The 72,089-nt window shown below is 43.7% G+C and overlaps 3 protein-coding genes and 1 long non-coding RNA gene across 4 annotated transcripts; 2 read left to right on the top strand and 2 right to left on the bottom strand.

Moving 5' to 3' along the window:
* The first annotated feature begins 24,900 nt into the window (after positions 1–24,900).
* LOC138674150 (uncharacterized) lies at positions 24,901–26,746 on the top strand. Its single transcript, XM_069762066.1, has 2 exons — positions 24,901–25,254; positions 25,734–26,746. The coding sequence occupies exons 1-2, from the start codon at positions 24,907–24,909 to the stop codon at positions 26,532–26,534; spliced, it is 1,149 nt and encodes a 382-aa protein (XP_069618167.1). The 5' UTR covers positions 24,901–24,906; the 3' UTR covers positions 26,535–26,746.
* Positions 26,747–26,750: 4 nt separating this feature from the next.
* LOC138674151 (uncharacterized) lies at positions 26,751–27,552 on the bottom strand. The gene is made up of 4 exons (XR_011320510.1): positions 27,466–27,552; positions 27,243–27,383; positions 27,086–27,166; positions 26,751–26,883 (listed from the first exon to the last, which is right to left on the bottom strand). It is a non-coding gene; the product is annotated as an uncharacterized lncRNA (long non-coding RNA).
* A 3,986-nt stretch (positions 27,553–31,538) lies between these two features.
* Positions 31,539–33,964, bottom strand: LOC138674149 (uncharacterized). The gene is made up of 2 exons (XM_069762065.1): positions 32,905–33,964; positions 31,539–32,430 (listed from the first exon to the last, which is right to left on the bottom strand). The coding sequence occupies exons 1-2, from the start codon at positions 33,322–33,324 to the stop codon at positions 31,903–31,905; spliced, it is 948 nt and encodes a 315-aa protein (XP_069618166.1). The 5' UTR covers positions 33,325–33,964; the 3' UTR covers positions 31,539–31,902.
* A 1,199-nt stretch (positions 33,965–35,163) lies between these two features.
* On the top strand, positions 35,164–36,693 carry LOC138674529 (piggyBac transposable element-derived protein 4-like). The gene has a single exon (XM_069762354.1). It carries the CDS (start codon positions 35,164–35,166, stop codon positions 36,691–36,693), a length of 1,530 nt encoding a protein of 509 aa, XP_069618455.1.
* The last annotated feature ends 35,396 nt before the right edge of the window (positions 36,694–72,089 follow it).

Genomic DNA, 72,089 nt, shown 5'->3' with positions numbered 1-72,089 from the left:
ATTCAGATCGGTCGTCGCTTGCGCGAGCGTAAATCTGTGCACCATCTGGCGGTATTGTCTGAGAGTAAACCTGAGCCTATGCAGTGCGACAGGACTATGACTAAAGTAGAACGGCAAGAACACAGACGTCTGAACAGACTGTGTTTCTATTGTGGTGATTCTACTCATGCTATTTCTAATTGTCCTAAACGCACTAGGCGGTTCGATAGCTCTGCCGTTATTGGTACTGTACAGTCCAAATTCCTTTTGTCCATTACCTTAATGTGCTCTTTGTCATCGTATTCTGTCATGGCGTTTGTGGATTCAGGCGCTGCCCTGAATCTGATGGATTTGGATTATGCTAAACGTTGTGGATTTTTCTTGGAGCCTTTGCGGTGTCCTATTCCGTTGAGAGGAATTGATGCTACACCTTTGGCCAAGAATAAGCCTCAGTACTGGGCCCAGCTGACCATGTGCATTGCTCCTGCACATCAGGAAGTTATTCGCTTTCTGGTACTGCATAATTTGCATGATGTGGTCGTGTTGGGGTTGCCATGGCTACAAACCCATAATCCAGTATTGGATTGGAACTCTATGTCGGTAACCAGCTGGGGTTGTCAGGGAGTACATGGTGATGTTCCATTTTTGTCTATTTCGTCATCCATTCCTTCTGACATCCCAGAGTTCTTGTCGGACTTTCAGGATGTATTTGAAGAGTCCAAGTCTGATGCCCTACCTCCGCATAGGAATTGTGATTGTGCTATCGATTTGATTCCTGGTAGTAAATTCCCTAAGGGTCGTTTATTTAATTTGTCCGTACCTGAACACACCGCTATGCGCAGTTATGTGAAGAAGTCCCTGGAGAAGGGACATATTCGCCCATCGTCGTCACCATTGGGAGCAGGGTTCTTTTTTGTAGCCAAGAAGGATGGTTCGCTAAGACCGTGTATTGATTACCGCCTTCTTAATAAGATCACTGTTAAGTTTCAGTATCCCTTGCCATTGATTTCTGACTTGTTTGCTCGGATTAAGGGGGCTAGTTGGTTTACTAAGATTGATCTTCGTGGTGCGTATAATCTGGTGAGAATCAGGCAGGGAGATGAATGGAAAACGGCATTTAATACGCCCGAGGGTCATTTTGAGTATCTGGTGATGCCGTTCGGTCTTGCCAATGCTCCATCTGTTTTTCAGTCTTTTATGCATGACATTTTCCGTGAGTATCTGGATAAATTCTTGATTGTTTACTTGGATGACATTTTGATCTTCTCAGATGATTGGGAGTCTCATGTGAAGCAAGTCAGAATGGTTTTCCAGGTACTGCGTGCTAATTCCTTGTTCCTGAAGGGATCAAAGTGTCTCTTCGGTGTGCAGAAAGTTTCATTTTTGGGGTTCATCTTTTCCCCTTCTACTATCGAGATGGATCCGGTTAAGGTTCAGGCCATCCAGGATTGGACTCAGCCGACATCTCTAAAAAGTCTGCAGAAATTCCTGGGCTTTGCTAATTTTTATCGTCGCTTCATCTGTAATTTTTCTAGCATTGCCAGACCATTGACCGATTTGACCAAGAAGGGTGCTGATTTGGTTAATTGGTCTTCTGCTGCCGTGGAAGCTTTTCAGGAGTTGAAGCGTCGTTTTTGCTGTGCCCCTGTGTTGTGTCAACCTGATGTTTCTCTTCCGTTCCAGGTCGAGGTTGATGCTTCTGAGATTGGTGCAGGGGCGGTTTTGTCACAGAGAGGTTCTGGTTGCTCAGTGTTCAAACCATGTGCTTTCTTTTCCAGGAAATTTTCTGCTGCTGAGCGTAATTATGATGTGGGCAACCGAGAGTTGCTGGCCATGAAGTGGGCATTCGAGGAGTGGCGTCATTGGCTTGAGGGTGCTAAGCATCGCGTGGTGGTTTTGACTGATCATAAGAACCTTACTTATCTTGAGTCTGCCAAGCGCTTGAATCCTAGACAGGCCCGTTGGTCGTTATTTTTTGCTCGTTTTGATTTTGTGATTTCATACCTTCCGGGCTCTAAAAATGTGAAGGCGGATGCTCTGTCTAGGAGTTTTGTGCCCGACTCTCCGGGGTTATCTGAGCCGGCGAGTATCCTCAAGGAAGGAGTCATTGTGTCTGCCATCTCCCCTGATTTGCGGAGAGTGTTGCAGAAATTTCAGGCTAATAAACCTGATCGTTGTCCGGCCGAGAAACTGTTCGTCCCTGATAGGTGGACTAGTAAAGTTATCTCTGAACTTCATTGTTCGGTGCTGGCCGGTCATCCAGGAATCTTTGGTACCAGGGAGTTGGTTGCTAGATCCTTCTGGTGGCCATCTCTGTCGCGGGATGTGCGTGCTTTTGTGCAGTCCTGTGGAATTTGTGCTAGGGCTAAGCCCTGCTGTTCACGTGCCAGTGGGTTGCTTTTGCCCTTGCCGGTCCCGAAGAGGCCTTGGACACATATTTCGATGGATTTCATTTCTGACCTTCCCGTTTCTCAAAAAATGTCGGTCATTTGGGTGGTCTGTGATCGCTTTTCTAAAATGGTCCATCTGGTGCCCTTGGTTAAATTGCCTTCCTCCTCTGATTTGGTGCCTTTGTTCTTCCAGCATGTGGTTCGTTTACATGGCATTCCTGAGAATATTGTTTCTGACAGAGGTTCCCAGTTTGTCTCGAGGTTCTGGCGAGCCTTTTGTGGTAGGATGGGCATTGACCTATCTTTTTCCTCGGCCTTCCATCCTCAGACTAATGGCCAGACCGAACGAACCAATCAGACCTTGGAAACATATCTGAGATGTTTTGTTTCCGCTGACCAGGATGATTGGGTGTCATTTTTGCCGTTGGCTGAGTTCGCCCTTAATAATCGGGCCAGCTCGGCTACCTTGGTCTCTCCATTTTTCTGCAATTCTGGGTTCCATCCTCGTTTCTCTTCAGGACAGGTTGAGTCTTCGGACTGTCCTGGTGTGGATTATGTGGTGGACAGGTTGCAGCAGATCTGGACTCAGGTAGTGGACAATTTGACCTTGTCCCAGGAGAAGGCTCAGCTTTTCGCTAATCGCAGACGCCGTGTGGGACCCCGACTTCGTGTTGGGGATCTGGTTTGGTTATCTTCTCGTCATATTCCTATGAAGGTTTCCTCTCCTAAATTTAAACCTCGTTTTATTGGTCCGTATAGGATTTCTGAGATTCTCAATCCGGTGTCTTTTCGTCTGACCCTCCCAGACTCCTTTTCCATACATAATGTATTCCATAGGTCGTTGTTGAGGAGATACGTGGCACCTATGGTTCCATCTGTGGAGCCTCCTGCCCCTGTTTTGGTGGAGGGGGAATTGGAGTATATTGTGGAGAAGATTTTGGATTCTCGTGTCTCTAGACGGAAACTCCAGTATCTGGTCAAATGGAAGGGTTATGCTCAGGAAGATAATTCCTGGGTTTTTGCCTCTGATGTCCATGCCCCAGATCTTGTTCGTGCCTTTCATGTGGCTCATCCTGGTCGGCCTGGGGGTTCTGGTGAGGGTTCGGTGACCCCTCCTCAAGGGGGGGGTACTGTTGTGAATTCTGTGGCTGAGTTCACTTCTGTGGTCACAAGTGGTATTGCAGTCTCTGGGCTTCCTCCCTCAGGTGTTTTGGTGAGCTCGTTGGCTGCCTTGCTATTTAGCTCCACCTGAGTCTGTCTTCCTTGCTCCTTGTCAATGTTCCAGTGTTGGATCTGAGCTACTGCATCTTTCCTTGGGCCTGCTGCTCTGCTAGATAAGTGCTTCTAGTTTGTTTTCTGTTTTTTTCTGTCCAGCTTGCTATTGTCTTTTGCTGGAAGCTCTGAGAAGCAGAGGGGTGCACCGCCGTGCTGTTAGTTCGGCACGGTGGGTCTTTTTGCCCCTTTGCGTGGTTTTCATTTTAGGGTTTTTTGTAGACTGCATAGTTCTCTTTGCTATCCTCGCTCTGTCTAGAATATCGGGCCTCACTTTGCTGAATCTATTTCATTCCTACGTTTGTCTTTTCATCTTGCTAACAGTCATTATATGTGGGGGGCTGCCTATTCCTTTGGGGTATTTCTCTGAGGTAAGTCAGGCTTGTATTTCTATCTTCAGGCTAGTCAGCTCCTCAGGCAGTGCCGAGTTGCATAGGTAGTTGATAGGCGCAATCCACTGCTGCTTATAGTTGTGTGAGGATAGATCAGGTACTGCAGTCTACAGAGATTCCACGTCTCAGAGCTCGTCCTATTGTTTTTGGTTATTGCCAGATCTCTGTATGTGCGCTGATTACTGCACGCTGTGTTGCCTGATTGCCAGCCATAACAGGGCTGCAGGGCTGTGCTGGGGGCGGGCGGGGCTAGGCAGGGATGTGCACGCTGTGCTGGGATGGGCGGGGCTGTGCTGGGATGTGCGTGGGGGGGTCTGTGTGGCTGTGCCGAGACATGTGGGTGCCGGGCGGTGCGGCTGCATCGGGATGTGTGGGCGCCGGGCAGTGCGGCTGCACCGGGATGTGCGGGCATCAGATGGTGCGGCTGCGCCGAGATGTGCGGGTGGCGGGTGGTGGTGGGGTCTGCGGGTGTGTGCAGTGGGTCCGCTGGCCATGCTGGGGTCTGCTTTGGGTGGGGGATCATTGGTGTGTGTGTGTCTCTGTGTGCAGGCATCGTCCGATGGGACTACAAGTCCCATCGGGCTATGCCTGCTACAGTGACATTGACTGACACATTAGCCAATGATGGGCCAGTAGTAGTCCCATCATCCGGCTAATGTGTTGAATGTAAAAAAACACAAACACATATACATACATGCAGCATTCAACACGTGACATGCGACATGCAGCATGCAACATTCAACATGTGACATGCAACATGCGACATGCAATATGTGACATGCACATATGACATGCGACATGCAACATTCAACATGTGACATGCAACATGCGACATGCAGCATGCGACATGCAACATGACACATGCAATATGTGACATGCAACATTCAACATGTGACAAGCAACATGCAGCATGCGACATGCAACATTCAACACGTGACATGCAACATGTGGCACACAACATTTGACATGCAACATGCGACATGCAACATTCAATATCAACATCTGACATGCAATATGTGACATGCAACATTCAACATGTGACATGTAACATGCAGCATGCGACATGCAACATTCAACATGTGACATGCAACATGCGACATGTGACATGCAACATTTGACATGGGACATGCAACATGCAACATTCAGCATGCAATATGTGACATGCAACATTCAACATGTGACATGCAGCATGCAGCATGCAACATTCAACATGTGACATGCAATATGCGACATGCAACATTCAACATGTGACATGCAACATGTGACATGCAGCATGCTACATGCAACATGTGACATGCAGCACGTGACATGCAACATGCAGCATGTGACATGCAGCATGCAACATGTGACATGCGACGTGCGACGTGCAACATACAGTACATACATACATACAGCACATATATCATAGAGTACATACTCACCATCACTTGTCACTTTGATCCCCGAAGCCAGTGTCACCTGTAAAAAATATTAAAATAACAAACAATCAATATACTCCCTGATCCGCAGAAATCCACGAGTCTCCCACGACGATCTCCCGTGGGGAGCAGCAGCATCAGCTGATGTGACCGCTCTCCAGGGGCTCCAGGAATACAATGATGGAAGGTATCCTTCCACAATGTATTCCCCACAATGTATTCCTACGCCCCTGTGAGAAAATAGTCCCTAGTCTCACTTCTGGCACTGCTGTGTGAGAAAGAATTTTTTTGCAGGCTGATATTCATAGCCTAGAGAGGGGCCATGGGTATTAACCCCTTCCCAGGCTACAAATATTGGCCCCGGCCATCAGCTTTCCCCCTCTGGTGCAGAAAATTGCACGGGAGCCCACGCCATTTTTTTTTTCATTTTTTTTTAACTGAAACATATTGTTCATTAACCCTTTTCTGCCAGCTGACGGAATAGTATGTCAGCTGGCAGTATCCCCGCTTTGAGGTGGGCTTCGGCGGTGAGCCCACTTCAAAGCCGCAACATGTCAGCTGTTTTCAATTAAAAAAAAGGATTAACCTGATCGCTAAACGGCGTAGTGAGAAAAAAATCAAAAGCAAATAAATTAAAATGCAATAATTGGCAATCAAGAGAACGTATCTGCACAAAAGTGTTATCATTAAAAAAGTCAGCTCGGCACGCAAAAAAATAGCCCTCACCCAATCCGATATCTCAGAAAATATAGACACTACGGGTATCAGAAAATGGCGCAATTATTTTATTTATTTTTTTAGCAAAGTTTGGAATTTTTTTTCACCACTAAGATAAAAAATAACCTAACATAGTAACATAGTTAGTAAGGCCGAAAAAAGACATTTGTCCATCCAGTTCAGCCTATATTCTATCATAATAAATCCCCAGATCTACGTCCTTCTACAGAACCTAATAATTGTATGATACAATATTGTTCTGCTCCAGGAAGACATCCAGGCCTCTCTTGAACCCCTTGACTGAGTTCGCCATCACCACCTCCTCAGGCAAGCAATTCCAGATTCTCACTGCCCTAACAGTAAAGAATCCTCTTCTATGTTGGTGGAAAAACCTTCTCTCCTCCAGACGCAAAGAATGCCCCCTTGTGCCCGTCACCTTCCTTGGTATAAACAGATCCTCAGCGAGATATTTGTATTGTCCCCTTATATATTTATACATGGTTATTAGATCGCCCCTCAGTCGTCTTTTTTCTAGACTAAATAATCCTAATTTCGCTAATCTATCTGGGTATTGTAGTTCTCCCATCCCCTTTATTAATTTTATTGCCCTCCTTTGTACTGTCTCTAGTTCCATTATATCCTTCCTGAGCACCGGTGCCCAAAACTGGACACAGTACTCCATGTGCGGTCTAACTAGGGATTTGTACAGAGGCAGTATAATGCTCTCATCATGTGTATCCAGACCTCTTTTAATGCACCCCATGATCCTGTTTGCCTTGGCAGCTGCTGCCTGGCACTGGCTGCTCCAGGTAAGTTTATCATTAACTAGGATCCCCAAGTCCTTCTCCCTGTCAGATTTACCCAGTGGTTTCCCGTTCAGTGTGTAATGGTGATATTGATTCCTTCTTCCCATGTGTATAACCTTACATTTATCATTGTTAAACCTCATCTGCCACCTTTCAGCCCAAGTTTCCAACTTATCCAGATCCATCTGTAGCAGAATACTATCTTCTCTTGTATTAACTGCTTTACATAGTTTTGTATCATCTGCAAATATCGATATTTTACTGTGTAAACCTTCTACCAGATCATTAATGAATATGTTGAAGAGAACAGGTCCCAATACCGACCCCTGCGGTACCCCACCTAGACATGTTTGGTGTCTATGAACTCGTAATCACCTGGAGAATCAAAACGGCAGGTCAGTTTTAGGCTGTGTGCACACGTTGCTGATTTGGCTGCTGAATTTTCTGTACAAAATTTGCATCTCCTGGCAAAAAATGCAGCTGCATTTTTGATGCATTTTTGCGTGTTTTTTGCACGGTTTTTATGTAGTTTTTGTGCGATTTTGATGCTTTTTTGGTGCGGTTTTGATTCAGTTTTTGGTGCAGTTTTGATGCGTTTTTGATTCAGCTTTTGGTGCAGTTTTGATGCAGTTTTTTGGCGGGTTTGATGCGTTTTTGGTGCGGTTTTTGCGCGGTTTTGATGTAGTTTTTGGTGCAGTTTTGATGTAGTTTTTGGTGCAGTTTTTGTGCGTTTTTGATTCATTTCTTGGTGTAGTTTTGATACGTTTTTGATGCACTTTTGGTGCAGTTTTTGCACGGTTTTTATGCGTTTTTGTGCGTTTTTTAATGTTTTTTTATGCGTTTTTGAAAGCTAAATAAAGATGTATTATTGAACAAAAGAAAAGATTTGTGATGTCATTATTGTCCAACATCCTCTTTTACATTTCTCCAACCCACACTCCATTACACACACAGATAGCCAGATAGATAGATGGATGAGATGGATAGATAGATCTACATATAGATAGATCTATAGATGCATACATCTATCTATTCATAAATCTATCTATAGATATATCTGGATAGATATATGGATAAATATATCTATTGATAGATGTATGGATAGTGTAGGGTGCGCATCCACTGTCCGGATTACATCCGGATTAGCTGCAGATTGGATGCTGTGTACTTGTAGTCCTTTCGGATGATGCCTGCACACCCCCCCAAAGACCACCCGAACAGACCAGCACACACCCTGACATCCCCGCACACACCCGAACAGTCCTGCACACACACTGATAGCCCCGCACACACCCGAACAATCCCGCACACACCCGAACAGTCCCGCACATACATACACGCCCACACACTTCCCTCCTCCCGAACTGCAGCGTTTCTCGGACCCACATCCGCAGCAAAACTGCAGATCTTTTTTACATCTGCAGTTTTGCTGCGGATGTGCCTGACTCAATGCAAGTCTATGGGTGCAGAAACGCTGCAGTTCGGCACAAAAGAAGTGACATGCTGCGGAAAAAAAAGCTGCATTTCGGTGCGGCCTTTTCTGCAGCATGTGCACAACAAGTCTGCGGCACCCATAGACTTACATTGGTTGTGCACTACACTGCGGATTTGATGCAATTCCGTGCAGCAAAAAAGCTGCGGATCTGCAATCAAATCCGCAATGTGTGCACACAGCCTTAGCATTTAGTGAACCTAGCAAAAAGCCAAGCAAAAAACAAGTTTGGGATTGCACTTTTTTGCAATTTCATCACACTTTGAATTTTTTCACATTTTCTCTTACACGACACGGTAAAACCAATGATGTCTTTCAAAAGTCGAACTGGTCCCGCAAAAGACAAGCCCCCACATGGTCATATTGATGGAAAAATTATGGCTCTGGAAAGAAGAGGAGCGATAAACGAAAAAAGCTCCAGGAGTGAAGGGATTTAGAAACATGGATATGGACATATCTGTGGAAATAGACATAGATATACAGATATATCTGTATGTATCTATCTATCCATCCCATATCTATCTACTGTATCTATCTATCTATCTGTCTATCTATCATCCATCCATCTATCTATCTATCTATCCCATATCTATCTATCTAATATCTATCTACCTATCTGTGTGTAATGGAGGGTGGGTTGGACAAATGTAAAAGAGGAGGTCGGACAGAAATGACATCACAAATCTTTTTGAAGATAGAGGAGGGAGAGGAGGGAGAGGTTTGGGTATATTTTGAAGTGGGTGTGGTAGGTTCGAGCTTAGAGGCCAGTGCAAAGCATCATGGAACTTGTAGTATTAGAGCACAATAAGTCAGGAGAAAGGAAGTTGGCGATTAACCCTCACATGTAAAGCGCCATGGAATAAATGGCGCTATAATAATAAATAATAATAATAATAATAATAGCCTCATGAGAGCTGGATCCAGCACTAAAGATGTGCTGCTACAGCATGATAAAAGGTAATATTGCTAAAATAAAAACAGTGGATTTTTTCAGTGGCGCATAATAGCAAGATTTATGAAAAAAAAGTTATATTAGTGGACAACTTCTTTAATACACTAATAGGCCATATGCAGCTCCTGCTTTCTCTTAGGGCTTTTTCACATGACCATATTTTTTGCTGTTCGTGAAAAAAACGCCCCCCCCAGACTAATGTTTTTCAATGGGTCAGTGCAGATGAGCGTTTATTTTCCCTGACCGAATCTGGGTGTGGACTTGCAGGATGCACTACTTTCCTCCGTAAATTGGATGAGACTTGCCCATTAAAATCTATGGGTGAGCCCCAAAAAATCAGATGCCATATATTATGTTTCACAAACACTATTCGTAGTCACCTGGCAGCTCCAATTTGCTACCAAAAACAGGCTTGTCGCTAGCTACTCAATTTTCCAGAATCCAGGGGTTGTTCTGTATTTCACCCTTTAATCCCTGTACAAGGATATGGACTTACACAGGGGTCCCTGAACTGAGCAACGAAGTTAGCTGTTCTTAGGGTGGTGCAAGCTGGCAAGAAGAATAGTCAGGTAGCAGGTCAGAACCAGGAACCAGGAGGTAACATCGGGGACAAAATTGTAAAGCAAGTGAGAAGTCAAATATCAGGCTGAAGTCAGAGAATGGTAAAGCCAGGACAAAACAAGAAAAACATTGCATATGGACAGTACATGGATGACAACTGAGAAAATTGTTTCACTTTTCTGGATGAATCTCTTGCCGATTTTTTTTTTTTACATGCTTGTGTGAAACTATCTTATAAGGGACCCACTATCAGACATCTGTGGTGGGTTAGAGACAATATCTGCAGTCCAAAATGAAACATGCAGCATCCTAACTCCCCCAGCAATCATTAGTCAGGTGCCCCCATATAAATTAGACTGTTGGCTTAACTCTTCGATATCAGAAGATATGACAGTGTTAGGCTAATGTGAATGGGGGTCCTAATTACTATCTAAAGGGTATGGGCACATTTAGCCTTACTAGTAGGGGTTATAACCACTTAATGTGCCTAGGGCAGCATTCATCAAAGTTTTCATGCCAGAAAACTCCACATTGCACGAAAATTCAGCACGTTTTGACATTTTTATACTAGTTTGAATCAGCCCTGATAAAATGTGTCAGCATTTTGTTCCTCACTGGAGTGGCATTTCTGGTATGGCGCATCGTGGCACACGCCACTCAGTATAGAATTACCTGTTATGCTTGTCTTAATGAATTCAGCACCTTCTACTCCAGACTGGCGTAAAACGAGCTTGTGCTACTCCGGTCTTAATGAATTGGCTCCAAAGTCTTCATAACACATCTTGTAGATTTTTTTTTTTTACTTTTTCTGTTTGATTATTAATAAAGAATTATTTCTGGAAGAAAACTGTGACTGTGCCCTTTATCAGAATGGGGCTTGCAGATATCCATGCACATGCATTCAGATGAACTATTTTTCAAGTCGCTGACATTTTTCCAATAAATTTGCTCCATTTGAATATACACTAATAAAAAAAGAAGAGTATTTGTCTAAGGACTTTGTACCCAAACCAAATAGCACAAAAAATTCTATGGTGCCCATAATGTTCTATAAGCCCATGCTCATTTTACATGGAGCCTTTGTGGTGATTTTTTTTCACTCTGAAAACCATAAAGGAATTCTTTTTTTTTTTACATTTTCAAAAATGTATTTTCACAAACAAACTGAATACTTTTGAAGAAAAGAGGAATCACTGTGTCACTGTTGATAGATGAAAGACAATATAATGTCTCTGAATTGGAATGATAACATCAACCTACTTTGTGAATCTTTTTTAGTGACACTAATGTTAAATAAGACTCAATAAAACATACCGGCAAAAGGTGACAGCTAGAGGCATCGAAATCATGTCTGCATTAACAGGGGGCAGACTCAGGGGAAGAGGCTATATTTGACATCTTTATGAAACCTGAGGAAGACTCAGTCTTCAGTATTCTGTTAACTAAAATGGAAGCTGGTATAATCTATCAAGCTGAGGCTTTATTCTCATGATGTATTAATGCTTCTTGTGAGAACCGTATATTTTATGCCTATAATGGGATCAGCATCAGGAAATGATTTCTGAAGCGTATCATTTTTTAAGCAATGCTATTTCTGGTGGAATCTGACCCCACTTTTGTATTTTTTAAAATATTTCAGGTGGGTTTGTTCCATAGACCCCATGAAAAATCACCCAATAAACATTAAAAAGAATAAACATATTATTTGCAATGTAGAAAGGACTTGTGGTGCGTAAGTTCAGTCTTCGTATTGTCTTTGAACTGCTTCAAATTTGTAAGAAGTGTGAAGTGGTTAAATACAAGGCCTTGGCCATCCTTGGGGTAGTGTTTCATTACAAGCCCCTCAAAAAACATCAGGAAAGCAGCTGCCAAAAATGACTGTGAGGACGACAAAGAAGAGGCATTAGGAAAAACAGCAGTGGTCTTTCCTTGCAGTATCTTCGTGTAGCAAAACATGGTGGGTACTCTGCCGTCTAAAGAGAGTCATCTGCACATACGGTAGCAAGGAGCTTTGATTATGCTGTGTGAATAATGGCGGTCAAGAGAATATGGCTTTGTTATTTTGTGTTATAAATGTGACACAGGCAGAAAGACAATGATTATTATGCAAGCGTGGCATTCTATTTAACACAAGAGCAGTCAGGCTTCCCATTTTGCTTTGACATATATTTTTCAGGAAGAGCGCAGAATATTTCTTCAAGACATGGCTAGATTGCATTTATTGGCTATTTGATATTTTCTTTCACTCTTCATAGGCCCAGCATATGATTGCAAACTAGATCTTGGAGATGTTGTTATATGTGCCAGGATGCAGTCCAGAATGTGGATCATGAGCATGAAGGGTTGGTCCATTTCTACAAAAACCCTTTTCTTTCCTTTAAAACTGATTTTCAGAAATGTGTGCTGCAGCGTATATTTTCTTTAAGAACAGATTAAATGGGCTAGCCTTTGCTCCACATTAACCAGATCAAGACCTGGCCATTTTCCCCTGTTCCTGCACAGGCATATTTTTGGGCTTTATCATACATGTGCTTTTTAAGGAAACCTGTAATGTAAAATAACACTATTAACCTGCATATACGGGGTTAATATACAGGTTAATAGTGTTCTGACACACTGCGGCACTTGCACCGAGAGCCCCGCTGCCAGGAGGAAATTAGCTTTGTTCCCCACAGGCAGTGTTTGGCATCCATTCAAAGAAGTGACACCGGCACAGTTTCAGTCACCACTATGTACATAATGAGGAGCAGCTGTAACCGCACCCTCAGCACTGACTGACAGTCAGCTCTAATGATGAGGCGTGGTTACAGCTGCCGCTCTCTATACATTGGGTGGTGACTGAAACCGTGCCAGGCATCATCTCTATAACTGGAATATCTACTGGTTAATAGCATTATTTTATATAACAGGTTCCCATTAATATTAAGGTAATTTTTGCTTCATTTTTTTCCGCAATACATGATGGCACTTAATTTTTATTTAATTTTATAGTCCTTTTTTGCTGAGCTCAGGGTAAAAGTAAACAAAAATAGGAAATACATGTGCCATCAAAAAGACCCTCTAAAAACATATTTAACTGCATTTCTGTAAAAACTGTTATTATATATTGGACATATTTGTTTTATTGAGGTGTGGCTATAAACAGATTCAGACTAGCGATGTTAGTTTATTTTATTTTTTCCATTTTGTATGGTTTGCTTATTTTTTTCTTGCTTTTTTAAATTTATTTTTTTATTTTATTTCATACACTGTACCCCCCATACGGTCTAAATGACTTCAGGGGAGGGGGAATTTTAACATTTTACCATTATGTCTTACCCGCTATCTCTCAGATAACTCTCTTCTCGACCCTCTTCAATCTGGTTTCCGCTCTTTACACTCTACTGAAACTGCCCTCACTAAAGTCTCTAATGACCTACTAACAGCTAAATCTAATGGTCACTACTCCATGCTAATTCTCTTGGATCTCTCTGCAGCATTTGATACTGTGGATCATCAGCTCCTCCTCACTATGCTCCGCTCCATCGGCCTCAAGGACACCGTTCTCTCCTGGTTCTCCTCCTATCTCTCTGACCGATCCTTCACTGTATGTTTCGCTGGTTCCTCCTCCTCTCACCTTCCCCTTACTGTTGGGGTTCCTCAAGGATCAGTCCTAGGCCCCCTCCTCTTCTCTTTGTATACTGCCCCTATTGGACAAACAATCAGTATATTTGGCTTCCAGTACCATCTCTATGCTGACGACACCCAACTATACACTTCTTCTCCTGATCTCACGCCTGCCTTATTAGAAAACACCAGTGATTGTCTTACCGCTGTCTCTAGCATCATGTCCTCCCTCTATCTGAAACTAAACCTGTCAAAAACTGAACTCCTCGTGTTTTCTCCCTCTACTAACCTACCTTTGCCTGACATTGCCATCTCCGTTTGCGGTTCCACCATTACTCCAAAGCAACATGCCCGCTGCCTTGGGGTCATCCTTGATTCTGACCTTTCATTCACCCCCCACATCCGATCACTGGCTCGCTCTTCTTACCTGCATCTCAAAAACATTTCTAGAATTCGCCCTTTTCTTACTTTCGACTCTGCAAAAACTCTTACTGTTTCACTTATTCATTCTCGTCTGGACTATTGTAACTCTCTACTAATCGGCCTCCCTCTTACCAAACTCTCCCCGCTCCAATCTGTCCTGAATGCTGCTGCCAGGATCATATTCCTCACCAACCGTTACACCGATGCCTCTACCTTGTGCCAGTCATTACACTGGTTACCCATCCACTCAAGAATCCAGTACAAAACTACTACCCTCATCCACAAAGCACTCCATGGCTCAGCACCACCCTACATCTCCTCTCTGGTCTCAGTCTACCACCCTACCCGTGCCCTCCGCTACGCTGATGACCTCAGGTTAGCATCCTCAATAATCAGAACCTCCCACTCCCGTCTCCAAGACTTTACACGTGCTGCGCCGATTCTTTGGAATGCACTACCTAGGATAATACGATTAATCCCCAATCCCCACAGTTTTAAGCGTGCCCTAAAAACTCATTTGTTCAGACTGGCCTACCGCCTCAATGCATTAACCTAACGATCCCTGTGTGGCCTATATTAAAAAAAAAAAAAATTAATTAACTGGTTCATGCAGCTTTACACGAACACCCAAGCCTTACACTATGGCTGGTCCGAATAACTATAGCAATTGTTACCATCCACCTCTCGTGTCTCCCCTTTTCCTCATAGTTTGTAAGCTTACGAGCAGGGCCCTCACTCCTCTTGGTATCTGTTTTGAACTGTATTTCTGTTATGCTGTAATGTCTATTGTATGTACAAGTCCCCTCTATAATTTGTAAAGCGCTGCGGAATATGTTGGCGCTATATAAATAAAAATTATTATTATTATTATTATTATAACATACAGTATTTTTCTTGCTGATTTCACCTGTGTGTGGGGCTAGTATATTATTCCCAGTTACAGAGGAACTTCACCCTCCTGCTCGAATAACCGGGATGACTTTGTCTCCAAGGACCCATCAGCTCCTGCTCCCTTCCTACACCCAGCGATCACGTAATCACTGGCCCAGAGAAGGTAAGCACTGCTATTGCTTTCTAATCTGTATACACCACATTGGTTTAGGATTGTGTATACAACGATTGAGAAGGCAAGCATGGTAATATACTATGTTTTTCTTCTCTGTGGCGAGTCTCACTTCATCTGACAGCCGGCTCCATGCCGCTATTTAGCTAAAGCTTAGGCTACTTTCACACTTGCGTTTTTAGCAATCCATCGCAATCCGTTGTTTTGGGCAAAAAAACGGATCCTGCAAATGTGCCGGCAGGATGCGTTTTTTACCCATAGAATTGTTAGCTACGGATGGCCACACGTCGCATCCATCGTGCGACGGATCCATTGTGTTTTGGCGGCCCGTCGTCACAAAAAAAGTTCAATGTAACTTTTTTCGTCCGTCGCGTCCGCCATTTTCTACCACGCATGCGTGGCCGAAACTCCGCCCCCTCCTCCCCAAAGATCAGAATGGGCAGCGGATGCGTTGAAAAACTGCATCCGCTGCCCACGTCGTGCACAAATTTCACAACGTGCGTTGGTACGTCAGCCCGACGCATCGCGACGGACCCGTACCGACCCAAATGTGAAAGTAGCCTAAGCCACACAGTACAAACTGCCCTCCCTTCTCAGAACATAAAACTGAGAGATTTCCACTTTCTCTTTAATTCCCACACTACTGTAAGCTAAATGGCAATAAAGATCGCTTAGTGCTACTAGTGTTATATATAGGGTATATGCAGAGCAAGAAAGGGGCTGCAGAGCAGAAATTGTGTACCATGAAGCTGCAGAGCCAGAAGAAATTGTCATACAGTGAGGGCATCATTCTTTGGTATAAAGACTTTTAGTGTATGGTGCGGCCTAAAAACATTTGTTGGGCCAGGGGTGAAGAATTAACTGTCATGGTATATAAAATGATACTAGTAATTCCAATTCACTAACTATAAAATAATTTAATTAGCGCTGTATTTATTATTAATATATAGGGATATTATGTAGGGACACATTGTAAAACTGATATATGTACACTATTATGGGAGTAATTAAAGTTGTATTACTGGATGATAAATTTTCTACAGGTGCAAAACAATAGCATCCAATATGGCCATAAGGTACATAAGAGAGATTGGCAAATGAAAGCGAACCTGTCATTTGATTCCTGCTGCCCACACCAGAGGCTGATTCATGCTGCCCACACTACACACTGATTCATGCTGCCCACACTACACACTGATTCATACTGCCCACACTACAGGCTGATTCATGCTTTTCACATTACAGGTTGGATTCATGCTGCCCACATCACAGGCTGATTCATGCTACCTACACTACACACTGATTCATGTTGCCCACACTACACACTGATTCATGCTGCCCACACTACAGGCTGGTTCATGCTGCCCACACTACAGGCTGATTCACGCTGCCCACACTGCAGGCTGATTCATGCTGCCCAGACCACAGGCTGATTCACGCTACTGCACCACAGGTTGATTCATGCTACCTACACTACAGGCTGATACCTGTTGCCCACACTACACACAGATTCATGCTGCCCACACTACACACAGATCCATGCTGCCCACAGTACACACTTATTGATGCTGCTCACACTACACACTGATTCATCCTGATTCATGCTGCCCACACCACAGGCTCATTCATGCTGCCCACACAACAGGCTGATTCATCCTGCCCACACTACAGGCTGATCAGGGGTGGACACAGACAGCTCGGGACCCCTGTGCAGGAAATGTGCCTGGGCCCCCCTCCTTTTAAGGTGACAAAGCTCCATATATATGCAATGATGGCTGATGGAGCATGGGAAATCTTTTCTAAAAGAAGAGTTGATGGACTGGTAGTCTGGTCACCGGCTCCTCCATCAGTAGTCATTTTATATCTAACAAGAGAGGGGACTATTTAATAAAAGAGGTCGCTGTGAATAGCAAAAATAATAAGATTACACTATGTAAGGGACAGCACTGTACGTAACAGCAGAGGAAGCTATATAATAAGGGAGGGCATCATATATAACTAGATAGGATGGTACATAATAAGGGACGATGTTATACATAACAAAAGAGGAAACTATGTAACTAAGGATGGTGTTATACATAATAAGTGAGTACACTATACACTAAGGGACTGTGCTATACATAAGTGAGTACACTATATATTAAGGGACTATGCTATACATGATAAGTGAGTACACTTTATACTAAGGGACTGTGTTAGACATAATAATCGATAATAACATCTTCCTCCACCTTCCACTGTTCCTAAATCCATTATAAATCCCCCTTCCTCCCATCCCAATCCCCCACACCCCTCATTGTCCTCCTCCCCCAGAATCCCATTATTGCTCCCCCCCCCCCCACCCCCCATCATTACCCATTCCACGACCTCCATCATTTCCTCCTCCTGACCACCCCTATCATTACCCATTCCACCACCTCCATCATTGCCTCCTCCCCACCACCCCATCATTGTCCTTTCCACTGCCATCATCATTGTCTTCTCCCCATCATTACCCATTCCACAACCTCCATCATTTCCTCCTCTCCCACCATCCCCATCATTGCCCTTTCCACCACCACCATCATTGTCTTTTCCCCCACCACCACCTCATCATGGCCCATTACACAGCCTCCATCATTCCCTCTTCCCCACCACCCCCATTATTGCCCATTTACCACCTCCATAATTTCCTCCTCCCCCACCACCCCCATTATAGCCCTTTCCACCCCCATCATTGCTTTCTCTCCCACCACCCCTATCATTGCCCTGTCTGTCAACCCAATCATTGCCTTCTGCCCCATCACTCCCATCATTGCCCTCTCATCATACCAGGGCCGGATAAACTGGCGAGATTGTGCTCATTATTACCCACCCTGCAGGGGCCCCCTGTAGCCTCCAGGTCCCAGTTGAACCGGCGGTATGTCCGCCCATGAGGCTGATTCATGTTGCCCACACTACATGCTGATTCATGCTGCCCACATCACAGGCTGATTCATGCTACCTACACCACACACTGATTCATGTTGCCCACACTACACACTGATTCATGCTGCCCACACTACAGGCTGATTCATGCTGCCCACACTGCAGGCTGATTCACGCTGCCCACACTGCAGGCTGATTCATGCTGCCCAGACCACAGGCTGATTCACGCTACTGCACCACACGTTGATTCATGCTACCTACACTACAGGCTGATACCTGTTGCCCACACTACACACAGATTCATGCTGCCCACACTACACACAGATCCATGCTGCCCACAGTACACACTTATTGATGCTGCCCACACTACACACTGATTCATCCTGATTCATGCTGCCCACACCACAGGCTCATTCATGCTGCCCACACAACAGGCTGATTCATCCTGCCCACACTACAGGCTGATCAGGGGTGGACACAGACAGCTCGGGACCCCTGTGCAGGAAATGTGCCTGGGCCCCCCTCCTTTTAAGGTGACAAAGCTCCATATATATGCAATGATGGCTGATGGAGCATGGGAAATCTTTTCTAAAAGAAGAGTTGATGGACTGGTAGTCTGGTCACCGGCTCCTCCATCAGTAGTCATTTTATATCTAACAAGAGAGGGGACTATTTAATAAAAGAGGTCGCTGTGAATAGCAAAAATAATAAGATTACACTATGTAAGGGACAGCACTGTACGTAACAGCAGAGGAAGCTATATAATAAGGGAGGGCATCATATATAACTAGATAGGATGGTACATAATAAGGGACGATGTTATACATAACAAAAGAGGAAACTATGTAACTAAGGATGGTGTTATACATAATAAGTGAGTACACTATACACTAAGGGACTGTGCTATACATAAGTGAGTACACTATATATTAAGGGACTATGCTATACATGATAAGTGAGTACACTTTATACTAAGGGACTGTGTTAGACATAATAATCGATAATAACATCTTCCTCCACCTCCCACTGTTCCTAAATCCATTATAAATCCCCCTTCCTCCCATCCCAATCCCCCACACCCCTCATTGTCCTCCTCCCCCAGAATCCCATTATTGCTCTCCACCCCACCCCCCATCATTACCCATTCCACGACCTCCATCATTTCCTCCTCCCCACCACCCCTATCATTACCCATTCCACCACCTCCATCATTGCCTCCACCCCATCATTGTCCTTTCCACTGCCATCATCATTGTCTTCTCCCCATCATTACCCATTCCACAACCTCCATCATTTCCTCCTCTCCCACCATCCCCATCATTGCCCTTTCCACCACCACCATCATTGTCTTTTCCCCCACCACCACCTCATCATGGCCCATTACACAGCCTCCATCATTCCCTCTTCCCCACCACCCCCATTATTGCCCATTTACCACCTCCATAATTTCCTCCTCCCCCACCACCCCCATTATAGCCCTTTCCACCCCATCATTGCTTTCTCTCCCACCACCCCTATCATTGCCCTGTCTGTCAACCCAATCATTGCCTTCTGCCCCATCACTCCCATCATTGCCCTCTCATCATACCAGGGCTGGATAAACTGGCGAGATTGTGCTCATTATTACCCACCCTGCAGGGGCCCCCTGTAGCCTCCAGGTCCCAGTTGAACCGGCGGTATGTCCGCCCATGAGGCTGATTCATGTTGCCCACACTACATGCTGATTCATGCTGCTCACACTACAGGCTGGATTCATGCTGCCCACACTACAGGCTGTTTCATGCTGTCTGCACCACAGGCTGATTCATGCTGCCCACACTACAGGCTGATTCATGCTTCTCACACCACAGGCTGATTCATGCTGCCCACACTACAGGCTGATTCATGCTGCCCACACTACAGGCTGATTCATGCTTCTCACACCACAGGCTGATTCATGCTGCCTACACTACAGGCTGATTCATGCTGCCCACACCACAAGCAGCATGAATTAAAGCCTGGCTGCAGAATTGCAGATAGGTATGTTTTTCTCTGAGTGTGGGAAAGATCTGTCCATTACCAAGAGAATTGTGGAGAGAAGCTGGCAGTGGGCTGCATCAGCCCAGTCTTGTCTATTCCCATGGTCTCTGGCTTGATCTTTATGTATGTTTTCCTTGAATTGCTCCAGCATGTAGCCGGGCTCCAGTTCATGCTGCCTGTGGTTTGGGCAGTATGAATCAGCTGACAGGTTCCTTTTAAATGGATAAAACATACCATGCCACACATGCACTAAACCTATTCCTATTGACACATTAATTTGTTATTTTATAGCTTATTTACCAGAATCATTTTGATGGCTGCCAGGTCCAAAAAATATACAAAATGTCTGTGTATTGTAAAATTCTAAATTTCCAAATATAAAGTCATAGTATGATGATTCACAGACTAAGCATTCAACAGACAGCCGAGCAATTATACTTCTGATGAATGAAAGCAAAATGTGATTATCAGACTCATAATTCATCGATCCAAATGGATGCAATCTAAAAGTGAGTAGTGCATCCATAAATTAATTGTCATGCTTGGTAATATAATAAACATTTCAAGACATCAACAGGCACTCTTTCCTGATGATCCTGCTAGTACACGATCACAGTATATAGAAAATGTAATATTTAAAAATTAAAATAATAAAAGGGACATTAATGAAGTCAGTAAACCTTTTCATGAAGGCATTAACTGGCACTAACATGTCAGAATGTTGCCAAATCTGTTATGGTACAGTGTGACTAACAATCCTTGGGGTTACTGTGTCTGACTTCCCATGGGATAATATATAATATGAGTGAACAATTTGCACAAATAATCTTGCTTTTCTCCAGCGTGCTCTGTTCTAACCCTGACAATAAGAAATCATTGAATGGTTATGGGCATTATGGGAAAAGTGGGTATTTTATACAGTTAATATTCTTAAAATATAGAAGAAAACAATACTTTAGTATAGTACAGTAGCTGTGCTCCATATAGGGCGTTTGTGTGTGTGTCTGTAGGGCTGTGTGTGCATGTGTCTGTGTGCGGGGGTCTGCAGAGCTGTGCGGGGATCTGTGGGTGTCTGCGGGGCTGTGTGTGTCTGTGTGCGGGGGTCTGCGGGGCTGTGCGGGGATTGCAGGCTGTGCGGGGATCGCGGAGCTGTGCAGGGATCGCGGGGCTGTACGGGGATCGCTGGGCTGTGCAGGCGTCTGCGGAGCTGTGTGTGTCTGTGTGGGTGTGCGTGGGTGTGTGCGGGGCTGTGTGTGTGTGCAGGGCTGTGTATGTGGGTCTGTATGTAGGGAGGCATTGTCCGATGGGACTACTAGTCCCAACCGGCTATGCCTGCTACAGTGACAGGTAGCCGGAGGATGGGACAGTATAGTCCCATCATCCGGCTACTGTGTTCAAGTTTAAAAAAAACACATACACACATATACAGTACATACAGCACATACAACATACAGTACTCACATATAGACATACAGTACATACAATCTACAACATAGAGTACATACTCACCATTCATCTAGTTCCTGAAGCCCTCAATCACCTGTAAGGCTGCCGTCACACTAGCAGTATTTGGTCAGTATTTTACATCAGTATTTGTAAGCCAAAACCAGGAGGGGAACATATATAATAGATAATAGAAACATATTCACCACTTCTGCATTTATCACCCACTCCTGGTTTTGGCTTCCAAATACTGATGTAAAATACTGACCAAATACTGCTAGTGTGACGGCAGCCTAAGAAATATAAAAATAATAAACCAACAGTATACTCCCTGATCCGCAGTAATCCAGTGTAATAACGAGGGTCCCTCGACGATCTCCCATGGAGAGCTGTCACATCAGCAGCTGCAACCGCTCTCCAGGGGCTCCGGCAATACAATGACGGAAGGTATCCTTCTGCATTGTATCCCTCAGCCGCTGTGAGTACAGTATAGTTCATACTGTCACTTGCGGCACAGCTGCGTGGGAAAATTCTCAAGCAGCAGTGCCATAAAGTGAGAGCAATGAACTCATTGAACCATCAATGATACCACTTCAGGAGCAGGGTGACAGCTCTATAGGCCTCCAGTGACACACTCACAGGAGACAATGGCTCCTGCAGTGTTATCACTGAGGGTTCAATGGGCTCTCACTTTACGGCACTGCTGCTTGAGAATTTTTCCATGCAGTGGTGCCACAAGTGACAGTATGAACTCTTCACTCACAGTGGCAGAGAGATACCTTCTGTCATTGTATCCCGGAGCCCTGGAGAGCGGTCGCATCTACCGATGTGACAGCTCTCCACAGGAGATCGTCGTGGGACACTCATTATTAAATGGATTACATCTGATCAGGACCTATACTGTTGGTTTATTATTTTTTATTTTTTGCAGGTGATTGATGGCTTCAGGGATTAGCTGTATGGTGAGCATATACTGTGTGTTGTATGTCTATATGTATGTATGTTTTTTTTTACACTTGAACACAGTAGCTGGATGATAAGACAACTGTCCCATCATCCAGCTAGCTGTCACTGTAGCAGGCATAGCCAGAGTCCCATCGGATGATGCCTGCCTACATACAGACCCGCACACACACACACAGCCCCACATACACACATACAGCCCCGCACAGCGTACACACCCACGCACATACACACACACACACACAGATACACACAAACACCCACACATCTTCTCTGCACACAAACACACAGACACACACAGCCCCGCACACCCACACAGACACACACAGACACACTAACACCCGCATACAGCCCAACACATCTTCCTCGCACACACACAGTTCCGCCCACACACAGTCTATGCCCACACTCCGCCCACACTCCACCCACACACTCTTCCCCCTCCCGATCTGCAGCATTTCTCAGCATGAAACCAAAAACACATGGGCTACTTGCACAGTGAACAAGTCTGTAGAAACCTGTTCACACCACCAAAGAACTTGAAGACACAAAAGTGCACAGAGAGGTCAAAAAATACTCTGTTGTAAAAAAGTCACAGTAAATAAGCAAGTGCTAGTAAAAAAATAAAAAAAATAGAGGGTATTTAGTTAATACGTTTGTTTGCAAAAAAAAAAGTATGTTAAGCTGCTCCACCAATCACCAAGGTATACCCATAATAGAGCAGTCCTGTCTAATGTATATAATCCCTATCTGATGTATTTAAAAACCTGATCATCTGTATAGTACCTGTATGAACAGGGTTCAGAGACAAAATATCCATGTAGAACTTGCTAGATGGAACAGCTACAATGCAAATGACCCACAGAGGAGTGGTGGACTCCCCAGTCTTGTAGAAACAAGAGAACAATTATGAAACCAAAAACACATGGGCTACTTGCACAGTGAACAAGTCTGTAGAAACCTGTTCACACCACCAAAGAACTTGAAGACACAAAAGCGCACAGAGAGGTCAAAAAATCCTCTGTTGTAAAAAAGTCACAGTAAATAAGCAAGTGCTAGTCAAAAAATAAAAAAATACACTTATTTTTTCTGCCCACTTATCAGAAAACCCCACCCCTCCTAGTTATCTCCTGACTCTACAGGCTCTGTGAAACCTGATATCACAGTGACTCAGCAGACCTTCTAGTGAGCAGATATCAACACTTTGGCTTCTCAGGCACATTGCGCCTGATTTCAACACAAATTGAAAGGTTAGTATTTTCTTTTTTTATTCATCACGATTGTGTATTTAGCTTGTTTTATGAAGGATTAATGCTAAGTTAGTGTACATAAGTACTGTTTTCTTAGACAAAAGGAGGGTGGCTTCTAAAGGTACCGTCACACAGTGCAATTTTGATCGCTACGACGGCACGATTTGTGACGTTCGAGCGATATAGGTACGATATCGCAGCGTGTGACACGCTCCTGCGATCAGGGACCCCGCTGTGAATCGTACGTCGTAGCACATCGTTTGAAACTTTCTTTCGTCGTCCAGTGTCCCGCTGTGGCGGCATGATCGCATGGTGTGACAAAGGTGTGCACGATATTGTATACGATGTAAAGGGCGGAGGAGCTGGCTACGTAGGAGCGCTGAATTCTCCACCTCCCGTGTGCTGATTGGGCGGTACAATACTGTGCGCTCATTCGACAAAGGACTATTGTTCCCAGTGGATAAAACCGGAGCTCTCGAGCGCGCTATTCATTTCTCTCTGTATCACGTGCTGTGAACAGAACTCCTAAATTCGCTGGATTCCCTGGACTTTTAACTACTAGACTTTTACCGCAAAAGGTATGTATAACGCTACAGCGTAGCATATGTTGCGCTTCAATGGGGATAAACGCTGGAGTGTGGTTAATAATAATAATAATAATAATAATAATAATCTTTATTTTTATATAGCGCTAACATATTCCGCAGCGCTTTACAGTTTTGCACACATTATCATCACTGTCCCTGATGGGGCTCACAATCTAGAATCCCTATCAGTATGTCTTTGGAATGTGGGAGGAAACCGGAGAACCCGGAGGAAACCCACGCAAACACGGAGAGAACATACAAACTCTTTGCAGATGTTGTCCTGGGTGGGATTAGAACCCAGGACCCCAGCGCTGCAAGGCTGCAGTGCTAACCACTGCACCACCGTGCTGCCCATATTGATTGGTTGATTGTTCCTTTGAGTAGGGTAGGCCTGAGAACCTCAGGTACACAGCTGTTGCGTGGCCCAATTAATTAATCATTTTACAGATCGAGATGGTTGACTGCCCCATTTAATACCAGTAGTAACATATATAGTTATTAGATCAATGGTCAGGACATTGTTTTGTAAGCACGTGTATTTATTGTACGTTTGTTTTCTTTTTAGGAACTATGCTCACTTCCGATGAGAGTTCTGTTGTTGCTGCTGCCCTGGTGTTTGAGGCAGCACGTCTCCAAGAGGAGAGACGTCCTAAACGAAAACGTCGCATGTGGACCCGGAGCTGGCTGCAGAAAAGATCCACATTGTCACACATGGGTCTCATAAGAGAGTTACGTGACAATAACCCTCAAGATTTCCGAAACTACCTTCGGATGTCCGAGGAATCCTTCAAAATAATACTGTCTGCTGTTACGCCACTCATACAAAGGTGTGATACGCCGATGCGTGCAGCCGTGCCCGTGGAGGAAAGGTTGGCGGTGACACTGCGCTTCCTGGCAACAGGAAGGTCTCTTCAGGATTTGCAGTTTTCCGCAGCTGTTTCCAGACCTTTCCTGAGCGTTGTGATTCCGGAGACATGCGAGGCCATTGTGCAGAGCTTAAGGCATTATATGGAGGTACTACTATATTTTTTTGGCTGCTGTGTTATGTCGATATATTATACTAGCTATTGAACCCGTTCTACGCCCTGATGGTGAGCATTTCTATAGGTATGTGTTCTACATCCTATCATGTGCTGCTCCCATCCTGCGCCCCCATTCTGACATGTGCTGCTGTGATCCTGCGCCTCCATTCTGACATGTGCTGCTACCATTTTGCGGCTCCATTCTGATATGTGCTGCTCCAACCCTGCGCCACCCTTTTTTATTTGCTGCTCCCAACGTAATTTTATTGATTATATTATTTAGATATATTGTTTAGCACCCCCTCTGAGTCACCGAAGCCATCTGAAAAAATGGCTGCCTGCATACTCTGGGTTGTTGACTTTGTTATACTAATCCATACTGCGCCTCAATCACTGTAGGATGTCCACATGAGAGTGTATGTGCATAATATATTTGACCTAATTTGTACATGTTTCCTTCTCATCTTGCAGTTTCCCAAGACGGCGGATGACTGGAAGAGGATTGCTTCCGATTTTGATGAGCTGTGGCAGTTTCCAAACTGCGGTGGTGCATTAGATGGAAAGCATGTGCGCATCACGCAACCAGCCAACTCTGGATCCTTTTTTTTCAACTACAAAGGATATTTCAGTGTGATCCTCATGGCCCTTGTCAATGCAAACTATGAGTTTGTCGATGTGGATGTTGGCATGAATGGTCGAGTCTCCGACGGTGGTGTTTTTGAACACACTTCATTTGGGGAAAGCTTGAGGAACAATGAACTGCTGTTGCCACTAAATGAAGACACAAAAGCAAACCTAAATTTTGTCTTCATCGCTGATGAAGCTTTCCCTCTTCATCCACATTTGCTGAAGCCATTTGCACAGAGAACACTCAAACCGGAGCGCAGAATCTTTAATTACCGGTTGTCGAGGGCCCGTCGTGTGGTTGAAAATGCCTTTGGGATTATGGCAAATCGGTTTAGAGTGTTCCACACAGCTATCAACTTGAAGCTGCCGTCTATAGACTTTGTGGTTTTGGCATGCTGTGTGCTCCATAATTTCCTGAGACGTCATGATACGAGCTCCTATTCTCCTCCTTCGTTTATTGATGCAGTGGACGCAAGAACCGGAGATATTGTGCCCGGGGAATGGCGTACACAACCTGATAATTTTACAGCTCTTCAAGCTCTTGGATCTGGCAGACAGGCAGACGATGCAAGGGACTGTCGCGAAAAATACTGTCAGTACTTTAATGGTTCTGGAGCTGTACCCTGGCAGGATCGCGCCGTATAAAAAAAATTTTTTTTTTGCTTTGCTGTCATATAAACCTCTCTAAATAACTTTAAATGTGATGCCTATAAAATGGTGCTGTTAACCCTTATAGCTTGGTAAACATTAAAGAAATAATGCGAAGATTTTTGGTTTTTTTGGAACACTTTCTTGGTTTTAAATTATTTTACAACAAAATATAACATAACCCCCCCCCCCAAAAAAAAAAATTATCTCCGGCCCAAGAGGTGTCGCAGCGTCACGCCCTGCTGCTCCACTTGACTCTGGAGGAGCGCTGCTGTCTGCTGCAGGAGCGCTGCTGTCCGCTCCAGTCGCAATTGTCTCGCCAGGAGCTCTCTTACGGTGGGCGGTTCTGTGGATAGAAGAGGTTGGAGAACCAACGTTGATTCCACTGAAAATACATCTCGACCTCTGGGGCAGGACCAAATTTTCTGTGTTGTAAATTTCTATTTGGTCTGGCACCACAGGGCGATGTAAATTTTATTAAATTTTACAGTTTTAGTGGTCTATGGTGACATCCAGCAGAAAACCACTCGCATTATCTTGATACTTACGGAGAAGGGACGCCGGTTCCTCATTGCCAGAACCAGAGCTGCTAATGTCCCATCCCAGCGATCTGGCCTCTGCTGCAGCAGCTAAAAGGAAATTATAACAGATCTGGTTAACTATGGAACACGCCGTTGGGAAGCGCTCACTGTTTTGGTCACTTACGTATGTTAGCTTCTGGGGAGAATGCCGCCGACCCGGGGGAGGAAGAGGAGTGTCGAAAGGGAGGTGTTGAGGGTGGTGTAGGGGTGCGAGGCCGTCTGCTGTCTGGTGGTGGCGTGGTAGGCCGCTGGGTCATTACTGCGTCTGTAATGTATTCAAATATTTCCGCTACCCTCTTATGTCCCGTATGCAGTTGGAAAACTGTAATCTATGATTGTTAACTTACGTGACGTCACGGACTGTGGGCTCCCGCTGGTGGTGGATGCTGTGGTGCTGCTGGCAATGGCAGGTACCTGTTGCCGCCGCTGTCTCTCTACACAGAAAGTTAACAAACGCAATCTTTAAAAACACATGTAGAGTGCTGCAGATCAAAGCTAACAATATACTGAAACATAAAATTTATATAACACTTCACAGGGGTGCGAGGGTGCATGGTCGCAACAGATGGTGGAGGCGTGGTAGGCCGCTGGGTCATTACTGCGTCTGTAATGTCTTCAAATATTTCAGCTACCCTGTTATGTCCCGTGTGATGTTAAAAAAAATGCAATCAATGATTGTGAACTTACGTGATGTCCCGGACTGTGGGCTCCCACTTGTGCCTGAAGATGGGGTACTGGTGGCAATGGTGGGTCTGACTTGCCGCCGCTGTCTCTCTACACCTAAAGTAAAGAATCACAATGTTTACACACAAATGTTGAGTGCTGCAGATCAAAGCTTACAATATACTCAAACATAAAATAGAGATCACACTTTACAGGGGTGCGATACTCAGACATGTATGTGGGCTCTGGTGTTCAATGGTCTTCCTGTCTTTGGAAAACGTATTATTTCATCAGTAGGCCAACCTCCTCCGTTAATATTTATGGGAAATTGAGAAAGTAAAAATTATGGACATCTTAATAATTTAAAGATGGTGGTTGAGATTAGGGAACCCGACAAGTTTTCTCACGGACAACGCATATTCTGCTTGGAAAATAACTAAATTTTAACAAAACGGGGCATGTGTTTTAATGCATTTGAGGTCACGTTGGCAACCATGAGCGCAAGCCTCCCTCCCAAACCCCCCCCCCCCCCCCTGACAGCATGCATCTCCCAATTCCCCCATACTAGTACTTGCCTCGCCTTGCCTCCGCACGCAACTCAGCAAACATTTGTGGCGTTTTATAGCGGAGGTCAGCCCATTTTTTACGCAGCTGAAGCTGACTGCGGCAGACGCCAAACCTCCTCTCCATCATTCTTGTTATGTGGCCAAGCACTTCTCGCTTGTGGATGTGTGGGTGGGCAGGGCGGCTCTCCAGACCTTCGTAATCCATGGCATTCATCTGAGTAATAAAAAAAAGGATTTCTGGCTGCCCCAGAGGAGCAGAACGCATTCTCGCCGCCATTTTAGATGGAATGACCCTGAACAGCAACGCCCAGAGGAGGAGCAGCGCTCCGCCGTCCTGCCGCGCGATTGGCATCGCAATAGCGTTGCCGTTTATGAACAGCGTCACATTTGTGACGACTGAGCGTTACGAAAGGAACGCACATAGTAAATGCCGTTCGAAGGATCGTTATATAACGCCGGAGCGGCACGTAATGTACGCTCGTGGTCTATGACGGCGTGATGACGTACAGCGTTCCTGCGTGCCTGCCCTAGCTTGTTTTTGTCCCCTGACATCGTGATAATGGCTGCCAGTCGCCGTGGTCCACCTATGGGCATCCCAGAGCTCAAGTTCCTTATTGGAACAATGGATAGGATGCAGTATGAAACCACAGGGATGGTGCTGCACCGCAACCAGCACAAGGAGGAAGTTGTCCGTGTGGTGTCTGAGGGCCTCAGGAAGCGGTTTGGGATAACTCGCAGCAAGGCCCAGATAGTGAAAAAATGGGGCGATCTCAAGTCCAAAAGCCCAGCGCGCCTGCAGGAGCTTCGCAAGGAGATTCGCAGAGGTTAGTACTCAGGTACCCAAAAGTATGTGGCACAGCTATGGGGCAGTTTGAACGTTGCAGAGCCACTATGTGCCACAGCTATGGGACAGTTTGAACGTTGCAGAGCCCCTATGTGCTACAGCTATGGGACAGTATGAATGTTGCAGATCCACTATGTGCCACACCTATGGGACAGTTTGAACGTTGCAGAGCCCCTATGTGCCACAGCTATGGGACAGTATGAATGTTGCAGATCCACTATGTGCCACACCTATGGGACAGTTTGAACGTTGCAGAGCCACTATGTGCCACAGCTATGGGACAGTATGAACGTTGCAGAGCCACTATGTGCCACACCTATGGGACAGTTTCAACGTTGCAGTGCCACAGCTATGGGACAGTTTGAACGTTGCAGAGCCACTATGTGCCACAGCTATGGGACAGTATGAACGTTGCAGAGCCACTATGTGCCACAGCTATGGGACAGTATGAACGTTGCAGAGCCACTATGTGCCACACCTATGGGACAGTTTCAACGTTGCAGTGCCACAGCTATGGGACAGTTTGAATGTTGCAGAGCCACTATGTGCCACAGCTATGGGACAGTATGAACGTTGCAGAGCCACTATGTGCCACAGCTATGGGACAGTATGAATGTTGCAGAGCCACTATGTGCCACAGTTATGGGACAGTTTCAACGTTGCAGTGCCACAGTTATGGGACAGTTTGAACGTTGCAGAGCCACTATGTCCAACAGCTATGGGACAGTATGAACGGTGAAAAGTACTATGTGGCACAGCTAACTGCTGACCGAACTTTTTTTTTCCTTCACAGAGGCAAAGAGACAGCGCCGCCGTAGACACGAGGCATCACACACCGCCTCTGAAGTCCCTGAGCCCTCCGGGTCAAAGACAACTGATCCTAGTAGGTTCCCACAATAATGTGATTTGGATTTGGTTGCAGGTCCCCTCCTCCCCACACCCCCGGCAGCCAGTGTTGCCATATATGCTAACAGACCTTTTTTTTTTTTTTCCTTCACAGAGGCAAAGACACAGCGCCGCCGTAGCGACGAGGCTTCTCACACCGCCTCTGAAGTCCCTGAGCCCTCCGGGTCAAAGACAACTGATCCTAGTAGGTTCCCACAATAATGTGATTTGGATTTGGTTGCAGGTCCCCTCCTCCCCACACCCCCGGCAGCCAGTGTTGCCATATATGCTAACAGACCTTTTTTTTTTTTCCTTCACAGAGGCAAATACACAGCACCACCGCTGCCACGAGGCATCCCGCACAGCCTCTTCTACATCTGTGCCCTCCGGTTCTACTCCTCCAGATCCTAGTAGGTTCCCACAATTATGTGATTTGGATTCAGTTGCAGGTCCCCTCTTCCCCCCCACCCCCTCCCCCGGCAGCCAGTGTTGCCATATATGCTGACAGACCTTTTTTTTTTGGTTCCCTTCACAGAGGCAAAGAGACAGCGCCGCCGTAGCGACGAGGCTTCTCACACCGCCTCTGAAGTCCCAGAGCCCTCCGGGTCAAAGACAACTGATCCTAGTAGGTTCCCACAATAATGTGATTTGGATTTGGTTGCAGGTCCCCTCCTCCCCACACCCCCGGCAGCCAGTGTTGCCATATATGCTAACAGACCTTTTTTTTTTTTAATTTTTTTTTCCTTCACAGAGGCAAAGACACAGCGCCGCCGTAGCGACGAGGCTTCTCACACCGCCTCTGAAGTCCCAGAGCCCTCCGGGTCAAAGACAACTGATCCTAGTAGGTTCCCACAATAATGTGATTTGGATTTGGTTGCAGGTCCCCTCCTCCCCCCCCCCGGCAGCCAGTGTTGCCATATATGCTGACAGACCTTTTTTTTTTTTTTTTCCCTTCACAGAGGCAAAGACACAGCACCACCGCCGCCACGAGGCATCCCGCAAAGCCTCTTCTACATCTGTGCCCTCCGGTTCTACTCCTCCAGATCCTAGTAGGTTCCCACAATTATGTGATTTGGATTCAGTTGCAGGTCCCCTCTTCCCCCCCACCCCCTCCCCCGGCAGCCAGTGTTGCCATATATGCTGACAGACCTTTTTTTTGTTTTGTTCCCTTCACAGAGGCAAAGAGACAGCGCCGCCGCCGACAGCAGAAGGCATTCGACACAGACTCAGATCCCGAAGTGCCCTCCGTGCCTCAACATCCTAGTAGGTTCCCACAATAAAGTTATTTTGATTTTGTTGCAGGCCCACTCTTTCACCCCCAACCCAAACACCCCCCCCAAGTCAGTTTTGCCCTTATATGCTGACTGTTATTTTTTTTTTTCCTTCACAGAAGCAAAGACACATCGGGAGACTACTGTGTTATTAATGTTATGTTTTTTGACCCACAGCTGTCATCACTGTGAACAAGGAGGATCTTGAAGCCGGCATAGAAAAGCTAATCCACACTATGGCGCGTATTCAGGAGCAGCACAATGTGGCAATGGAGGAGCTGCAGAAGCTGCGGGACATGTGCCAGCAGTTGTAGGCGGGCCAATAAGACAGTTTTGGTTGTTACAATAAAAATATTTAGTTTAACTATCATTCCATTTTTTTTGTATTAGTTAACTGTACATGAATTTGTTACGTTAATTTGTGCCCTCATACAGTGCTGTGATCGAGACACACCAATCAAAAAGTAGTGATAGAATTTCTAATAAAAGCTTTTATTTGAAACATTATTTTAACAAGACAATAAAATAAAAAGGAATGTAAAAGAAGTTAGGAAATCACAAATTATGATACGACGATTGTTCCGGCTGAAAACTTTGGTGCCTGACGGGCGAAGCCATATGTGACGGTATTGGCGTGTAGGAGTTATTAGGGGGTGGCTGGCCGAAGTGGGAAACGTGAGCATTGTGTCGCATCGATGTCTGACACTGTGACCAACCATTGTAATTTGATGGCTCTGTCCGCTGTATTGGCCGGGAAGAGACCAAACAAGTGTTCTTGTCCAAATCCCCATCTGTACCCCTGTTTACTGCTTCCATAATCAGACGCTCTGCTAGTATTCTTTGGTTGTCGTCCATTTTGGCCAGTTTGTCAACCACATAGTGTCCAAACCCCTGCAACGCAGGGCTAACATTTCTTGTCAACACCTTCTTTGCCAGGCTCAATAGTTCATTTGAGGCGTCTGAGGTGGCTTTCCGTTTTCTTTGACCTTGCCTCGATTGAGTCCTGGCAGGTGCAGCCTCCACTAAATCTGTTGTCGTGCAGTCCAGTGAACAGTCCAGTGTACTCTCCTGCGCACTGTCATCCTGGGGGGGAAAAAAAAAACAAGTTATGAACCCGGCAACAAAAAGTTGTACCACCATAACCGCATCCAAACTATATATTCGTAGTAGGTAAAAAAAAAAGATTATAATATATTTTAAGCTTAGTAATATTCTTTAACCCTCCCTTTTATTTAATACTTTAAACTACACTGTTCTGACTGCTAGGGGAACCTGACGAAAATTTAATAGTCTAAATAGTCTCAACAAGAGTACATCGGCAGCTTGAAGCGATACTATTTTCTATATTGCTTAGATGGTATGGTTTAGATATATCGCCATTTCATACATATTAAGTTCCCCATATAATACTTGACTGCGACAGGGTTACTTATGTGTATATGTTTTTGTAACAACTTCAAACTGATGTGATAATCAGAAGTATAAAACATAAAATGCAGAGAAAAATTATGTAATTATAGGACACATTGGTGAACTTTCGTCCAAAGAGCTACTTACTTGTTGCCCTTGTGACTCCTGCTCGGCGTGGTTCTCCGAAACAATTTGTTCCACAGGTGCCAAGTTGCGAAGACACGTGGAAGTCCGTGGCACCTCTTGGTCCCTCAGAAAATTAAGATGTTCAAAATACCAAAGTTTTGGCACATAAACATCTTCAGTGGAAGCTCCGGACCTTGTAGTCTGAAGAACCTTGTTCAGCTCCTTCCTCCACACCGTGCGGAGCGCCTGGATTTTCTTTTTAATAACTGCTTCGTTTGCTGCCTCTTCGGGTGCATGACAATTGTAAAGCTCAATGAGCTTTAAGTAACCCTCCCTCCTCTTTTCCCTGTTACAATACTCAGGAGATTTGATTTTCCAGAGGCAGGGAAAAGACTGATAAATTTCGATGAAATCCCTGATGAACTCCACACGATTTGACATCTGAAAAATAAGTATAAAAAAAAATTACATGGTTGACAAAGAGTCCTTTAAACAATACTTTTGCCAGTGTGCCAAACGCTTAACAACAGCAGCCACACAAAGCGCTCATGCCTACCATCGCTTCTTCCATCTGCCACGCCATAGGCCACCATAACCCAAAACAGTGTACCGCCCGCTTCCCTACAGCAGCCACACAAAGCGCTCATGGTGACCATACATTGTACCATCTGCCACGCTGTAGCTCACCAGACACAACCGGTCATAACCAGTCACAACAGCGTACCATCCGCATCGCTTCAGCGGCGGAACGAAGCGGTCATGCCGACCAAACTGCGTCCCATCTACCACGCTGTAGCCCACCAGTCACGACCAGTCACAACCAGTCACAACAGCGTACCATCCGCATCGCTACTTCCATCTGCCACGCCATAGGCCACTACCGCCCGCTTCCCCACAGCAGCCACACAAAGCGCTCATGGTGACCATACATTGTACCATCTGCCACGCTGTAGCTCACCAGACACAACCGGTCATAACCAGTCACAACAGCGTACCATCCGCATCGCTTCAGCGGCGGAACGAAGCGGTCATGCCGACCAAACTGCGTCCCATCTACCACGCTGTAGCCCACCAGTCACGACCAGTCACAACCAGTCACAACAGTGTACCATCCGCATTGCTACTTCCATCTGCCACGCCATAGGCCACTACCGCCCGCTTCCCCACAGCAGCCACACAAAGCGCTCATGGTGACCATACATTGTACCATCTGCCACGCTGTAGCTCACCAGACACAATCGGTCATAACCAGTCACAACAGCGTACCATCCGCATCGCTTCAGCGGCGGAACGAAGCGGTCATGCCGACCAAACTGCGTCCCATCTACCACGCTGTAGCCCACCAGTCACGACCAGTCACAACCAGTCACAACAGCGTACCATCCGCATCGCTACTTCCATCTGCCACGCCATAGGCCACTACCGCCCGCTTCCCCACAGCAGCCACACAAAGCGCTCATGGTGACCATACATTGTACCATCTGCCACGCTGTAGCTCACCAGACACAACCGGTCATAACCAGTCACAACAGCGTACCATCCGCATCGCTTCAGCGGCGGAACGAAGCGGTCATGCCGACCAAACTGCGTTCCATCTACCACGCTGTAGCCCACCAGTCACGACCAGTCACAACAGCGTACCATCTGCCACATTGTAGCCCTCCAGTCACAACAGTGTACCATCCGCTTCGCTTCAGCGGTGGAACGAAGCACTCATGCCGTCCATACAGCGTTCCATCCACCACGCCCAAGCGGTTTACATACCTCGAAGCAGCGGTGCAAAGCGTGGTATATTCAGCGAAGTACAAAATTCCAATGTCCAGGTCCACCAAGTGTCCAAGTACGAAGTGAAGAAAGGAAATTTTGAAAGCAGTGAGGTGGCATTGGGAACAATAGCGCTCAGGTGACAAATTTTCCAACCAATTGTGTGCACAGAACCTTTGGCCTATCAGCACACTAGCTAGTAGCACAACACGGCCACAGTGAACAACGTCACGCACAGATTATGCAAAATTTGCTCTGAATCGTCGTGTGTGACACGACCGTACGACTGTCCCATACGACTTCTACATCGCAAATACGTCATGAATTTATCGCTTCAGCGCCGTGCATCGTGTAGTGTGACCGCAGTCTACGATGTTTGAAACGATAATTAAGTGACGATGCAACGTCACAAATCGTGCCGTCGTAGCGATCAAAATTGCACTGTGTGACGGTACCCTTAGGCACATTGCGCCCTAACACATACTCTTTCTCTCTTGCTTCAGATTTTCTGCTGCAATGGCCAGAAAACAGTATGATTCATCTAAACCCCTTCATTTAGAAGAAATGAAGATTTTTTTGTTAGAAGATGATAAGGAAGAACCAGCAGTAACTGAGGATTTAGAGGAATCTAGTGACATTTCATCTGAAGATGAGGTAGCAGAATGTAACACTGATTCTGGAACAGAGCAGGATGGTGATGACACTGATACAGAGGAAACAGACACAGATCTAGCTTATTATTTGGGCAAAGATAAAAATACAAAGTGGAACAAAAAGGCACCCAAGAACAAACAGCGCAGAGAATCCCACAATATTATTACACACCTTCCTGGAGTTATTGGAAGTGCTAGAAAAGCTAAAACTGCAGTGGAATGTTGGAGTAATCTAATTACAGATAGCATGTTGGAAACTATTGTTCGGTTCACTAACCAGTATATTGACACAATCAAAGAGCAATGCTCCAGAGAGAGGGACATCAAAAACACTGATGTGATTGAACTCAAGGCATTTATTGGCTTGTTATACCTAGCTGGTACTTTCAGAGCAAATAGGCAAAGTTTGGAGGAGTTGTGGGGGACAGACGGTGATGGCATCGAAAAATTCAGCCTTGTGATGAATCTGAAACGATTCAAAGTCCTGATCCGTTGCCTCCGTTTCGATGATCGAAGTACCCGGACAGAACGAAAAGGTTATGACCGGCTTGCACCAATTCGGGACATATTTCAACAATTTATTATGAATTGTCAAAAAAGCTATTGCCCGGGGCAAAACCTCACTATTGATGAGATGCTTCCAGGTTTCCGTGGAAGATGTGGTTTTCGGCAATATATACCATCGAAGCCAAACAAATATGGAATTAAAATTTTTGCCATGGTTGATGCAAGGATGATGTACACTATGAACATGGAAGTTTATTGTGGAAGACAGCCACCAGGTCCTTTCAATGTGAGCAACAAGCCTAGTGATGTGGTAAAGAGAATTGCTGAGCCAATGTTTGGATCTGGTCGAAATATCACTGCTGACAACTGGTTTACTGACTTTGATCTGATTGATTTTTTAAAAACGAAAAAGCTGTCATATGTGGGAACTGTTAGAAAAAACAAAAGGCAGTTGCCGCCAGATTTTCTATATACAAAAGGCAAACAACAGTATAGCACTATGTTTGGGTTCAGTAATGGAAAGATTTTAGTTTCTTACATCCCACGCGAGAGGAAAAATGTGATTTTGGTCTCTTCATTACATAATGATTACACCATTGATCCAGAGTCTGGGGAGCTAAGGAAACCAGAAATCATAACTTTTTATAATTTGACCAAAAGCGGCGTTGACACTGCTGACCAAATGTGTGGCAATTTCAATGTAAGTCGAAATACCAAACGCTGGCCGATGGTAATCTTCTTTACAATGCTGAATATGGGTGGCATCAACTCACAAGTAATTTACCTCGGTAATGAACTTAAACAAATGCGCAGAAGAATGTACCTAAAACAATTGGCTAATGAACTGGTGAGTGGAGAGCTAAGCCTAACGGTACCGTCACACTAAGCGACGCTGCAGCGATACCGACAACGATCCGGATCGCTGCAGCGTCGCTGTTTGGTCGCTGGAGAGCTGTCACACAGACAGCTCTCCAGCGACCAGTGATCCCGAGGTCCCCGGTAACCAGGGTAAACATCGGGTAACTAAGCGCAGGGCCGCGCTTAGTAACCCGATGTTTACCCTGGTTACCATCCTAAAAGTAAAAAAACAAACGCTACATACTTACCTACCGCTGTCTGTCCTCGGCGCTCTGCTTCTCTGGTCTGGCTGTGAGCGCCGGGCAGCCGGAAAGCAGAGCGGTGACGTCACCGCTCTGCTTTCCGGCCGCTGTGCTCACAGCCAGACCAGAGAAGCAGAGCGCCGAGGACAGACAGCGGTAGGTAAGTATGTAGCGTTTTTTTTTTTTTACTTTTAGGATGGTAACCAGGGTAAACATCGGGTTACTAAGCGCGGCCCTGCGCTTAGTTACCCGATGTTTACCCTGGTTACCAGCGAAGACATCGCTGAATCGGTGTCACACACGCCGATCCAGCGATGTCTGCGGGGAGTCCAGCGACGAAACAAAGTTCTGGACTTTCTTCCCCGACCAGCGACATCACAGCAGGGGCCTGATCGCTGCTGCCTGTCACACTGGACGATATCGCTAGCGAGGACGCTGCAATGTCACGGATCGCTAGCGATATCGTCTAGTGTGACGGTACCTTAAGAAGTACAAAGACGGTTGGAATGCCCCTTGCTCTGCAACACCGGTTGAAGAGATATCATCCCAAGGATGTTCCAGAACAAACACCGACTCTACCACCTTCTAAAAGACGCAGTTGTACTACCTGCTCATTTGTATCTGGTTTCAGAAGGCTTTCTAAATATGACTGCAAAATATGTAAAGAATCAATCTGCCTTTCCCATGCAACTTTCGTCTGCCAGCCTTGCTTTTCTAAGTGTACCTGTGCTGCTTCTGCTGCAATTGAAACCACTGAAGATGAGTAGAAAATAATTAAGTAACATCTAAGTGCAATATCCTTTAAGTTTTTTTCCATAATTTTATATTTAAGCAATAGTTAAGTAAAGATAACTGGAGCCTATTTGGCGGTACTACCGAAAAGTGGTACTTTTAGTTTTAATAAGTTTATGGTTAATGATTTGGTGTAATCTCTTTTAATACATTCCTATGAAGGTCACTGACTACTTCTATAGTCCTGAAATTGAAATATGTAGCTACTATAGGTGGTTTTCTGACCTGTGCTTGTCAGGCACATTGCTCCTGAACTGACGAGAATCTATATTGCGCCTGACAGAGGGTTAATACATCAGATAGGGATTATATACATTAGCCAGGACTGCTCTATTATGGGTATACCTGATCATCTGTATAGTACCTGTATGAACAGGGTTCAGAGAGAAAATATCCATGTAGAACTTGCAAGATGGAACAGCTACAATGCAAATGACCCACAGAGGAGTGGTGGACTCCCCAGTCTTGTAGAAACAAGAGAACAACGTATTAACTAAATACCCTGTATTTTTTTATTTTTTGACTAGCACTTGCTTATTTACTGTGACTTTTTTACAACAGAGTATTTTTTGACCTCTCTGTGCGCTTTTGTGTCTTCAAGCATTTCTCAGCATGCACATCCGCAGCAAATCCACAGATCTTTTTTAAACCTGCGGTTTTGCTGCAGATTGGCCTGACACAATGGTCAGTGGGTGCATAAACGCTGCAGATCCGCAAAAAGAATTGACATGCTGCAGAAAAAAAAATGCTGTGATTCCGTGCATTTTTTTCCGCAGCATGTGCACACCAAATGTCAATTTCACATTGACTAACATTGCTTTTGGATTACACTGTGGATTTGATACAAGTCTGCGCTTCCAAAACCGCTGCGGATTCTCATCTAAATCCGCAACGTGTGCACATAGCCTTAGACTTCTGTAAAATAGATACCCAGTGGCGTGGTTGCCACTTTTTGCCCTTATTATAAAAATGCGGTCCCCATCTCCTGTACTGTCTGTGAGTTTGTGCTGTATGTTTTGGTTCATTGCTATGTGCCTGATCAATAACGTCCTTGCGCTTCATTTGTCTTCTGTAGGTATTTCCATTTGACCTCTGCCTATCATGACATCTGCTTTGTAACAATCCATAAAGCTCAGCCATAATGACCATTACCTTTGTAAAGATCAGAATGAATATACGTCTGGCCCTGACCAGTGCAGTGACCCACAACAATTCATATCTTTAAGTATAGTACCTTGCTTTGGATTTACAGTCTATCACCTACAGGGGGCTACCCTGCACATTCAATGAGGTGATACACTGGACATATAGTCACTTTCATAAATGTCTGATTAAACTGTAGGGAAGTAAAGGGTGACTAATGTCAAAATATATAGTTTTAGGTCTCCTTTAAGAAATGTTCCAATACTCAGTTCCATATGAAACATTTTTGCTGTAAATGCTGATTTAAAAAAAAGTTCAGAATCCATTTACTGTTATTTGTAAGTGAAGAGTTTTGTTGTACAATTGTTTAAATAATAGTGAGTGTGAGTCCTAAAAGCTTTAAAAGGAATAAAACAAGAGATACAATTCTAACTATACTCTTACAAAATGAAATAATTCAGATATGTTTAATATACAATTCCCTTGATTTCCATTATAAGGTTTTCATGCTTTGTGGCAACACATATGGTCCTCAGAGAACGGCTGTATTCCACTCCTAATGGATCATGCATTAGCTAATCTAGTAATTCAATTAGCCTTGAATACACTGTGATGGTTGGAGCTGACCTCCTTCCCCCATTTACCTGGCTCTCTGACATCATGGAGACATTCATTATAGAGCTCCGGACAGCGCACAGACACAAGGTCTCTTTTTCTATAGTTCATAATGATGTTTCTGCGGATGTTGGTAAATTATCTATGCTGATATCATGCAGAGGAAATCCACAGCAGGCAAAAAAGTTTGCAATAAGAAAGTGATAAATATTGAAGGTAATTTTATACTACTGCCTACAACTGTGCTGAATCTAATTGTATAATTTCTGTAATTTTACATAATATACAGCTAGGTCCAGAAATATTTGGCCAGTGACATGAGTTTTGGCATTTTAGCTGTTTACCAAAACATATTTAAGATAGAGATAAAGTGGCTTTAACCCCTATACCCCCAAGGGTGGTTTGCACGTTATGGACCGGGCCAATTTTTACAATTCTGACCACTGTCCCTTTATGAGGTTATAACTCTGGAACGCTTCAACGGATCCTGGTGATTCTGACATTGTTTTCTCGAGACATATTGTACTTCATGATAGTGGTAAAATTTCTTTGATATTACCTGCGTTTATTTGTGAAAAAAACGGAAACATGGCGAAAATTTTGAAAATTTCGCAATTTTCCAACTTTGAATTTTTATGCAATTAAATCACAGAGATATGTCACACAAAATACTTAATAAGTAACATTTCCCACATGTCTACTTTACATCATCACAATTTTGGAACCAAAATTTTTTTTTGTTAGGGAGTTATAAGGGTTAAAAGTTGACCAGCAATTTCTCATTTTTACAACACCATTTTATTTTAGGGACCACATCTCATTTGAAGTCATTTTGAGGGGTCTATATGATAGAAAATACCCAAGTGTGAGACCATTCTAAAAGCTGCACCCCTCAAGCTTCTGAAAACCACATTCAAGAAGTTTATTAACCCTTCAGGTGTTTCACAGGAATTTTTGGAATGTTTAAATATAAATTAACATTTAACTTTTTTTCACAAAAAATTTACTTCAGCTCCAATTTGTTTTATTTTGCCAAGAGTTACAGGAGAAAATGGACCCCAAACCTTGTTGTACAATTTGTCCTGAGTACGCCTATACCCCATAAGTGGAGGTAAACCACTGTTTGGGCGCATGACAGAGCTTGGAAGCGAAGGAGCGCCATTTGACTTTTTAATGCAAAATTGACTGGAATTGAGATGGGACGCCATGTTGCGCTTGGAGAGCCACTGATGTGCCTAAACATTGAAACCCCCACAAGTGACACCATTTTGGAAAATAGACCCCCTTAGGAACTTATCTAGAGGTGTGGTGAGCACTTTGATCAACCAAGTGCTTCACAGAAGTTTATAATGCAGAACCGTAAAAATAAAAAAAAATTTTTTTTCACAAAAATTATCTTTTCGCCCCCAATTTTTTATTTTCCCAATGGTAAGAGAAGAAATTGGAACCAAAAAGTTGTTGTACAATTTGTCCTGAGTACGCTGATACCCCATATGTGGGGGTAAACCACTGTTTGGGCGCATGGGAGAGCTCGGAAGGGAAGGAGCGCCGTTTGACTTTTCAATGCAAAATTCAGAGGAATTGAGATGAGACGCCGTGTTGCGTTTGGAGAGCCACTGATGTGCCTAAATATTGAAACCCCCCACAAGTGACACCATTTTGGAAAGTAGACCCCCTAAGGAACTTATCTAGATGTGTGGTGAGCACTTTGACCCACCAAGAGCTTCACAGAAGTTTATAATGCAGAGCCGTGAAAAAAAAAAAAAAAATTACCGCCAAAATTATTTTTTAGCCCCCAGTTTTGTATTTTCTCGAGGGTAACAGGAGAAATTGGACCCCAACATTTGTTGTCCAATTTGTCCTGAGTGCGCTGATGCCCCATATGTGGGGGGGAACCACCGTTTGGGCGCATGGGAGGGCTCGGAAGGGAAGGAGCGCCATTTGGAATGCAGACTTAGATGGAATGGTCTGCAGGCATCACATTGCGTTTGCAGAGCCCCTAATGTACCTAAACAGTAGAAACCCCCCACAAGTGACCCCATATTGGAAACTAGACCCCCCCACGAACTTATCTAGATGTGTTGTGAGAACTTTGAGCCCCCAAGTGTTTCACTACAGTTTATAACGCAGAGCCGTGAAAATTAAAAAATCTTTTTTTTCCCACAAAACTTATTTTTTAGCCCCCAGTTTTGTATTTTCCCAAGGGTAACAGGAGAAATTGGACCCCAAAAGTTGTTGTCCAATTTGTCCTGAGTACGCTGATACCCCATATGTTGGGGTAAACTCCTGTTTGGGCACACGGGAGAGCTCGGAAGGGAAGGAGCACTGTTTTACTTTTTCAGCGCAGAATTGGCTGGAATTGAGATCGGACGCCATGTTGCGTTTGGAGAGCCCCTGATGTGTCTAAACAGTGGAAACCCCCCAATTATAACTGAAACCCTAATCCAAACACACCCCTAACCCTAATTCCAACGGTAACCCTAACCACACCTCTAACCCAGACACACCCCTAATCCTAATCCCAACCGCAAATGTAATCCAAACCCTAACCCTAACTTTAGCCCCAACCCTAACTGTAGCCTTAACCCTAACTGTAGCCTTAACCCTAAATGTAGCCTTAACCCTAACTGTAGCCTTAACCCTAGCCCTAACCCTAGCCCTAACCCTAACCCTAGCCCTAACCCTAGCCCTAACCCTAGCCCTAGTCCTAACCCTAGCCCTAACCCTAGCCCTAGCCCTAACCCTAACCCTAGCCCTAACCCTAGCCCTAACCATAACCCTAGCCCTAACCCTAGCCCTAGCCCTAACCCTAATGGGAAAATGGAAATAAATACATTTTTTTAAATTTTTTTTATTTTTCCCTAACTAAGGGGGTAATGAAGGGGGGTTTGATTTACTTTTATAGCGGGTTTTTTAGCGGATTTTTATGATTGGCAGCCGTCACTCACTGAAAGATGCTTTTTATTGCAAAAAATATTTTTTGCGTTACCACATTTTGAGAGCTATAATTTTTCCATATTTGAGTCCACAGAGTCATGTGAGGTCTTGTTTTTTGCGGGACAAGTTTACGTTTTTATTGGTAACACTTTCGGGCACGTGACATTTTTTGATCACTTTTTATTCCGATTTTTGTGAGTCAGAATTAGCAAAAACCAGCTATTCATGAATTTCTTTTGGGGGAGGCGTTTATACCGTTCCGCGTTTGGTAAAATTGATAAATCAGTTTTATTCTTCGGGTCAGTACGATTACAGCGACACCTCATTTATATCATTTTTTTATGTTTTGGCGCTTTTATACGATAAAAACTATTTTATAGAAAAAATAATTATTTTTGCATCGCTTTATTCTGAGTACTATAACTTTTTTATTTTTTCGCTGATGATGCTGTATCATGGCTCATTTTTTGCGGGACAAGATGACGCTTTCAGCGGTACCATGGTCATATATATCTGTCTTTTTGATCGCGTGTTATTCCACTTTTTGTTCGGCGGTATGATAATAAAGCGTTGTTTTTTGCCTCGTTTTTTTTTTTTTCTTACGGTGTTTACTGAAGGGGTTAACTAGTGGGCCAGTTTTATAGGTCGGGTCGTTACGGACGCGGCGATACTAAATATGTGTACTTTTATTGTTTTTTTTTTTTTATTTAGATAAAGAAATGTATTTATGGGAATAATATTTTTTTTTTTTTCATTATTTAGGATTTTTTTTTTCTTTTTTACACACTTGTAAAAATTTTTTTTTACTTTTTTACTTTGTCCCAGGGGGGGACAATACAGATCGGTGATCAGCCAGTTTGCACAGCACTCTGACAGATCACCGATCTGTCAAACAGCGCTGCAGCGTTACCAAGTGCCTGCTTTGAGCAGGCACTTGGTAAGCCACCTCCCTCCCTGCAGGACCCGGATCCGCGGCCATCTTGGATCCGGGACTTTCTGCAGGGAGGGAGGTGAGAGACCCCCGGAGCAACGCGATCACATCGCGTTGCTGTGGGGGTCTCAGGGAAGCACGCAGGGAGCCCCCTCCCTGCGCGATGCTTCCCTGCACCGCCGGCACATCGCGATCATGTTTGATCGCGGTGTGCCGGGGGTTAATGTGCCGGGGGCGGTCCGTGACCGCTCCTGGCACATAGTGCCGGATGTCAGCTGCGATAAGCAGCTGACACCCGGCCGCGATCGGCGGCGCTCCCCCCGTGAGCGCGGCCGATCGCCTATGACGTACTATTCCGTCCGTGGGAAGTAAAGCCCACCCCACATGGACGGAATAGTACGTCTGATGGCAGAAAGGGGTTAAAGTGCAGACTCTCAGCTTTAATTTGAGGGTATTCATATCCTAATTGGAGTAAGAGTTTAGGAATGATAGGTTTTTATTATTTTTCTTAGTAAAAGTAATTGGCCAATTATCTCAAAAGCTTTTTAATGGACTGCATGGGCTATTCCCTCATTAATCCATCATCAATTAAGCAGGTAAAATGTCTGGATCTGCTTCCAGGTAAGGTATTTGCATTTAGAAACTGTTGTTGTGAACCCACAACATGTGGTCAAAGGAGCTCTAAGTGAAAGAGAAACAGACCACCATTAGACTGAAAAAATAAATCCATCAGATAGATAGTAGAAATGTTATAGGAGTGGCCAATTCAACAGTTTGGTACATTCTGAAAAAAGAAGCTAACTGGTGAGCTTGTGAACTCAAAAAGGTCTGGACATCCACAAAAGACAACAGTGATGGATCCCAGAATCATTTTCATGGTGAAGATAAACCTCTTCACAACATCCACACAAGTGAGGAACTCTCTTCGGTAAGTAGGTGTTTCAGTATCTAAGTCTACCATAAAGAGAAGACATCATGAAAGCAAATACAGAAGGTCCACCACAATATGTAAACCAATAATCAGTCTTTAAAATAGAAAGGCTAGATTAGACTTTGACAAGAAACATGTAAAGATGCCAGCCCAGTTCTGGAAATGCATTCTTTGGATAGATGAAACTGAGATCAACCTGTACTAGAATGATGGGAAAAAAGAAAGTATGGAGAAGGCTTGTACCAGCTCATGATCCACAGCACACCACATCTTCTGCAAAACATGGTGGAGTCAGCGAGATGGCATGGTCATACATGGTTTCCAATGGCGCTGGATCACTAGTGTTTATTGATGATGTGACTGAAGAAAGAAGCAGCTGAATTAATTCTGAAGTGTACAGGGCTATAGTTTCTATTCAGATTCAACCAAATGCCCCTAGGTTCATTGGACAGCTCTTCACAGTACAGATGACAATGACCCAAGCATAATGCAAAAGCAAGCCAGGAGTTTTTAAGGCCAAGAAATGGAATACTCTGCAATGGCCAAGTCAATCACCAGATCTCACCCCCATCGAGCATGCGTTTCACATGCTTAAAACAAAACTTAAGGCAGAAAGACCCACAAACAAACAACTGAAGTGACCTGCAGTAAAGGCCTGCCAAAGCATCACAAAGGAGGAAGCCCAGCATTTGGTGACATCCATGGCTTCCACACTTCATGTAGTCATTGCCTACAAAGGATTCTCTACAAATTAAAATGTGGCATGGAGAGCCTAAATCAAAGATTTGATCACTGTTCAAATATTTCTGGAACTAACTGTAAACCTCTATACATTTGTACATTTTATTTTCGACATGTATCAGAGAATCAGCTTCAACAAAGCGCCAGATTAAATACAACACAATAATAATGCAATAATATTGTAATATTTTTAGTAAATGTTTAAAAAGATGCAGTGCTTTTGCTTAATAAAAGCAATGTATCTAGTTACTCTGGAAAATCCTATTTATACAAATTAATATAACTAATTGCCACAAGACATTTTAGAACTGCATAATCTTGTTTGTGATTTCGGTTACTAAATTTTTTACAAGTTGGAAGCTAAAACAATTGATATAACAGTCTGTAGGTAACTTCGTAATAACACTCTTAAGCTGGGTCATGGCAGGACAGTGAATTTCCCTAATGGAAGCCTCCAGGTACAGAATTTCCTGCAACTCCATGCATTGCTAAAGCTAGATATGTGTATAATGCTATCATCATAAAACAATAAACATCACTGTTTTGCTTTGGGTGAGGCTCCTAATGGATTGCCTTAGGCGGGTTGACTTTAAAACCACTGGCTCAGCCTTTTAGCCTAACACAGTTAGTAAAGGGACATATGGTCAATTAAGATGATCCATCCCATAGTGGTATATGAGAACAATACATTTCCTATGAGGATGTATGACCAGCTATTTCATTTTGCTTTATTAAGCTATTTTGTAACTCTGCACAGTGCAATATAGTTCAGTAACCCTTATAAACCAGGCAACAACTCTGGGTTACTTAAACCAACCACAAAGAGTGCATTTGTAGTATAATGTCCACTCACTGTGTTATTAAGGGAGATTATAGACAATTATAGACATAAATGCATACACTATATGGCACCAATGTCTTAATATACAGCACTGTCAAAAAGTCAAGAAGAGCCAAATTATTATCACGTGTGTCACCTTATTCTATACTTGTAACCAATTGCAGTTGTGGTGATGCTGAAATTTACTCAGCACTTTACATTTCTGCAGTGAAACTCATACATGATATAGAGTCATTACAAACAGAGTGATCTATTTCAAGTGTTTATTTCTGTTAGTGTTGATGATAATTGCTTACGGCCAATGAAAACCCAAAAGTCATTATCTCAGTCAATTAGAATACTTTATAACACCAGCTTGAAAAATGATTTTAAAATCTGAGATGTTGGCCTACTGAAATGTATGTTCCGTAAATGCTCTCAATTCTTGGTCGGGATCCTTTTGCATCAATTGCTCCATCAATGTGGCGTGGCATAGAGGGGATCATCCTGTGGCACTGCTGAGGTGTTATGGAAGCCCAGGTTGCTTTGATAGCAGCCTTCAGTTTGTCTGCATTTTTAGGTCTGGTGTCTCTCATTTTCTTGACAATACCCCATAGATTCTCTATGAAGTTAAGGTCAGGCGAGTTTGCTGGCCAATCAAGCACAGTGATACTGTTGTTTTTAAACCAGGTATTGGTACTTTTGGCAGTGTGCATAGGTGCCAAGTCCTGCTGGGAATGAAATTTCCATCTCCAAAAAGCTTGTCGTCAGAGGGAAGCATGAATTGCTCTAAAATTTTCTAGTAGACGGCTGCACTGACTTTGGTCGTGATAGAACACAGATGACATGGCTCCCCAAACCATCACTGATTGTGGAAACATCACACTAGACCTCAAGCAGCTTAGATTGTGTGCCTTTCCACTCTTCCTCCCGACTCTGGGACATTGATTTCCAAATGAAATGCAAAATTTACTTTCATCTGAAAACAACATCTTGGACTATTGAGCAACAGTCCAGTTCTTTTCTCCTTGGCCTAGGCAACGTGCTTCTGGCATTGTATATTCCTCATGAGTGTCTTGACAAAATGAATGCGACACTTGTAGCCCATGTATAGGTCTGTGTGTGGTAGCTCTTGAAGCAATCACTCCAGCAGCAGTCCACTACTTGTGAATCTCCCCCAAATTTTTGAATGGCCTTTTAAATACAATTCTTTCAAGGCTGTGGTTATCCCAGTTGCTTGTGCACCTTTCTCTACCACACTTTTTCCTTCCACTCACCTTTCCATTAATATGCTTGTATACAACAGTCTGTGAACAGCCAGTTCTTTATCAATGACCTTTTGTGGCTTACTCTCCTTGTGGAATGTGTCAATGACAGCCTTCTGGACATCTGTCAAGTCAGCAGTCTTCCCCATGATTGTGGAGCCTACTGAAAGACTAAAAGACCCTTTTAAGCGCTTAGGAAACCTTTGCAGGTAGGGTTGAGCGACTTTTACTTTTATAGGATCGGGTCGGGTTTCACGAAGCCCGACTTTTTCAAAAGTCGGGTCGAGTGAAATCGGCCGATCCTATAAAAAAGTCGGGGTCGGGGTCGGCTGAAACTCGAAACCCAATGCAGTGCATTGGGTTTCCAATGGTTCCCAGGGTCTGAAGGAGAGGAAACTCTCCTTCAGGCCCTGGGATCCATATTTAAGTGTAAAATAAAGAATTAAAATAAAAAATATTGCTATACTCACCCTCTGACGCGCCCTGGTACTAACCGGCAGCCTTCCTTCCTTAGAATCAGCGCGTGAAGGGCCTTAGATGACGTCGCAGCTTGTGATTGGTCGCGCGACCGCCCATGTGACCGCTCGCGCGACCAAAGAAGCAGGGCGCGTCCGAGGGTGAGTATATTCCTATTAGCTATATACTCACCCTCGGACGTGCCCTGCTTCTTTCCGGCAGCCTTCCTTCCTAAGAATCAGCGCTTGAAGGACCTTCGGTGACGTCGCGGCTTGGGATTGGTCGCGCGAGCGGTCACATGGGCGGTCGCGCGACCAATCACAAGCCGCGACGTCATCTAAGGCCCTTCACGCGCTGATTCTAAGGAAGAAAGGCTGTCGGTTAGTACCAGGGCGTGTCAGAGAGTGAGTATAGCAATATTTTTTATTTTAATTCTTTATTTTACACTTAAATATGGATTCCAATACCGATTTCCGATATTGCAAACATATCGGAACTCGGGATCGGAATTCCGATACCAGATTCAGAAGATCGCCGACCTCATGGCCGACCCCACACAGGGGTCGGGTCGGGTTTCATGAAACCCGACTTTGCCAAAAGTCGGCGACTTCTGAAAATGGCCGACCCGTTTCGCTCAACCCTATTTGCAGGTGTTTTTTGTTAATTATTCTAATTTACTGAGAAAATGACATTTGGGTTTTCATTGGCTGTAAGCCATAATCATCAACATTAACAGAAATAAACACTTAAAATAGATCACTCTGTTTGTAATGACTCTATATAAGATGAGTTTTACTTTTTGTATTGAAGAGCTGAATAAATTAACTTTTTGATGATATTCTAATTTTGTGAGAAACAACTGTACATCCCAGGTAATGAAATTTAATTTAGGCACAAGTCCATTATTGCAGATCAGCAGATATTGTTAATAATAATACTACTACTACTACTAATAATACCATAATGTAAGTAATCGTGTTTTCATGTGTTCATCTTCTAAGAGCCTGAACATGCTTGCCTTCCGTGGTTGAGGATTTCTATGCTATTTCAGAAAATTATTTAAAATATTTAAAATTGAGAGTCCTCAGTGGTTGATACCTTTTAATGGCTAACTGAAAAGATGGTAACAAATTGCAAGCTTTCGAGACTACTCAGGTCTCTTCATCAGACATAGACTAATATAGACTAATACAAATTCTGAAGAATCACATATTCATGCACAACACACACAGAAATAATGTCATAGATAAGACAGGTGATGTGAAGCAGAACTACCGTTATGGGAGAGTGATAAACAGTTATGTCCATAAATATTGGAACAGTTCATAGATAAGGAGTGTGAATGTTTTATTGCCCTCTGATTGAGGTCTGGTTCTGTGCTGTGATGCCCCCACAAGGTCTGAGGAGCAAATTCCTTAATTGATGTAAAAAGACATAAATCCATGCAACATATTCATTCCTGCACTGAGTGTCAAAAGTTGTCATAAGCTTATTGTCACGGGGCTACCACGACAGAGAGGTTCCAGAGAACTGCAGCGCTCTGGGCCTCGTTCACACACAGTGAACAGAAGTTCTTCTCCTGTATTCTGACCTAGCTGCTTTGTGCCAGCAGTGCAGGAGTTAACCTTGTTGCTGAGTTGCTGTGAGCTGGGTCTCTCACCTGAAGCGGATTTTGTAATCTCCTCCTCTATATAGACCCAGCCTTGACTACAGCTATTGTCAGTGATCAGTTCTGCTGCCTGACTTGGAGAGTGAAGGAGCGTGATATTAGGAGCTTGGAGGTTTATTTACAGAGATTGGTGTCTGCTGTTTTGGTTGCATGTTAAACCTGTTTTCCTTCCTAGTTTCTTCCTTCTTTATGTTACATCTGTGGTTGTGTGAGCATTTGGTGAGTTTGAGACTTTTACTTACCTTGTCTGTATACCCTGTTATTTGTTGTATTAATACACTGGAGCAGTTCACCTCCCTTGGGGGGAGAGGGGGCCACTGATAGGGTTTGCACAGGAGATAGGGATACGGTGGCGGCTCAGGCCTCCTAACCATCATAGGTACCCCTGAGATAAGGGAAAGCCAGGGCCCCAAAGAGGTGGTAGAGGCACAGGGGGACGCCCCAGCAGCCTGTCCGTTAGGTAAACTTTTTGTTCCAGCTAATCTCCATCTCAGGGTCATAAATGAGCATCATGACTCGGTTTTGGCCGGACACCCTGGAAGTAAGATTATCGCAGACCTACTCTCTCGGCATTTTTGGTGGTCTGGGGTAAGACATGATGTACAGGAATATGTCGCTGCCTGCAGTGTGTGTGCGCGTTCCAAGTCCTCTCATTCTCGCCTGTCTGGGTGTTGGTAAAACCTCTGGAGATTCCCAGTAGACCTTGGACCCAGTTGTCAATAGATTTCATCACGGACTTACCGGTTTCGGAGGGTAATACAGTTATTTTAGTTGTAGTTGATAGATTTAGCAAGATGTCTCACTTCATTGCGCTCCCCGCGTTACCAAATGCTAAGACTCTGGCACAGGTCTTTATCAAGGAGGTTGTGAGACTGCATGGTATTCCTTCAGATATTGTCTCAGACCGGGGGGTGCAGTTTATTTCTACGTTTTGGAGGGCTTTCTGCAGCCGGCTGGGTATTCATTTGTCGTTTTCTTCAGCTTTTCATCCAATCCAATGGTCAGACTGAACGTTTAAATCAAAATCTTGAGACTTATCTCAGGTGTTTCATCTCAGAGAATCAGGAGGGCTGGGTTAAGTACTTACCATTAGCAGAATTTGCTATAAACAATCGTACTCATGAGTCTACTGGTAAGTCCCCATTTTTCGGGGCATATGGTTTTCATCCTCAATTTAGTTCATTTAATAGGAGGGATTCCTCAGGTGTTCCTGAAGAGGAGAGGTTTTCTTCATCCATCACGTCCGTATGGCAAGGGGTTCTTGATAAATTAAAGAGCATGGGTTCCAGGTATAAGAATGCGGCTGATCGGAGACGTGTGAAAGGTCTGGACCTGTGTGTGGGTGATTGGGTTTGATTGTCCTCGAAAAATATTAAGCTGAGAGTTCCCTCGAGGAACTTGGGCCCTAGGTTCATTGGCCCTAATAGGATTGTGGCCGTCGTGAATTCTGTTGCTTTTCGGCTGGCTTTGCCTCAGTCATTTAAGATCAATAATATTTTTCATCGCTCTTTACTCAAGAAGGTTGTGGCGTCATCCAATCCGTCCTCTTCACCTCCATCTCCAGTCCTTGTTGATGGAAATCTCGAGTTCCAAATTTCCAGGGTTATGGATTCTCGTTTAGCTTGTTGGTCCCTACAATATCTGGTACACTGGAGAGGGTACGGTCCTGAGGAGAGGACGTGGGTACCTGCTGCTGATGTCCATGCTGTTAGGTTGATTCGGGCATTTCATTCAGCTCATCCTGAGAAACCTGGTCCTGAGGTTCCGGAGGTCCCTCGTAGAAGGGGGGGTACTTGTCACGGGGCTACCGCGACAGAGAGGTTCCAGAGAACCGCAGCGCTCTGGGCCTCGTTCACACACAGTGAACAGAAGCTCTTCTCTTGTATTCTGACCTTACTGCTTTGTGCCAGCAGTGCAGGAGTTAACCTTGTTGCTGAGTTGCTGTGGGCTGGGTCTCTCAGCTGAAGTGGATTTTGTAATCTCCTCCTCTATATAGACCCAGCCTTGACTACAGTTATTGTCACTGATCAGTTCTGCTGCCTGGCTTGGAGAGTGAAGGAGCCTGATATTAGGAGCTTGGAGATTTATTTACAGAGATTGGTGTCCGCTGTTTTGGTTGCATGATAAACCTGTTTTCCTTCCTAGTTTTTTCCTTCTCTTCCCTTCTCTGTGTTACATCTGTGGTTTTGTGAGCATTTGGTGAGTTTGAGACTTTTAGTTACCTTGTCTGTATATCCTGTTATTTGTTGTATTAACACACTGGAGCAGTCCACCTCCCTTGGGGGGAAAGTGGGCCACTGATAGGGTTTGCACAGGAGATAGGGATACGCTGGCGGTTCAGGCCTCCTAACCATCATAGGTACCCCTGAGATAAGGGAAAGCCAGGGCCCCATTATAGTGGCAGGGACAGGTGCAGGTCCCAGTACACCGTCCTGCTCCTTTATCGCCATACACAGCGTGACACTTATACTCCCAGACTCTTCTGTCTCTCTGAGATTTGAAATTACCCTTTAATACAAGTAAGCTCATGTTCACGGTGCTGTGATCTGGGATACAAAAATGTTTTGCCACAGGTAGATCCATTCTTTTTTCTCTTATTGTGTGATGATGAGAGTTCATCCTTGTTCTCAGTTTTTGCCCTGTCTCCCCTACATACAGACCACCAGTTGGACATTTAGTTCAAATAATTAAGTACACCATATTAGAAGTGACACAGCTGAAAGTACCTGGGATCGTGTAGTCCTGATGTGAATTGGGGATCTTTATATTGTCCATGGTCATTATAAATGGACAGGTTTTACATTTTTTCTGGTTGAAAGGAAAGATTCCTGCAGCTCTTGGAGAGGACAGGGAACTTTGACAATGATGCTTCTTAGATTTGGGGGCTGCCTAAAACAAATAAATAAATATGTGATTCTTCAGAATTTGTATTAGTCTATGCCTGACGAAGAGACCTGAGTAGTCTGGAAAGCTTGCAATTTGTTACCATCTTTTCAGTTAGCCATTAAAAGGTATCTGTCACGCCGTCTACGGCGATAAAGGGGCAGGACGGCGTATTGGAACCCGTACCTGTCCCTGCCACTATATAGGACCCTGACTTTCCCTTATCTCGGGGGTACCTATGAAGGTTTGGAGGCCCGAGCCACCAGCGTATCCCTATCTCCTGTGCAGACCCTATCAGTGACCCCCTCTCCCCCCAAGAGAGGTGGACTGCACCAGAGTAAAAATATCACCTAAACAGAGTATACAGAAAAGGAAAAGGTAAACCACACTTAGCTAAATGCTGCAAGGCACCTCACAGCAGGAAGAAACACCAGATGCAACGGACACAGCAGTAGAACAACAGTTCCCAGCTAGCTCCTACTCCTGGCTTGGTCACTGAAGAATGAACTAACACCGACAGCTGATGAACCAGGTGACCTCTTAGAGGATGGAGGGAGTGGTCACCACAAACATCAGTTGAGCCAGCAGCAATGCAATAACACAAGCGGCCACCAATGGGGGAAAAAACTGCATTAACCCCCGATGACAAAAAAGGATAAAAGGTATTAAACTGAAGCAAACCAGATCTGCCACAAATCCAAAATTGGATCGTGACAGTATCAACCACTGAGGACTCTCAATTCTAAATATTTTTCTATCTATTGGCTAGCACGGTACACTGATATATATCTTTCCTGTATGCTAATTCATTAATTAAGTTCAACTGATTTAATTAGACAAAGTAGAAAATTGACACCACAACATCCGCAAATGGATATACCAAGTAATCTGGGCAAAAAACTGTGGGAAAACTGATAACATCACAAGGAAAGGGGGCATAAAGAAAGCCAAACACTAAGCATATTGTGCCCAACAACAATTATTTTTTTAAATATTACAAGATAAATATATAAGAAATATACAATAAATATGTAAAAGCAAGGTGCTAAGAAAGGCAGAGAATCACAGTACAATTAGACCAGCTCAAATACATGTAATAGTATAAGTATAGGGCATGCTAAACTATACCCAACAGCCAAAAATGATCTTCTTTCATGTATATATTAAAATCATGAATAACTGGCAATAAACGGAACATATTAACTTAGGCTAAGTTCACATTTAAGTATGTGCAAAAATACATGCAAATGCATGTGTGCGCAACATTTTTTATCCGCATGCTCTTATGCATGAGGTAAAAAAACACTGTGATTGCATGCGTTTTTGCATGCTTTTGTGTTGTTTATGTGCATGCTTACGGTAATTCCCAATGGGTGTGGCTTATGAGTTATCTACACTCCCTGACAGAAGTTATGTCGCTTATCCATATTATGTAAATAAAAGCTTATAACCTGACATTAAATTCATCCATTGGTTGTATAAATTATTCTTTTAAAGCTGAAACCCTCCGAAATGTGGTTTAGGTTAAGAAAATAAATTGGCATCAATGCAGAATTATTGATCAGTTAGTGGACACAGAATGGTCAGATTTTGGCAAGACAAAAGTTTTATCGCCTGGTCATATAATGCACCCAATCTTAGTTTACATCCTCACCTGTGCTCAGTAAATGATCGGTTAATTAGTGTGTGTATAAAAAGAAACCTAGCACCCCAGATCTTCATTTGAACTGCAACTAGAGCTCTGACAACATGTCAAAAATCCACCCTGTGACCAAAGCCTGGATTATCAAGAGGCTGAAGACCAGATCCACTGCAGAGGTGGCTGGCACTTTTAATGTGTCTCAGCGTCAAGTACATAGAATTAAAAAAAGATTTGAAGAGACTGGAGATGTGTTTGACAAGCCCAGGTCCGGCAGACCCTGCAAGACAACTGCTCAAGAGGAACGTTTGTTGGTTAGAAAATCCAAAGCAAGCCCCTCTTCCATTGCAGCAGAGCTCCAACAGGCCTGGTCACCTCAAGTCCCTGTGTGAACTAGAACAGTTTGTAGGATTCTGCCTCAAAATGGCCTCCATGGTCGAATCAGTGCCCAGAAGCCAGCACTAAACAAAAGGCAAATAAAAAGCCGTGTGGCATTTGCAAAGTCCCACAGCCTGCTGAACGGAAAAGTGGCAGAAGGTGGATTTCTCTGATAAATCTTCAGTAGAATTACACCACAGCCCAAGCAAATACTGCAGGAGACCTACTGGAGCCTTATGGATCCAAAATACACCCAGAAAACAGTTAAATTTGGTGGTGGAAAGATCATGGTATGGGGTTACATTCAGTATGAGGGTGTGCAAAACATTTGCAAGTGGAAGGCAATATCAATAGCCTAAAATATCATAACTACCTCTTATATTCCAAATCATAAAAAGTGTCAAATTCTGCAGCAGAATGGTGCTCCATCTCATACATCCATCTCTACAGCAAAGTTCCTCCAGGCAAAAAAGATCAAGGTGCTCAAGGACTGGCCAGCCCAGTCACCAGACATAAACATAATTGAGCATGTTTGGGGTAGGATGAAAGAGGAAGATTGGAAGACAAAACCAAAGAATCCAGATGAACTCTGGGAGGCATGTACTGTAAGACTGCATTCTCTGCTATTCCTGATGACTTCATTAATAAATTGGAAGAATCAATGTTAAACCACATGGATGCAGTCCTTCAAGCTCATGGAAGTCACACAAAATATTAAATATGACTCTAATAGCACCACAACTTTATTCACCAATGTTATACAACATATATTTGTATTTTAAGTTAATTATTTGCTTGAATATCACATTACTTTCTGTGGGCGACAAAACTTTTGTCTTGACAAAATCTGACCATTCTGTGTCTATTAACTGATCAATATTTCTGCATTGATGCTAATTTATTTTCTTAACCTAAACCACATTTCGGAGGGTTTCAGCCTTCATAAGAATAATTTATACAACCAATGGATGAATTTAACGTCAGGTTATAAGCTTTTATTTACATAGCATGGATAAGCGACATAAGTTCTGTCAGGGAGTGTACATATAGAGACACTGCACAGCATAAATTAGCTCCTTTGGATGCTGCTGCTGCAAGATGGAGAGCTTCAATATGAATCTGGATTTATCACTGAAATTGACTTTTGCTTTCGCTATGGCTTGCGAGGAAGAAAGGAGAAGAGAAAGACAGAGAAAATGTCGTCATTGCTTTTGGCAACACCCCGTTGTTGAACTCTGACAGAGCGGTGGAGCCTACCACTCATTGTACACATAGCTTCGTGAAAACGTGAAGTTTTTGGACTACACCAAGATGTCGCAACACAGCTTTCATGATTTACTGCAACATTTTATTAATATTATTATTATACATTTTTGTAGCGCCATTTATTCCATGGCGCTTTACATGTGAAAATGGGGCAAATATAGACAAATACATTAAACATGAGCAAAAAACAAGGCACTAACTGGTACAGAAAGAGGGAGTACCCTGCCCGCGAGGATCACCCCAAGGCACTGGGCGTATGGGACTGGGGAAAGTGAGCAGCCACTAACATTGATGGATAGGTGTGGTGAAGGGGTAGAGTGAGATGGAGGAAAGATGATGAATTCTGTTTTGTCCATGTTCAGTTTTAGAAAGCGAGCAGAAAAGAAGGCTGAGGTAGCTGACAGACAGTGTGGGATTTTGGTAAGTAAGAAGGTGAGGTCAGGTCCGGATAGGTAGATCTGCGTGTCATTGGCGTAGAGATGATACTGCATACCATGTGATTCTATGAGCTGTCCCAGGCCGAAGGTGTAGATGGAGAAGAGTAGGGGTCCTAGAACAGAGCCTTGAGGAACACCGACAGACAAGGGGCGAGGTGAGGAGGTGGTGTGGGAAAGGGAGACACTGAGTGTTCAGTCAGCTAGATATGATGAGATCCAGGGTAGGGCCAAGTCTGTGATGCCAAGAGATGAGAGGATCTGTAGCACAAGGGGGTGGTCCACAGTGTCAAAGGGAGAAGACAGGTCCAGGAGAAAGAGGATAGAGTAGTGTCGCTTGGTCTTGGCAGTTAGTAGGTCATTGGTGACTTTAGTTAGGGCAGTTTCAGTTGAGTGATGGGGTCGGAAGCCAGATTGTAACTGGTCAAAGAGGGAGCAAGAGGAGAGGTGGGAGGACAGTTCAAGATGGACATGTTGTTCCAGTAGTTTTGAGGCATAAGGGAGAAGAGATATTGGGCAATAGCTAGACACAGAGGATGAGTCGAGGGAGGGCTTTTTGAGGATTGGTGTGATTTTGGCATGTTTGAAGGATGGAGGGAAGACACCTGTTGTGAGTGAGAGGTTGTTAGGGTTAGGATGAAGACCATGGCAACATGTCTGAGGTACATCAGCAGGCAGGACACCCAACTACGTACCACAATTCCTGCTGAGGAACATCTGTTGGTGACCATAAGGTACACAATTTTGAACAATAAACTGTCGTTACTATTATTGATAGAAAAGCTATGTACTGATTTATTTGTTCCTTTGTCTGTTATGCAGATTCCTGGCCTCCGGAGAGACCTTAAGATCTCTACATTTTCAGTTTCAAATTGGATTGTCCACACTTTCTGGGATTGTTGGAGACACCTGCCGTGCATTGTGTGACACTCTGCATTCCAACTTCTTCCCCTAACCCACAGCTAAACTCTGGATGAATAATGCAGAAAAATTCAAGGAAATGTGGAGCTGGTGGAGCAGCTTAGTATACATTTTTTTTTTGCAAAAAAACGTATCAACTAAATACCCTGTTTTTTTCCATCTTTTGACTAGCACTTGCTTATTACTGTGATTTTTTTACAACGGAGTATTTTTGACCTCACTGTGCTCTTTTGTGTCTTCAAAAAATGCAACATGTTGCGTTCGCCAGAACCTGCCGCACACCTCCAAACGACACATGTGTACGCATCTGCAAGCGAACGCATGCAAAAACATGTCACTGCGTACACAATATTAAAGATATGTATGCGTGAAGCAATGCGTGACGCATGCGGATCGATGCGGATCGTACGCTTCACACAGACGCAAATGTGTGGATGGTTTGAGAATATGTCCCTGTCACCCCAATGCACGTTTTATCCTTTGTCAGGAGGCATTTGTTGAGAAGGGGAGCAGTAGAAAATTGGTAATCCAGCACAGATATTATCTAATATATAATTGCCTAGAATACTACTTCCTGCAATTTGTGCCAACTTCCGTGGCTTTGTCCGGAGCTAATGTCCGGAGCTAATGTCCGGAGATTAATTGCCTAGAATACTACTTCCTGCAATTTGTGCCAACTTCCGTGGCTTTGTCCGGAGCTAATGTCCGGAGCTAATGTCCGGAGCTAATGTGCGGAGATAATGTCCGGAGCTAATGTCCGGAGCTAAGTGACGTCAACAGTGTCCAGTGTCTGATTGGTTGCCGCCTGCTGCGAGCGACCAATCAGAAACGTGCCGTACTGTGACACACTCCGCCCGCCATTTTGGTGTGATTTTTGAATTTTTACCTCACAGCAAGTTTCTACTGCGTGGAGGCGGGCCCAGTGACGTTGCTCTTCAAGCTCCTGCCGAATTTCGTCAAAAAAATGATAATACCATTTACCAAAACTATATATATTTAGTTGTGAAGTGGTTCAGTGACATTTTCACACCAATTTTGAACTTTTGTTTGGTGTTTTCTCCATATACTGCCTATTATTTTTGTTCTTTCTTACTATTATTTATTAATTGTATTATTCTTACATTTGAATAAATAAAGTATATATGGATTCTAGACTCCCGATTCTTTAGAATCGGGCTGCCATCTAGTATATTATATTCTTTCTTTGTTATAAACACATTGCAAAAAAAGTATATTTAAAAATAGAGCATATAACCTATGCATGTAAAAGCCATTAGGAGTTGTTTTATACTTGTATCGGAGTTGGAATACCTTTTTCCATTCTCTCTACAAGACTTGGAACTTTCCCAGCCATCTGTACACTGTGCTAATGAAAACAAATTGAAGACCATAAGTACTTCACTCTATAGGACGGTGAGCTGATTTAATACTTTCATTCCTATTGTGCTGATTTTTAATTAGGTCTGCCATTAGAAATATATGTGAATCATATGGTCCAGGCCCTTGAATTACCTATTATTTTCATCGATCTCCATTTTGCTCACGAATATATGCATTTGCTAATCACATGAGCAAGGCTGGTATACTTCTCAAGCACAGTGATTTTGAAATAAGGGGGATATATGTGTTTTATATTCAGCCTTTTTAGTCTACACTTTGTATTTTTTGAACCCATGAGAGTGGAAGATTAATATATTATTCTAGACTTGTTCAATGGCACAATGAAGAGCACTTTATTTGGACAGGATAGGTACATCATTGTCTTTTAGAAAGGGGCCCTAGTATTTCAAAAGGGAAATGACATAGTTTCATGTATTGACTGGTGAGTAGCACCACTACTACTATAATAGTAGGCTTGGCTTCAGTGGTAGTTGGTTTAGAACATTTAGATCAGAAGTTCTTGAGCTGTCTTTGTGATAATTTAATACAAATTGAGATACATTTCAAGATTAATTGAGGCAATTCATAAATATACAGTGGCATGTAAAAAGTTGGGCACCTCTGTTATTGTGAACAGTTTAGCACGTTGAAGATGAAATGATATCTAATAGGCCAAAAATTACAGATGGCACATGTCCTTTGTATTTTTGGCACACACATATACATATATAGCCAAAAAATGTTTTAAAAGAAAAAATGAAGGTGTGGCACTCACCAAGTTGTGTGGTTTAAAAGTCATTTTAATACCCCATTCCTTGGGCTGAGGACATTACATCAAGGGCGGCAGGTACATTGGTGGATGCAGGGAAACAAAGTAGGACGATGTCCTTTTCGCACGGACTGCGCTTTAACGGGTCCAGGTGCGTGATTAAAACTGATGTCAGTTCCTTTATAGGGAATACTACACATCTTGTATAGCACAAATTTTAAATTTGCACAATAATTTATAAAAATACATAGTGTACAATTAAAAATAATCGTATATACATGCAAATACTAACCAAAATCAATAATTGTAACATAGTAACATAGTAACATAGTTAGTAAGGCCGAAAAAAGACATTTGTCCATCCAGTTCAGCCTATATTCCATCATAATAAATACCCAGATCTACGTCCTTCTACAGAACCTAATAATTGTATGATACAATATTGTTCTGCTCCAGGAAGACATCCAGGCCTCTCTTGAACCCCTCGACTGAGTTCGCCATCACCACCTCCTCAGGCAAGCAATTCCAGATTCTCACTGCCCTAACAGTAAAGAATCCTCTTCTATGTTGGTGGAAAAACCTTCTCTCCTCCAGACGCAAAGAATGCCCCCTTGTGCCCGTCACCTTCCTTGGTATAAACAGATCCTCAGCTAGATATTTGTATTGTCCCCTTATATACTTATACATGGTTATTAGATCGCCCCTCAGTCGTCTTTTTTCTAGACTAAATAATCCCAATTTCGCTAATCTATCTGGGTATTGTAGTTCTCCCATCCCCTTTATTAATTTTGTTGCCCTCCTTTGTACTCTCTCTAGTTCCATTATATCCTTCCTGAGCACCGGTGCCCAAAACTGGACACAGTACTCCATGTGCGGTCTAACTAGGGATTTGTACAGAGGCAGTATAATGCTCTCATCATGTGTATCCAGACCTCTTTTAATGCACCCCATGATCCTGTTTGCCTTGGCAGCTGCTGCCTGGCACTGGCTGCTCCAGGTAAGTTTATCATTAACTAGGATCCCCAAGTCCTTCTCCCTGTCAGATTTACCCAGTGGTTTCCCGTTCAGTGTGTAATGGTGATATTGATTCCCTCTTCCCATGTGTATAACCTTACATTTATCATTGTTAAACCTCATCTGCCACCTTTCAGCCCAAGTTTCCAACTTATCCAGATCCATCTGTAGCAGAATACTATCTTCTCTTGTATTAACTGCTTTACATAGTTTTGTATCATCTGCAAATATCGATATTTTACTGTGTAAACCTTCTACCAGATCATTAATGAATATGTTGAAGAGAACAGGTCCCAATACTGACCCCTGCGGTACCCCACTGGTCACAGCGACCCAGTTAGAGACTATACCATTTATAACCACCCTCTGCTTTCTATCACTAAGCCAGTTACTAACCCATTTACACACATTTTCCCCCAGACCAAGCATTCTCATTTTGTGTACCAACCTCTTGTGCGGCACGGTATCAAACGCTTTGGAAAAATCGAGATATACCACGTCCAATGACTCACCGTGGTCCAGTCTATAGCTTACCTCTTCATAAAAACTGATTAGATTGGTTTGACAGGAGCGATTTCTCATAAACCCATGCTGATATGGAGTTAAACAGTTATTCTCAGTGTGACGGGGTGTGCGGCAGAGCAAGAAGGGACAACAGGCCAAGGGATGATTCCACAGATTTATTATCAAGAACGCTGGAACAACACATGCAGGTAGATCTACAGGGTCCACAATTAGTCCAACGGAACAGGTTCGGGGGCACCTCCTGATAATCCTTGTGCCATGTAACAAAGCAATAGTCCACAATTAGTCCAATGGAACAGGTTCGGGGGCACCTCCCGATAATCCTTGAGCCAGCTAAAAAGGCAATAGTCCACACGAGTCCAAGGGATCCCAAAACCATCTCACGAACGACGAGATATGTCCTCAGCTCAAGTCTCGCCCCGTTCGCTTCTGCAGTCCCAGATGGGCGTGGGGTCTTGCCTCAGCTAAGAATCCTTACTCCTTCTCCTTCAAGGATCAACTCACATCTGATCTCAAAATAAGAATGGATTGTCTGAGCTCCTGGGATCCGCCCATGAAGGGGGGTAGGGGTCACACCTTCTATTCAATGGTTGGGTCCACCAGAAGATTCTAGACTGGTGGGCTCCAAGTAGTCTATGTAGTATGTACATTTGACTAGCCACCTGCTGTGAGGAAGAATGGCTATTCTTTCACTAGTGGTGTTGACAAAGCTTAATTACATTATAGCTTAGGGCTGCAAGTATTGGGGGAAGGAGACATATTGTTACAGGTGAACTCCCAGCACAAGAAAATACATAAATTACAGCTAATAGAAACCAGAGAACAGTTACATACATCAAATGGCATATTATTCAAATACAGGACAGGGCAAAAGTACATATCATGACAATCCCTTCCCCTCCCAATTTGTGTACGTACTAGGGACCTCTACAGGTCGCTGGTTAAGTACACACAGGCAGAGCGTAACTTACATGTGGCTTCATGCAGCCACGAATTGGCATCGTAGCTCTCCCACATCATTGCCCAGGAGAACATCTGCAGGCAGACCACCCATCACCCCAACCACACATCGCCTGACCCCCAAAACCAAAGTTCAGATCCACAGTGGCTGTGGGAATAGTCCTCCATTGTCCACCAGCCAGTTCAATGACAATCCCAAGTCCTCGATGGATTGCCTCAGGCCGAACCACTCGGGGATCAGCCAGTGTGAGGAAAGCCCCTGAGTCACAAAATCCAATAAGTCTCTGTCCATCCAGCACGACCTCCTGCAAGTGCTTACCTCGATGAGCAGAAGTCGTCATAGCTGCAGGTCGCACACCATAAACTCCTAGTGGTGCAACATGGGTGGGTGAGGCACAAGGCCAGTCCTCACATAGTGGTGACATGTCGTCCTCCATGGCACTTGGCTGTACATAATTAATAATACGACTGGGTACAGGATTAATCCTCATTTGAACAGCTGGGCAGGAGGCTTGCAGATGCCCCGGCTGTCCACATCGATAGCATCTGTGCTGGGTCTCACTCCATCCAAGGCGTCCTCTTGGGCGAGGGGTAAAGGAACCTGGAGGCCGGCCCCCACCTGAAGGTGCTGTAGGGTTTTGAGGACGACTCCTCCATGGGCTGGCTGGGCATGAGGCCTGCAGATGCCCCGGATGCCCACAACCATAACACCTGCGCTCTGCTACTTCCTCTCCTCGTCGTATTCCAGAAAACGCAGTAGAAGCAACTGGAGGCACATTTACACGGGTATCAGCATGAGGTGGTGGCTTAGAGGAACGTGGAACAATGGGGACAGAAGAACAGGGGGCCACCGGTGTTGTGGAGCTGGTAGACCTCTCTCCATCCTCCAACAGAACCCTCCACTGAGGCTTGATGGTGAGAGCCTCATCAGCTAGAGCTGCAGCTTCCTCCACAGTGGCTGGTCTCCTCTCACACACCCATTCCCGGATCTCAACAGGGCACTTGAAGTAAAACTGCTCTTTTAGGATAACCTGGAGGAAGGTCTCCCAGGTTAAGGCCTCCTCTGCCTCCAGCCAGCGATGACATATTTGTTTGAGTCTGTGGGCATACATCTTGAAAGACACTTCCTCATCACAGGCTAAAGTATGGAACTGAGTCCTGTAAGTGTCTGGGGTAACAGCATAATGTTCTAGAATAGTCCGTTTAATCTCCGCATACTCACAGTTCCCTTGAGGGTCCACAGCTCTATAGGCTGCGGCAGCTCCACCCTCTAAGAGCCCCACCAGATGTCGGACTCGGTCCCTTTCCGGGACTTCCATTAATCGACACTGATGCTCAAAGTCCTGGAAGAAGCCCTCAATGTCGCCTGCAGCCTCATTAAAGGGCTTGAAGTCTTTGCGGGATACTCTGGGGAGTTCCCTCATGGTGGGTGCTGGGGTTAGAGTCTGTCTGGAGCTTCTAGCTGCTTCCAAAGTGATCTGCCTCTCCAGCAATGCCATCTCCTGAGCTCTGTCCTCGGCTCTGTGATTGGCCTCCCTCTCCCTCTCCTCGGCTCTGTGAATGGCCTCCCTCTCCTCAGCTCTGTGAATGGCCTCCCACTCCTCGGCTCTGTGAATGGCCTCCCTCTCCTGAGCTCTGTGAATGGCCTCCCTCTTATCGTCTATGGTGACCTCTTCTCCCAGCAATGCCAACTCCTCCTCGTACCACACAACCCACTGACTTTTTTGGGTATTTACCTCCGGCTGCAGTCTTTCCTCCATTTGCTGTGAGGATCCTTCCTCAGCGTCATCTTGCAGGCGAAATCCTTCCAAAGCCTCAATAAGCTGCTCCTTGGAGAGTCCCTTAAAACGGACTCCTACTTCACGGGCCTTTGATTGTAGGCTCCCCAAAGTCCAGTTCTTGTACTCTGCGGTGTTGGTTCCCGATGTTGGGCCATTGTCCTCCATTCCTTCTGCTCTGATCCCTCTGCTGCCAACCAGTTTGTGACGGGGTGTACGGCAGAGCAAGAAGGGACAACAGGCCAAGGGATGATTCCACAGATTTATTATCAAGAACGCTGGAACAACACATGCAAGTAGATCTACAGAGTCCACAATTAGTCCAACGGAACAGGTTCGGGGGCACCTCCTGATAATCCTTGTGCCAGGTAACAAAGCAATAGTCCACAATTAGTCCAATGGAACAGGTTCGGGGGCACCTCCCGATAATCCTTGAGCCAGCTAACAAAGCAATAGTCCACACGAGTCCAAGGGAGCCCAAAACCATCTCACGAACGACGAGATATGTCCTCAGCTCAAGTCTCGCCCCGTTCGCTTCTGCAGTCCCAGATGGGCGTGGGGTCTTGCCTCAGCTAAGAATCCCCACTCCTTCTCCTTCAAGGATCAACTCACATCTGATCTCAAAATAAGAATGGATTGTCTGAGCTCCTGGGATCCGCCCATGAAGGGGGGTAGGGGTCACACCTTCTATTCAATGGTTGGGTCCACCAGAAGATTCTAGACTAGTGGGCTCCAAGTAGTCTATGTAGTATGTACATTTGACTAGCCACCTGCTGTGAGGAAGAATGGCTATTCTTTCACTAGTGGTGTTGACAAAGCTTAATTACATTATAGCTTAGGGCTGCAAGTATTGGGGGAAGGAGACATATTGTTACAGGTGAACTCCCAGCACAAGAAAATACATAAATTACAGCTAATAGAAACCAGAGAACAGTTACATACATCAAATGGCATATTATTCAAATACAGGACAGGGCAAAAGTACATATCATGACAGTAAGAAGACCGACATATCCAATTTATCATTCAGACCTTGTGCGTTCGTTCTCATGATCCATTTAGCCTCATGCTGCAAAATAATTTTATTGTGGTTATCTCCTCGCGGGGGGATATTTAACTATTTCTAATCCTGCGAAACTCAACAATCTAGGATTTGCATTATGCTTTTCTTGCATATGCTTGAAAAGTCGCAAGGAACCTTTCCCTGAAGTTATTGAATTAAAATGTTCTCTAAATCTTGTAGACATAGGGCGAATGGTTTTCCCTATATAATAGAAAAAACAGGGACAGTAAAAAATATACACCACATATTTACTTTTGCATGAAATAAAGTCTTTGATTCTATGTTTAATGGGACCTATTTGAAGAGGATTCTCTGTTATATAAAATTGGCAATAGTTGCAGTTACCACATTTATAATTGCCTGGAGCAGAGGTGGTTTTTAACCAATTTTTTTCCTCCGGTATGATGCAATTATGCACCAATATATCCGCTAAATTTTGTGTGCGCCTATATGCAAAATGAGGGTTACCGATATTTATTCTAGCTAAATCTCTGTCGGTCTGCAAAATATGTCAATTCTTTCTAATGGCTGTATGTACAGCTTTGTCCATAGGACTATGTTTAAAATTAAAAATGACTTTCTGCTCCACTTTATCTAATCGGGTGCGGTTTTTATTATTTTTATGCTTTTGTTTTCTGAGAAGGTCCATTTGTGTGACTTTTTCAGTCCGTTTTTCTGCTTCCTGCAACAAAGTTTTTGGATAACCTTTATTTGTGAAACATGCTTTTAAATCCTTTAATTGCTCAAGTCTCTTCATTGTTGGTAATTTTGCAGTATCTTAACATTTGGCTATAGGGTAATCCTTTCTTAGTGTGGAAAGGATGCGCACTATCAAACCGCAACATAATATTTGTGGCTGTAGATTTTCTATGGACCTGAGTTTTTATCTTTCCATCAATAATGTCAATCTTCACATCTAGAAACTCTAAACTGCTACCCCCAAAGCATGATGTAAATCGCATGTTCTCATTATTCACCAAATTTAGATACTCCAGAAAACTCTCAAATTCCTTTTTTGAAACATCCCATATGATAAATACATCATCAACAAATCTCAAGAAACTCCGGATGTATTTAAGATATGGGTTAGAAGTACTATAAATGTATTTTTCTTCAAATACCGCTAGGAAAAGGTTCGCAAAAACACATGCTATCGGTGTACCAATGGCGGTACCGGTATTTTGTAAATACCATTTGTCCAAAAACTTAAAGGTGTTATGCGATGAAACAAATCTTAGACCCTCTAGAATGAAGGAGATCAAATCCTGATCAATATTACAATTTACCAAAATCTTATGAATAGCTTGTATACCTACATTTTGTGGGATTCTGGTATACAGGCTGACAACATGTATAGACGTAAGGTAAAAACTAGTTTGCCAGTCTATATCTTTCAGCATTAATACAAAATCACCAGAGTCTTTTACAAAGATTTGTCCATTATCAAAATCATATTTGTCTCTCAAAAACTTTTCCTTTTTTTTTGTTTTGTTTCAATCTTAATTAAAACTAGTTTCTTTTCAATTTTTTTGCAGAAATTAGTATAATTCACTTTTAGCTTTTTCTAATTGCAAACATAAGTCCGTATATTCTTTTTCATTTTGTATCACCACCAGCTGTAATAGATTTTGTGAACATTGTAAATGTATTCGTTTTTTTGAAAATGTGGGTCTTCTTTGAATTGTGAAATTTCTTTAAACACCCGAAGTCCTATGGGTACCCGTTCACATTGAACATAAGACTTCAAAGATTTTATAGTCCAAAAGAGACGTATCTCTCTCCGCTAATGAATGGATTCTCATTTCCAATGTTTGTCTTCCAATGATTTGTAACTCTTCTTTAAAATTGCAATCTGCAAAAAATTCACTTGCACCCTCCCGTCCTGCCATTAAACACTGATTATCTTCCACCTGTGGGGTCAGGCTTGCCTTATCTTCTTCATTTGTTTCCATCATTTTTCAGTTAAATGCCGAAAATCCTGTGCTCAGTTCAGAAACATATATCTAATATTGTCCAAAGGAGAAAGAGTAGAACGGTACCAGGTACAGCGACAACTGATAAATTGTTGAGGAAAAAAGTCGTCTGACCTTTTAACTGGTGGTAGTACACACTTGCAGTGTGGTGCTCAACATCATATAACAATATATAGCCAACAAATTTTAAAAGAAAAAATTAAGATGTGGCACTCACCAAGTTGTGTGGTTTAAAAGTCCTTTTATTACCATTCCTTGGGCTGAGGACATTACATCAAGGGCGGCAGGTACATTGGTGGGTGCATATATATATATATATATATATGTATATATATATATATATATATATATATATATATAGTCAGCTGCACCCGCCAGTGCTTCCTTCAACAGTAGCAGAGTCTGTTGCACCTGCCAGTGCTTTCCTCAATGGCACCCAAGCCACCTGCACCTGCCAGTGCTTTCCTCAATGGCAGCCAAGCCAGCTGCACCTGCCAGTACATACCTCAATGGCAGCCGAGCCAGCTGCATCCGCCAGTGCCTACCTCAACAGCAACCGAGCCAGCTGCACCTGCCATTTCTTACCTCAATGGTAGCCAACCCAGCTGCACATACCAGTGCTTTCCTGAATGGCAGCTGAACCTGCTGCACCCACCAGTGCTCACTTCAATGGCAGCCGAGCCAGCTGCACCCACCAGTGCTCATGTCTCCATCAGACTGTCCTGTCTGCACCTGTCTTTCCTGTAATCTTCTCTGCCTGCCTGCATTGGTTGGACATTCCCCAGGCCATCCCAGTTAGTCGTTCCTAGAGGTCAGTTGCCATCTACTCAAGGTCAGTCCTGGAGTAGCAACTAGACCACCTCCCTTGTCACTTCACGGACTGCGGTGTTGTTAGCTGCTGCATGTCCATGGCTGGATTGGATGAGGCTCCTACTTATGCTGCTCCAGGTCTTCCTTAGGCTTTGGTGCAGTGGTTCCACCACCCAGCCCGTCACACAAACATAACACTATCTGTAAAAAAGCTGACGTTGAAAAGAGCATGGTTTCTACAAATAGATAATTATCCTAAACACATGTCAAAATCCACAATATACTACCTCAAAAGACATAACTTAAAGGTTTTACAATGGCCCTCACAGTCCACTGATCTGAACATCAGTGAAAATCTGTGGCTAGACCTCAAAATAGCAGTGTATGCAAGACAACTCCGGAATCTCGCAGAGCTGGAAGAATTTTCCAAGGAAAAATGGATGAAAATCCCTCATCGAGAATTGAAAGACTCTTATCTGGTTACAAAAAGTGTTTATGCAACATGAGAATCTTTCAAAAAGGGATGCTACTGGGTACTAATCATACAAGGTGCCCAAACTTTTGCATCGGCCCATTTTACTTTTAGTAATTTTAAAAGATAAAAGATGAAAAATGTGTCATCTTTAGCTTTAGGTCTTCTAGAGATCATGTAGTCTTGCTTAACTGTTCACAATAACAGGAAATTTGACCAATGGAGCCCAAACTTTTATATGTCACTGTATTAGTATGAACTACATCTAATGGTGAGGCCCACATAATATTATTTTTTGACTGTTTTATCTCAACCAAATCCTATTCTTCTGTCTATATATAACACATTCGAGGATTACTTAGATGAATTCTACCATTGTGAATTTACTGTGTTTCATTCCGATTTTCATTACACTGATTGAAACCATATTGAAGATACTAAGTTATACTAAAGCCAGTGGTGTAATACAGTATACAGTTTTAAAGTCTGATTTATTTATTTATTATCCATTTATTGCTAAAACTCTCAGTCTGCATTACTACATAAATGGCACTAGAGTTCTATTCCTCTTTCTTTCTGAAGAGGATATTTGCACATTTAATTTCTCAGTTTTCTTTTGTTGGCTTGACACTCTCCACAAGGAGTAACATTCCCACTAAGACCCTCTGTCAGAGGCTTCTCACTTAGCCAAATCAGGGCTCCTGCTTTGTGCTGATGAGGGTCAAACACACTGAAACACAACTGCAAAAGGAATTTCTGCTTTTTTTTTATCGCAAGTCATGTGTTAAGACTCGTTATAGGGTCAATATTGACTTTTAGGAATGCTACCCCCAAAATATGGCACTAAAGTTCTTGTCCTGGTCCTCTCTGAAAAGTATATTTGCATATAAAAAAGCAAAAAGTAAAAATTGTTTTCTGTATATATTGTCATGCACAGAACAAAATCAGCAAAATCTTATAAATGATCTCTTCATCTCTGCTTTACCATTTGAACGATGTTCTCCATTTTCAATATTAGATTTTCACCCATACTCTTTTTCTATAATTTTTTTCATATTTTCTATGAAGTTATGTAACATCATTTGGAAAATAAGCCAAAACTAAAGATAATTCAGCACTGATTAACAATTTATTAAGGTAGTACCTTCCCAGTGCTTACATATTTAAAACATATCACTCTCTCGTAAGACAGTAATGCATAAGTAATATTACATATTCTTTATAGCATAAAAACAAACCACTTCAGCCAATTGAAATGTAAAATCATTGATTCAATTGTGATATTACCTGTATGACCATTCCATTATCTCTTAATCTGGACTAGTAAACAAATGTTTTAAAATCATTTACAATTCAATACCTTCCACATGTAATCAATAATAATACAATTGCTTTTTGCGTCCCATGTTTTTACTTTGTAGGATAATCCAGCATGATTCAGTTTATAATATCTTCTCCTATCTCCTCCTCTAGGTTTTTTCCCCTTTCTTTGTATTCCTTGGCCCATCACATGTAAAATTACTTATCTAAAAAAGGAGTGTTCTTAGTTTTCACCAATCTGCATTTCCAGCAAAAAGCTGCCATGATCAGTTTACTATCTAGGTTAGTGTTATGGCTTAGACCACATGAGGTATATACTTCTAATAGAATATTCTGAACAGTCAAATAACTACAAATACTTGACGATAATCCTCATAAGGTTCTGATTAGTTTAACCATTTCTAATCAAGTTTCCCTTTCAAAACGAAAAAGAGCTTTGGGTTCTTCATTACATGAAAACAGAGATGGCATGTTTACTATGTTAGCTTCATGTAACATTATGTAAGTTGTCATCGCCAGTGGAAATGGAGAAACCAGAGATAATGAGTCAAGTTAATGTGTGGTTTCTGAGATGTTGGAGAAATGAACTGCATTGTTACTTTTCAATTAGTTTTGGTACTACATTTTATACTATTTGTTGCAGCTTTGACTAACAACTAAACACTTGTCAATAAGCTTTGATCATGAAGAAATAATTTTTTTATATACTATTTCATATTTCCAATACCAAAAGATAAAATCAATGAATCTTTACAATCCGAATTCCAAAAACTTTGGAAACTGAAAAATGTAAAGAAAACTAGAATGTAATGATTTGGAAATCTATTAAAACCATATTTTATTCACAATTGAACATTGAACACAGATTAAAAACTCCTAGTTAGTTACTTTTTTCAAATGAAATTGAAAAACGTCTAATTTAGAAATTGATGGCAGCAGCTCGTCTCAAATATGTTGGGCTAGGGTTAACAAAAGGCCTCTGTGGCCACTTCCTCTGTGTCCTTCTCACTGTCTGGTACTCCACATCTCTGTTGTATTGCATTTCCTGCTTGGTGTTCAAGAGTAGGCCCTGGAGTTAACTTCACTTGTGCAGTGACCTCTGTGCCCTGCAGCCGGAAGTCGGCACCTGTGTTCACTGTAAGGCAGGGACTTCCAGCTTTCAGTTGGGTCTGGAAAATGCACAGTTAACTCCAAGGCATGCTCATGAATTGAAGCCTCAGTCGATACTGAACACAGGGAATATAAGGCCTGAGATACGGAGGACCAGGCAATGGGCAGGGAGCAGTGGAGATGGCTGGAGAGGTAAGCAGTAAGCAAAAGGTTAATAAAAAATCCAAAACATACCTCACCGCTTATTTTTCTGTTAGTTTCTGCTGCTCTCTGCCTCCTGCTTGATCATATGCACCTCTGATGCACCTCACCTCTGGCCCAGTGTTCACTCTAAGCTTGTGTTTTTCGAATGCAACTGGGCCCTAGAGATCACTGCTCAGAAGATGTGACATGGTGTTCACTCTGTGCAGGGACTATGTCGTGAACTCTGGGCTCTGCTCACAGCCAGAAACTCTGGCCCAGAGAAATTGCATGCAACAGAGGTGTGGAGGTCCGGATGGTGGGCAGGGAACAGCACAGATGCCATAAAGGTGAGCAGTAAAGTATGTTTTTTCTATTTACTTTTAAGCTATTGCTGGCCCCCTTCTGTTCAGCAAGATGGCAGCTGCAGATAGCCACCATGTTGCTGAATTCATGTGAAGTATACTCCTTCAAATCCATCCTATTTACTCCAGAATATGAATTTGTTTAAAATGTGAGTGTAACGCCGGTGGGTTTATACCTTGATACTTCGGCGTTAGTCTGCAAGTCTCTGATTTAACCCTTTCTCCTCTCCCCCTAATGTGCAGGGATACTGTTGTCTGTTACCTGTATGGATGCGGCTCAGCTCCCTGCTCCGCTGCGTAGCTGTACAACTGCTGGGATGTCTTTACTCTGCTGCATGACCATCCACATGTGTGGTTCCTGGCTGCCGCTGTGGAATCTGTCCACGGGTTGAGGGGTCCTCTGCAGCTGGTGCATGACTTTCCACGTGCATTCGCTGCTAAGTGCCCTAAGTCACAGTTGCTGTGCTGTCTGTGCTGTACTGGTTTGTTTGTGCTTAGGGTGCGCATGGCCACACCTACCCTGCTTTTATTAGGGTTTGAGTGTGCACCAGTGTGGCTCCGTCAGCCTATTGTTGAGTGGCAGCTTCTACAGTTAGGGCCAGAAATATTTGGACAGTGACACAATTTTCGCGAGTTGGGCTCTGCATGCCACCACATTGGATTTGAAATGAAACCTCTACAACAGAATTCAAGTGCAGATTGTAACGTTTAATTTGAAGGGTTGAACAAAACTATCTGATAGAAAATGTAGGAATTGTACACATTTCTTTACAAACACTCCACATTTTAGGAGGTCAAAAGTAATTGGACAAATAAACATAACCCAAACAAAATATTTTTATTTTCAATATTTTCTTGCAAATCCTTTGGAGGCAATCACTGCCTTAAGTCTGGAACCTATGGACATCACCAAACGCTGGGTTTCCTCCTTCTTAATGCTTTGCCAGGCCTTTACAGCCGCAGCCTTCAGGTCTTGCTTGTTTGTGGGTCTTTCCGTCTTAAGTCTGGATTTGAGCAAGTGAAATGCATGCTCAATTGGGTTTAGATCTGGAGATTGACTTGGCCATTGCAGAATGTTCCACTTTTTGGCACTCATGAACTCCTGGGTAGCTTTGGCTGTATGCTTGGGGTCATTGTCCATCTGTACTATGAAGCGCCGTCCAATCAACTTTGCAGCATTTGGCTGAATCTGGGCTGAAAGTATATCCCGGTACACTTCAGAATTCATCCGGCTACTCTTGTCTGCTCTTATGTCATCAATAAACACAAGTGACCCAGTGCCATTGAAAGCCATGCATGCCCATGCCATCACGTTGCCTCCACCATGTTTTACAGAGGATGTGGTGTGCCTTGGATCATGTGCCGTTCCCTTTCTTCTCCAAACTTTTTTCTTCCCATCATTCTGGTACAGGTTGATCTTTGTCTCATCTGTCCATAGAATACTTTTCCAGAACTGAGCTGGCTTCTTGAGGTGTTTTTCTGCAAATTTAACTCTGGCCTGTCTATTTTTGGTATTGATGAATGGTTTGCATCTAGATGTGAACCCTTTTTTTACTGTCATGGAGTCTTCTCTTTACTGTTGACTTAGAGACAGATACACCTACTTCACTGAGAGTGTTCTGGACTTCAGTTGATGTTGTGA

Source organism: Ranitomeya imitator, chromosome 4 (genome assembly GCF_032444005.1).
Source record: "Ranitomeya imitator isolate aRanImi1 chromosome 4, aRanImi1.pri, whole genome shotgun sequence".
Taxonomy (NCBI): Eukaryota; Metazoa; Chordata; class Amphibia; order Anura; family Dendrobatidae; genus Ranitomeya; species Ranitomeya imitator.
This window is presented reverse-complemented; position numbering and strand designations above follow the sequence as displayed.

What these genes read in the sequence shown, in the direction of transcription:
- LOC138674150 (XM_069762066.1), top strand. Translation starts at nt 24,907, where the DNA reads ATGTGGACCCGGAGCTGGCTGCAGAAAAGATCCACATTGTCACACATG. An exon ending in GCTTAAGGCATTATATGGAG is followed by an intron (nt 25,255 to 25,733) that starts GTACTACTATAT and finishes CTCATCTTGCAG; the next exon opens with TTTCCCAAGACGGCGGATGA.
- LOC138674149 (XM_069762065.1), bottom strand. Translation starts at nt 33,324, where the DNA reads ATGTCAAATCGTGTGGAGTTCATCAGGGATTTCATCGAAATTTATCAG. An exon ending in AGGAGTCACAAGGGCAACAA is followed by an intron (nt 32,431 to 32,904) that starts GTAAGTAGCTCT and finishes TTTCCCCCCCAG; the next exon opens with GATGACAGTGCGCAGGAGAG.
- LOC138674529 (XM_069762354.1), top strand. Translation starts at nt 35,164, where the DNA reads ATGGCCAGAAAACAGTATGATTCATCTAAACCCCTTCATTTAGAAGAA.